Source organism: Salvelinus alpinus, chromosome 19 (genome assembly GCF_045679555.1).
Source record: "Salvelinus alpinus chromosome 19, SLU_Salpinus.1, whole genome shotgun sequence".
In the NCBI taxonomy this organism is placed as follows: Eukaryota; Metazoa; Chordata; class Actinopteri; order Salmoniformes; family Salmonidae; genus Salvelinus; species Salvelinus alpinus.
In genome coordinates this window covers 27,206,890-27,277,232 of record NC_092104.1, presented here as the reverse complement: position 1 = coordinate 27,277,232, position 70,343 = coordinate 27,206,890, and the positions used below count along the sequence as shown (strand labels likewise).

The 70,343-nt window shown below is 42.4% G+C and overlaps 5 protein-coding genes across 13 annotated transcripts in view; 2 read left to right on the top strand and 3 right to left on the bottom strand.

Moving 5' to 3' along the window:
• The window catches only part of LOC139545837 (izumo sperm-egg fusion protein 1), a 4,175-nt gene extending 689 nt beyond the window's left edge, over positions 1–3,486 (bottom strand). Inside the window, exons 1-7 of the mRNA XM_071354050.1 lie at positions 3,389–3,486; positions 1,781–1,986; positions 1,413–1,487; positions 1,238–1,321; positions 1,057–1,077; positions 571–654; positions 116–243 (exon numbers count right to left, since the gene is read on the bottom strand). Of these exons, the coding sequence (XP_071210151.1) occupies positions 116–243; positions 571–654; positions 1,057–1,077; positions 1,238–1,321; positions 1,413–1,487; positions 1,781–1,986; positions 3,389–3,486 (696 nt within the window). The remainder of the gene's footprint in view (positions 1–115; positions 244–570; positions 655–1,056; positions 1,078–1,237; positions 1,322–1,412; positions 1,488–1,780; positions 1,987–3,388) is intronic.
• A 9,558-nt stretch (positions 3,487–13,044) lies between these two features.
• LOC139545208 (potassium voltage-gated channel subfamily V member 2-like) lies at positions 13,045–15,448 on the top strand. The gene is made up of 2 exons (XM_071352729.1): positions 13,045–14,435; positions 15,058–15,448. The coding sequence occupies exons 1-2, from the start codon at positions 13,101–13,103 to the stop codon at positions 15,316–15,318; spliced, it is 1,596 nt and encodes a 531-aa protein (XP_071208830.1). The 5' UTR covers positions 13,045–13,100; the 3' UTR covers positions 15,319–15,448.
• Positions 15,449–16,298: 850 nt separating this feature from the next.
• On the top strand, positions 16,299–21,738 carry LOC139545207 (purpurin-like). Of its 3 annotated transcripts, none has more exons than XM_071352726.1 (9): positions 16,299–16,568; positions 17,121–17,175; positions 17,515–17,613; positions 17,853–19,454; positions 19,638–19,756; positions 19,954–20,090; positions 20,281–20,393; positions 20,505–20,717; positions 21,023–21,738. In XM_071352726.1, exons 5-9 carry the CDS (start codon positions 19,640–19,642, stop codon positions 21,031–21,033), a joined length of 591 nt encoding a protein of 196 aa, XP_071208827.1. In that variant the 5' UTR covers positions 16,299–16,568; positions 17,121–17,175; positions 17,515–17,613; positions 17,853–19,454; positions 19,638–19,639; the 3' UTR covers positions 21,034–21,738. The 3 variants fall into 3 exon arrangements, with proteins under 3 accessions (XP_071208827.1, XP_071208828.1, XP_071208826.1); XM_071352727.1 differs by having other exon boundaries at positions 17,853–19,458; XM_071352725.1 differs by having other exon boundaries at positions 17,853–19,756.
• idua (alpha-L-iduronidase) lies at positions 20,884–32,094 on the bottom strand. 2 transcript variants are annotated; one of them, XM_071352724.1, is made up of 15 exons: positions 31,974–32,094; positions 31,657–31,735; positions 30,715–30,855; positions 30,498–30,580; positions 26,795–26,902; positions 26,597–26,692; positions 26,229–26,431; positions 25,856–26,035; positions 25,443–25,659; positions 24,754–24,963; positions 22,856–22,977; positions 22,524–22,649; positions 22,302–22,378; positions 22,132–22,232; positions 20,884–22,024 (listed from the first exon to the last, which is right to left on the bottom strand). In XM_071352724.1, the coding sequence occupies exons 1-15, from the start codon at positions 31,987–31,989 to the stop codon at positions 21,924–21,926; spliced, it is 1,860 nt and encodes a 619-aa protein (XP_071208825.1). In that variant the 5' UTR covers positions 31,990–32,094; the 3' UTR covers positions 20,884–21,923. The 2 variants fall into 2 exon arrangements, with proteins under 2 accessions (XP_071208825.1, XP_071208824.1); XM_071352723.1 differs by having other exon boundaries at positions 31,657–32,081.
• A 3,135-nt stretch (positions 32,095–35,229) lies between these two features.
• Positions 35,230–63,278, bottom strand: LOC139545204 (poly [ADP-ribose] polymerase tankyrase-1). Of its 6 annotated transcripts, none has more exons than XM_071352718.1 (28): positions 61,894–63,278; positions 60,683–60,907; positions 60,150–60,245; positions 59,816–59,852; positions 59,609–59,684; positions 56,175–56,195; positions 54,557–54,651; positions 54,347–54,413; positions 54,018–54,204; positions 49,548–49,669; positions 49,113–49,204; positions 48,839–48,917; positions 48,457–48,628; positions 48,086–48,165; positions 47,796–47,941; positions 47,352–47,517; positions 46,885–47,104; positions 46,423–46,532; positions 45,890–46,078; positions 42,002–42,242; positions 41,148–41,257; positions 40,865–40,985; positions 39,420–39,517; positions 38,536–38,610; positions 37,945–38,050; positions 37,566–37,752; positions 37,204–37,360; positions 35,230–37,004 (listed from the first exon to the last, which is right to left on the bottom strand). In XM_071352718.1, exons 1-28 carry the CDS (start codon positions 62,339–62,341, stop codon positions 36,918–36,920), a joined length of 3,810 nt encoding a protein of 1,269 aa, XP_071208819.1. In that variant the 5' UTR covers positions 62,342–63,278; the 3' UTR covers positions 35,230–36,917. The 6 variants fall into 6 exon arrangements, with proteins under 6 accessions (XP_071208819.1, XP_071208818.1, XP_071208822.1 ...); XM_071352717.1 differs by having other exon boundaries at positions 37,566–37,763; positions 37,947–38,050; XM_071352721.1 differs by having other exon boundaries at positions 41,148–41,230.
• Between the last annotated feature and the right edge of the window lie 7,065 nt (positions 63,279–70,343).

Below are 70,343 nucleotides of genomic sequence, written 5' to 3'. Positions count from 1 at the left end.
ACATTACATGTATGTGTTCAAAGCCAGAACGCTCCTGTGTGTTTGTCTGCGTGTGTGTGTGTGTGTGTGTGTGTGTGTGTGTGTGTGTGTGTGTGTGTGCACCCTCACGTCTTACATTTGCAGTCCTTTGCGTCCCTGGAGCCCAGGTGTAGTGATAATCTGGCCGGCCCACCACTAGACTATGCCAGGGGAGGAAACAGTCCAACACTGCCTGTCCCCCCTCTGCTGCCTTCACTGGATACTCTACCAGAGAGAGAGGAGTAGGGGGAGGGGGGAGGGAGGGATCAGGGTAGAGGGAGAGAAGGAGGAGAGAATGAAAATGAGAGGGAGGAGAAGGAGGAGGGAGTGAGGAAGAGAGAAGAATGGTTAGAGGAAGGGAGGGATAGACAGAGGGATTGATTTAACCTCAGATTAGAATAGTTTGAACAGGTCAGTATTAAGTCATCTATGACATTCAATAAGAGTAGACAGTGCTGCTGCATAAAGACACACACACACACACAAACACACACACACACACAGGCTCACCCACGCATGGACGCACACATGGATGCATGCACACACACTCACCCCCGCAGTCCTGAGTGGTAGAGGGGCAGGTGTGCAGCTTGTACTGACATGAAAGGCAGTTCATTACTCTCTGATACAGCAACCCTGCAGTTTAAAAAGACAGCACAATTTGTTGCTGATCTATAAAGTAATAACTGTAATGGAAGAGGATGTGTGTGTGTGTGTGTGTGTGTGTGTGTGTGTGTGTGTGTGTGTGTGTGTGTGTGTGTGTGTGTGTGTGTGTGTGTGTGTGTGTGTGTGTGTGTGTGTGTGTGTGTGTGTGTGTGTGTGTGTGTGTGTGTGTGTGTGTGTGTGTGTGTGTGTGTGTGTGTGTGTCCGTGTGTGTGTGTGCGGTGCCCGTGTGTCCGTGTGTGTGTGTGTCCGTGATCACAGGCCAATAGGTGAGGTAATGATATGGGAATCAAAGTAAAAGTGATGAAATGATGGAAGGGGGTGAAAGGAATGGCAGATTAAAAGACAAATTAATTAAATTGCTCATGGGCTTACCACATTTGTTTGGGCAGAGACCTGACAAAATGAAAACAAGACATTAGTTAAATTCCACTCTATGTAAAGTGTTGCCATACACTGTTATTACAGAAAGAATCATAAACATATTACAATGGCACTGTTAGTATTACTGTTGGTATTGTTGATATTAACACTAGGCTACAGCTGAACCCTTCACCTTTCTGGACAAAAGTCTGCAGGTGTTTCTCTAGAATTCTCCTTCCTTTCTCCAGAATTTGAATGGCCTCAAACGTCAGAGGCCCTTACACAGGGAGAGGACAGACAGACGGTAGTCAGTTTCACACGCACACAAATACGCAAGCACAAATGCACACACGCAGGCACACACACACCTGTGAGTTGGCTGCCCTGGAAACGGTCAAACTCACTCTGGTATTCTGTACTGGCCCTGTAGAGGGTGGTCGGGTCTGGGGGCACACACACACACACACCACACACCGTACACCACACACACACACACACACACCACACACACACGCACACCACACGCACACCGTACACCACACACACACCATACACCACACACCGTACACCACACACACACACACACACACCACACACACACGCACACCACACGCACACCGTACACCACACACCACACACACACACGTATTAACATGCACTGTAACGCCTACTAAGAGGTCTAGACCTTTATGGCACAGATGGTAGTGCGCTTGCATCGTAAGTAACAACCACCTACCAATAACGCCGCTATACTGGTTGCTGGTGGTTGTGTAGGTGACGTAGGCGTAGTCTAGAATCTTCTTCAGTTCTATCTGGTCCTCTACGGTGGCAGAGGCAGCAGCCAATAGGTAGTCTTCATGGAGGAGCCTGACCCTGCGGTCACACTGCAGACAGGGTCTCCCCGCAGGGACACAGCACAGCAGGGACAGGAGACATAGAAGGCTGGGGACAGACAGGAGCCGGACAGACAGGGGGAAAGACAGGGCCCTTACTGCCTTTTCCATAGCTAACTTTACTGACATAGAGATGGAGAGAGATTGACCTAAGCCATTTCAACCCCAAAGCATTATGATGCTCTACAAATGCATAACTCCATGGCAGCTGTTTTAATGTCTACTGGGCAATTTTGGCAGGAACAATATACAACCTTCTAATACGGGAAGATAAACTTGCTAACTGCTCACTAAACAAAAGCAACTTAAGTGGTAGAATTAGAACTAGTACTATAGAATTAGAATGAAGAATTCCATTTCTATGGCAGCAAGCAACACATAGTACTGTGAAGTCACAAACACTAAAGTTTGAAACACTCACAAACACTTCATAGAAATATAATTCTACTGTGTTCCTGCAGTAACTTTACAGGGACATCACAACTGTCTTGCTTTGCATAGTTCAATGTGGACCTAATGGGAATACTTTGTTAAATTTGTGGCTCACTGCTGACACTCAGTGGTGGAAGCTGGGTATGTGCAACAGTGAAGGCCTGTAACTGCTCAATCAAATCCACTAGTCTAATAACAACATAGCTGACATGATAATGTATAGTCATGGAAGGTCAATAAAAGGTGTTCATGATTGGCACCCTATTCTCTATGCAGTTAAATACTTTTGACCAGGGCCCATAGGAATCTGGTCAAAAGCAGTGCACTATATAGACCAGGGAATAGGGTGCCAAATAAAAGGTGTTCATGATTGGCACCCTATTCTCTATGCAGTTAAATACTTTTGACCAGGGCCCATAGGAATCTGGTCAAAAGCAGTGCACTATATAGACCAGGGAATAGGGTGCCAGTTGGGATGCAGACAAAGTGTTTCAGTATTAAAGCCTTCATCAGGGTGTTTTCAACACTGAGCTATATATTGCCAGGGCATGACAGTAAAACAACTAATAACATAATTGGCTAACAATGATAGACAGGAGACAAACCATGTAAATGACATTCATTTGTATTGGCTGGCTATATCTATCTGTAATCAAAACCATACAAACCAGAATGACTGGACGTGGATAAAGTAACAGAATGAACCCTATGTAACACACCCAGGCTACGTCCCAAATAGCACCCTATTCCCTAAAGTGCACTATTTTGGACCAGAAACCTATAGGCCCTGGTCAAAAGTAGTGAACTGTGCCTCCCAAGTGGCTCAGTGGTCTAAGGCACTGCATCTCAGTGCTTTACTACAGACCCGGGTTCATTCCTGGGCTGTGCCACAACCGGACGTGGCCGGGAGTCCCATAGGACGGTGCACAATTGGCCCAGCGTCATCCGGGTTAGGGGCTTTACTTGGCTCATCGTGCCCTAGCAACTCCTAGTGTCAGGCCGGGTTCCTGCAGGCTGACCCCGGTCGCCAGTTGAACAGTGTTTCCTCCGACACATTGGTGCGGCTGGCTTCCGGCTTAAACTGGGGTGTGTTAAGGAGCGCGGTTAGGTGGGTCATGTTTCTGAGAACGCATGACTCCACCTACGCCTCTCCCAAGGCCGTTCGGGAGTTGCAGCTATGAGACAAGTTAGAATTTGGGGAGAAAAAGGGGGGTAAAATAAGAAATTTAAAGTAGCGCAATAATAGGGTGCCATTTGGGACACACACCTAAGATAACAACCTTGTAACAACACCTTACATTAAAACCATGTAGCTGTTCTAAAACTACTTTGTTATCCAGAATGAAATTAGTCAACAGTTCATGGTAACAGCAGATACTGTATATGAAACAATGATTGATTGCAATCATTAATTAGTTGATAAACAATTACAATGAAAAGGAATCGTTTGATTTCGTATTAGATTCACTATTGTAGTTACAATTAGTTACGTTCAACTATTCTATTTAAGTTTAAACATAACGTGTTGCTATAATAACAGATAAACTGACTCCATGTTTTTGGAAACCAGAATGTATACGTGGCTTTACAATAAACAATGACTGGATTATAATGAGAGGAAAGTCACCAAGTGATAACACCAACTAATCAATATTCCATGCATGTACATTAGTCATTGCAAATTATTATTTACATGTCAAGACACTTTATTTCAATTTAATTCAATAGCAAATAATATTAAGGATGGTCTATTGATAAATACCATCGGAAAGTATTCAGACCCCTTGACTTTCCCCACATTTTGTTACATTACAGCCATGTTCTAAAATGGATTAAATAACAAAAAATCCTCAGCAATCTACACACAATACCCCATAAAGACAAAGCAAAAACATGTTTTTAGAAATGTTTGCACATTTATTATACATAATAAACAGAAATACCTTATTTACATAAGTATTCAGAGCTCAGGTGCATCCTGTTTCCATTGATCATCCTTGAGATGTTTCTACAACTCGATTGGAGTCCACCTGTGGTAAATTCAATTGATTGGAGATGATTTGGAAAGGTACACACCTGTCTATATAAGGTCCCACAGTTGACGGTGCATGTCAGAGCAAAAACCAAACCATCTTCCTTCGAAGGAATTGTCAGTAGAGCTCAGACACAGCATTGTGTTGAGGCAGAGATCTGGGGAAGGGTACCAAAACAATTCTGCAGCATTGAAGGTCCCCAAGAACACAGCGGCAGCCTCCATCGTTCTTAAATGGAAGAAGTTTGGAACTACCAAGACTATTCCTAGAACTGGACGCCATTCTGGATACCAAACTGAGCAATCGGGGGGAAAGGGCCTTTATCAGGGAGGTGACCAAGAACCCGGTGGTCCCTCTGACAGATCTCCAGAGGTCCTCTGTGGAGATGAGAGCACGTTCCAGAAGGACAACCATCTCTGCAACACTCCACCAATTAGGTCTTTATGGTAGACTGGCCAGACGGAAGCCACTCCTCAGTAAAAGGCATGTGACAGCCCACTTGGAGTTTGCCAAAAGGCACCTAAAGGACTCTCAGACCATGAGAAACAAGATTCTCTTGTCTGATGAAACCAAGATTGAACTCTTTGGTCTGAATGCCAAGCAACAAATTTGGAGAAAACCTGGCACCATCCCTACGGTGAAGCATGGTGGTGGCAGTATATACTGTGGGGATGTTTTTCAGCGACAGGGACTGGGAGACTAGTCAGGATCGAGGCAAAGCTGAACAGAGCAAAGTACAGAGAGATCCTTGATGAAAACCTGCTTCAGGTCCTCAGACTGGGGCGAAGGTTCACCTTCTAACAGGACAACGACTCTAAGCACACAGCCAAGACAATTTTAATTTTTTTATTGTATTTATTTAACCTTTAACTAGGCAAGTCAATAAAGAACAAATTCTTATTTACAATGACGGCCTACCAAACCCGGACGATTTGATTCAGCCTGGTTTCGAACCAGGGACTGTGGTGACGACTCTTGCACTGAGATGCAGTGCCTTATACCGCTACGCCACCTGGGAGTCCAAATGCAGGAGTGGCTTCGGGACAAGTCTCTGAATGTCCTTGAGTGGCCCAGCCAGAGCCCGTACTTGAACCCGATCGAACATCTCTGGAGAGACCTGAAAATAGCTGTGCAACAACGCTCACCATCCAATCTGACAGAGCTTGAGAAGATTTGCAGAGAAGAATGGGAGAAACTCCACAAATACAGGTGTGCCAGGCTTGTAGCGTCATACCCAAGAAGAATCGATGCTGTAATCACTGCCAAAGGTACTTCAACAAAGTATTGAGTAAAGGGTCTGAATACTTATGTAAATGTAATATTTCAGTTTTACTATTTTTATAAATTAGCCAACGTTTCTAAAAACAAGTTTTTGCTTTGTCATTTTGAATACTTTCGGAAGGCACTGTAAATACAGTTAAATACCCTCTTAAATATAAAGTCCCCATATTTGGGGACCCTATTTGTTGTTTAATTCAATTCAGTTTGGTATGAGAACGGTAGCCCCTATCTGCAAAAGCAGGGCGTCTGCGGAAAGCTGAGTATCTTGGCTACTGATCTGTGCCTTAACATCTTTGGTCTGACTTACTACCATATATGGGCATACAAATGTATAAGGCCAGGCCGAGCCGATGACCTAATTTCAAGGTTTTTCGACAGTGACATCCCGAGAGGTTCGTGCTGATTGTGCAGAGATTGTGACAGCTGGTTAAATTGCATCCCTTGACAAGGCAAGAACAAGATGTATGTCAGGAGAAGTGCAGTATTATCATAAGGTATACTTGTAATATGGTGGAGGAACGGAGGGAAAAAGAGAGGCAGAGGAGGTCTAAGAGAGAGAGAGAGGAAGAGGGTGAGCTTGAGTCAGTAAAAAATGGCGGGAAAAAGGGAGATGGTTTGTTAAAGAAGAATGGTAGAAAGTGGAAGCAGAGTGAGCTGACAGGAGAAGTGGAAATAAATGAGGTCGAAGTATCGGAGGTGGGTGATGTGGTGAAGTTCTCGGAGCCTGAGGCTTGCACCGAGGGTCAGGATAAAGATGAGTCTGTGACAGTAGGAGTGAAGTTTTTGGAAAAAGTGGACACTTGCCTTTTTTCTGATCCATTTGTGGTTTCAGGGTGGGTGAAAACAGAGTTGGGTGCAGTGGAATCGGTGAGGGTAACCAGAAGTGGTCTTGTGATAATTGTTTGTGTTTCTGCTGGTCAGAGGGAGAAGGCGATCCGCGTTAAATGAATGGGGGAAAGAAATGTGAATTGTTTTGCTCTCAAGTGAAGGGCGTGATTACTGGCGTAGAAGTAAATGTAAAAGTTGACCAACTGAAGGGGAAGATTCTTGATGTTTGTGATGCTCGTCGTTTGGTGCGACGCAGACAGGGTGGCGTGAGTGGTGAGACAGAAGAGTCATTGTCTGTTATTTTTAGTTTTGATGTTGAGTCTTTGCCCGACAAAGTGATTTTAAGATAAATAAGTTATCTTGTATGAGCTTTTGTGCCGAATACATTACATTGTTACAGGTGTCAAGCTTATGGGCATGTGGCAGCAGTGTGTAGGAGGGAGGTTCCTAGGTGTGAGAAGTATGCAGAAGGACATGAGACAAAGGAATGTGTAGCATTGGGGAAAGTAGTGGTATGTGTTAGTTGTAGGGGTACCCATGGTGCTGGGGATCAGAAATGTCCCGTGCGAGAGAGGCACGTTGATGTTTCCAGGGTTAGAGTAGTGCAGAAGTTGTCATATGCTGAGGCAGTGAAGAAAGTAGAGGAAGATTGGTCAAGTGGGAGCGATCCTGAGAGGAGTGGTGTAAGTAGAAGATCTGTACCAGTACAGAGGGAGAGGCCAACAAGTGATATTTGTTTCAGTAAGATTGGCTGAAAAATATATTGGCTGAAACATAAGACATTTATAGCAATGGTTATCAACTGTACTGCATGGATGGAACGTAAGTCGCAGAAAATGTAGGTTGTGGTGGCAGCTGCAGAGAGGTATTTGGGTGCACGAGACTTGACATCAGAAGAGTTACAGGGTGTGTTAAGTGGTGGTGTCCCATCCTTTCAGGTTGTTGGCCTGAAGTAGGACTAAATTGATTTAAATAGTGGAGTAGGGTGGCACAACCACAATGAAAGGAGGCATGCAAAAAAACACAACTTTAAACTTTGCATGGAGCCGTTTTAGTGTCAGTGAAACAGAGATGCTATGTCAATATGGAAATGTGTATATATATACTAATATATGAAAATTGACTTACAAGCATCATCCTCATGGAGAGACTTTCCAGATTTCAGACCTTTAGGTAATGAAAAATGTAAAACACGCATCACATCTTGCTTTGGTTCTGACCACATTGTATAATGAAAATACAATATTTGTTTAATTATACAAGGCAATGGCTTTTACGATTCCAAAATCAATGAACACAAATTTCTCTCTCTCGGATAGCCCTCCATTCTGATTTAATTATTATATCTTCAATTATACAGATGACTTTGTGGTTCATTTGATACTTTTGTTGATGTATTTCTATAGGCCGTAAACTCCAGCGTTTCCTTTTTCTATTTTTACAGAAGGATGCTGTCAAGACCCTTGGATCAGAGGGACAAGGACTATGACTCCTTCACTCCCACCTTTTACTTTGAGGACCCTCTATTTCCCCCTCACCGCACCCCCAAACCTGTCCCTCCTCCACTGCTCCGACCCACACCACCACCCCCACCCCCAGACGAGGACCCTTTCAGGCCCATTAAGCCACCTAATACCTCTGATCCCTCTGTCCCTCCTTTCAAAGGCACTGTCCCACCTATCACAGGTATTGTATATCCTCCCTGTTTTCTTAGTGGAAACTGTGATCACTTATGTGGCCCTCTGCCCTTCCCCCCACCAGCCCTAGCCCCGTGCACCCAACCCTCAGACTCCACACGCGGGGACACAGACCAAAGTGGAGGCCTCCCCCGTGTGCCCATACAAGGAAACGGAATCCCTCCTGTCTATGTTTTCACAGCCTCTGATAAGGAGCAGCCCAGAGTATTCATTCTGCCCTCTGCCCCCAGTGGCTAACCAGACAGATTGTGTTTTAGTAGTTGTTTACCGGGCTTATAGTTTTTTCTTCAAATTACATTGGTTCATCTGTCTGTATGTTATTTCCGTTACTCTCTGATTCAACACTTTGGGGGATTTAATGTTGAATTTTCTAATCTTCAAATATAGACAAGACTAAAGTATATACCAGTATTGCCATGTAAATGTGTCAGCAAATGTAATGAATTATCATGGAGTGACACTTGGTTAATCCCACGCACCAAATCATGCATATAAGCATACCCCATTCATACAGTGTCTATTGTTCGTTCATACATCCCATTTGATTCTATAGTATTCTTATTAGCACTGGATATACAGCAGGAACAGGAACTTTTCATTTGTATTCATTGGGACTGTATACCCCTTCCTTTTTATGCTGAAAACGAGAGGGTACTCAACCTAATCAAGGTAATGCTTAGAATAAAATTGATTTTCTACTATTCTTTGCCATATAGTGTTGAATGGTCAAATGGTCCTGTGTTTTAGACAATCATATCACATGACCTGGATTTGAACCTTTATTTAAAGCTTTTTCAACAACCTGTCCCCTTTTCTTTTTATGTCAGATGGTCCAGCTCCATCCTCAGATAATTGCTTTAATTTTTGGTGTAATTCTAATTCCTGGCTTAAAATAACAGTTAAAATCTAGGTCATGAGACATGATAGTTCAAAACACATGGCCCTATAGAATGAATTATGTTAAATTATAATGTATTCAATAAACCTTTGGTACTCAACATTGTTTGTCAAGTTTACTATGTTAAAAACAGTGACATTTATTTTACTCTTTCAGGAAAGAAATTGGAGATTTTGAGGACCGCTTTCTATATTTTATTTGTGGCAACAGTAGCATCTCCAATACCAGTAAGAGTGCCCCTGCATGCTGTTTTCCATCATCTTTATTCTGATAAATCTGTAATTATTATAATGTGCACAATGACAAAGTCAGTGAATAGAGACTGTGTCAAAAGTGTGCTATTCTATGTTTCTACACTCAAATAGTATTTATATTTGTGAAACCAGGTCAGTCTACATGGATTCCAATTCAGAAGCATGATGGCTGACAGCCTGGAATCGTCTGAGTCCTCGGAGACAAGCAAGTCTTCCTCAGAGAATGGTCTGCCAATGGTCGCTGGCACTGAGACCGCAATACCAGACACTCAGGAGGAGACAGACCCACCAGACAGCGAAACTATAGCCTCAAACAGCCTCAGAAGTTGATGATGCTTTAATTGCTTCACAAACCGCACTTCATACTGATGCCTCATCAGCAGATGCACTAAATGGGACAGAAACTGAGGCTACCTCACAGCATCCAGTCATTGTCGCATTGACTGATTCTCCCAGTCTGACTTCTGATAATGTCACAACCCATATACGGTCTATGGTCACAACGGCTCTGCCATCAATCACTGACACAGCCACAATTCAAACATTCTATGTGGACACAACTCCTCCCCCGGGCCCATACCCATTATGGAGCAGCCAACACCTCCACCAGTCTCCCCAATACCAAGCCTAACTCCCCAGCAGCCAGTTCCATTGGGAACCACTGATGACATAGCTGGTGTGCCAGGTTGTTTTACTGTAGTATACATAACCAGCCCTCATGCTCAGCCAGTTCCTGCTAGAGTTGATAACATTTAAAGCAGAGCGGAAGTTATTATATCTTTGATTAAAGTCAGACATAAAAGCTGGCTTCTTTTTTTCATTTGTCTTTATGAACATATGAGCACATTGCAGCCACATAGTGAGCTGGAGGGGCGCCTGTGCTGCAACTGGCTGAAACGCTCATGAAAATGATTCACTATATTATTTTGCACCATATAAGTGATAAATATGTAGATGTACTGTACTTTATATTGCTCAGTGTCTTCCATGAGTCAGTCTCACATGTATTTGTATTTTTTCCCATATTTTATCTGATTTATTTTGAAAGGTGACACAGATTGCATTAACACTGTCAACAACATTTTAGTCTATTTGCAAAAGAGGATCCACCATCTGTAAATAAATGCTCTTTAAACATTTAGAAAAAGGATGGAAGTCAGAAAGAGTACCTTTTCGTGTGATGCAGGATATTTTGGGGCTTTTGATTATACTGCAAAACTTATTACAGGCGATTTGCAGATAATGCCAGCTGTTGGGCATTCTTTGTGACTCCCATTGTGTCCTCAGTTATCATTGAATGAATGAATGATGATACATTCCTGGTTTAATTTTGTAAAGCTTGTCTTGTATACAATTGAAAGTCTGACCCAGAAAGACACAGACCCTGGAGCAGATGGCGTTTAACTTCTGGTATGAATGCAATGCAGTGAGTGAACAAGTGGGTGTTGTTGTTTTTTTCCGATATTACAGAGACACTGTTGTTGAGAGATACCAAAGCTCATGGCATGAAGTATGTTTGCCACCGCACAACACACATTGATCATTTACTTGTGACACACAGACACAGAAAAATATTTTTCAAATAGCTTCACTACTTGGACCCCAAATAAACATTTTAAAGTTTTACTTTTTCATATTCCTACATGGAACGTATAGGAACCCTAGACCAAACTGGACCCTTAATGGTCAGCCTACCATACAAAAGGCAGCAGAAGGTAGCTAAATGCATCTGCCACGTTGTTTAGATTATAACCTGCAACCAGGTTAGCCCCCTGTTGTCCTGAGATGATAACAGTCTGTAATCTGATGCATTGCGAATGTTAAGCTCTTGAGCTGCTTAAAACCACTTGCGGTGTAAAATTCATACTCATCTGATAATGTGGACAGAACACCATACTAACATTAATAGCCTGGTCAGAAATTACCTCTATTTTGTAGCACTTATTAGGCAATGTTTTTCAAAACTCCCAACTGAAATAAGTAAGTTGGGAATTGTATTTATTAACATTTATAAAATGTTGATTGACTTCAAAGCCTCTTATTCAAGTACCTGTGAAGATGTATAATATTAATAATTTGAATCTACTGTACATAGATTAAACACTCTTTACAATCCATTTAGAGGTCCTATTGAAATCCACGTAATCCTATGGTATGATACTGCTTGTGACTGAGTACTACACCCTAATAAGTCTTGATGTGTGTCTAATTACTGTAATGACCAGGTCTGTCTAGTCAACAACAAACACTATTTCTGCATGTTCTTCACTTAAATACAAAAACATTGTAGTGAAAAAAAATAAACAAATGCTTGTTCCTAGGGATAAGGTCAATTATAGTTTGTCAGAACAGTTTCAATTAAATTTCAATTTAGATTAACCCGTCCCCGACCCTCAGCGCACTAGTTCATATAAACATGTTTTTTTGTGAAACACTAACATTGTTCTCCGGAGCCTGGCAGCTCTATTCAAACATCAAGGCTATAACAAGTTCAGCTTAAGTCCTTAATTGCTTTAACCAATAGACTGGTATGGGAACAGAGGAGAAAAAAGGAAATACATTATATTGAAACTGACCCAGTACAAGTGTTTGACTGAAGGTCTGTGTGTAGACCTTTTAATCAGCAAGTCAATAATCTGATATCCTATAAGAGGATTCCTTTTCCAAGCCAAGTTATGTCAGACAATAAAATGGCTGATGAGTTCTTTTATAGAATGATTATCTTCTCTACGATCACCATCACTATCAGTCTTCTTGTCAGTGTTATTGTATATAATTGTTCTCCATGTGTATTTGTAACATAATTCATGTAATTGAATATCTTGTCAAAGTGAGCTTGTGGCGTTGATTCTAATAGGCTAAGAGAGACCACAGACACATGTTGTCCACTCTGACAGGAAGCATGTTAACGTCTTAAAGTCCTTATCCTCTTTAAACACCCCCACACCCTCTTTGTTCTCCTGCAGCACAGGGGTCTCTGTGTCATTACAATCTGGCAATAAACAATTAACAATAACTTTCAGACTATGTTCTGGAATTATGTGAAAACCAAAATGAATGTATTGTATCGCAAGAGAATACAAAAATCCCCTCGTTGGAGAGTCATTAATTCAAATTCTTAATTTGTCCCCTAAGCCTAAGGAAACTATCACCTAATCTTTACATTCTTAAGAGACAATGGATTAGCCTACACCTAGATTACTCAATTGGAGCAGTGTTTGGCCAGCGTTCATGAACGCATGTGCTCAGCAGTATCAGTCGACAAGGATGCAGTTGATGAAACGGCAGTCCTTACTCTGCCCAAAACAACACTACAGCAAACCTATTGATGAATTCATGAAGGGGAGAGTTCATGTATCAGTTTGTCTTCATATACTCAGTTTGATGACACATACCGTATACAGACTTGTTTACAGACTCTAAGGAAGTGAGTTGATGAAGTGTGTTCACTGACAGACGTATTTGTATTTATTAGGGATCCCCACTCTTCCTGGGGTCCAAACACATTAAAGCACTTACATTACACACAGGGCCAGAGGAGCTTGGGAGGGGATAATGGTATGTAAATGTTCTGTAAGCACATGGATCCTCTGTCAGCATCATTGATGGGGCCGTGACACGCAATGCATCCTGCTAACATCCTCTGCATGTGCTTAATCAGAGGGGGGTATTAAAGTAGAACAGTAATGCTCCCAGATTTGAATCTGCCGTCTGCTGTATAGCCCACGGAAGGCAACGACATGGGAAGCACCGGGAGGATGCTCAACCTTTGGAACAGGAGGCAGAGCCTCTTCCCTAACTACAAAGTCACTGGGCCTAATGCTGAACTTAGAAGACCCTCAGAAGACAGCACCCTTCCATTCACCAAGGACAGCTGTATAAAAGAGTGGAATTCCATGCAGGAACTGAGCAAGGACATTTATGACATCTACTCTGAGTATGAGGATGAGGAAGATGAGAAGCCTTTGGCTCTTCTTTCAAGGCTGGCTTCACCCACCAAGAATTACAATCTCAACATCAATGTTGGGGGGAAGTCCTATCAGATAGCTTACCGGTTGGCGGCCAGGTACCCCAAAACTAGGATAGGGCGGCTTGCCACCTATACAGACCACAACAAGAAACTGGACCTGTGTGACGATTACCAAGTCAAGAAAAATGAGTACTTCTTTGACAGGGACCCAGAGATTTTCAACAACATCTTCACCTTCTACAGAACTGGGGTGCTGTGGATAAAAGACGAGCTGTGTCCCAGAAACTTTCTGGAGGAGATCAACTACTGGGGCGTGAGGATCAAGAACACCCACCGCTGCTGCCGGATTTCCTTTGAGGAGCGACAGGACGAAATAAACGAGCAGCTGAACATCCAGAGAGAGCTGGAGGCTGAGGTGGAGATCGAGGAGAATGAGGAGCTGTTTCAGGACATGTTCATGGGCCATAACCGCAGAGTGATCTGGAACCTAATGGAAAAACCTTTCTCCTCTGTCCCTGCCAAGCTCATGGCCTTGGTCTCCAGCCTGTTTGTCCTGGTATCCCTGGTGGCCATGACACTCAACACAGTAGAGGATATGCAGTACAAGACTCCCTCTGGCCAATTGAGCGGGAAGACCTACTGTGAATTTGTGGAGTCTCTGTGCATTGCTTTTTTCACCATGGAGTATCTGCTCAGGCTGGTGTCCACACCTGACCTCCAGACTTTCGCCAGGAGCATGCTCAACACGGTGGACCTGATCGCTATTCTACCTCAGTACTTGCAGCTGGCTTTGGAGTGCTTTGAAAACAATGACTACGTGAAGCACGAACATGACATGAGGACAGTTGGGCAGGTGGGGAAGCTGGGCCAGGTGTTGCGGATCATGCGGCTGATGCGTATATTTCGTATCTTGAAGCTGGCGCGCCACTCCACCGGACTGAGGGCGTTTGGCTTCACACTCCGCCAGTGCTACCAGCAGGTGGGCTGCCTCTTCCTCTTCATCGCCATGGGAATCTTCGCCTTCTCTGCCATGGTCTACACTGTGGAGCATGACGTGCCCCAAACCAACTTCACAAGCATCCCCCATGCATGGTGGTGGGCTGCTGTAAGTATATTAGTTCACAATAGGCCATTAGGAGTTTTTAAAAAGTCTAACTTTCATTCTTTGTAGCTTTATATTCAGCTATGTTTCTGGTGATCTTCCAGCGATGATGCAGTGAGGCTCAGGTCTGGCTTCAGGTCTGTAGTGTGTCCGGTCTATGGCTCGCTCTGTAGTCACCTCATAATACTACCTACTGCACTGTGTACTAATGGCTGTCAGTGGCCACTAACTGAATGATACGCTTAAACACTGATCAAAGTACCAGTAACCTTTTCATATGAACTACATGGTCTGACATTATTTAAATGGATGGTTTATATGGTTCCTGGATAGTGTCTTAATACCATAATGCTATTACAGGGTGGACTTTAGGTCAGCGCACCTCCATTAGAATATGTGTATCTGTCCATGTCCGTGCCTGTTCACATGAAGCATGCCGTATGTGCTTAATTATGATCAACACTCTGGACATAAAGTCAGGCCACTTTTAGGCCCTGTATACCTCTCTCTGAAAGGGTATTCATATGAATTTCTTAAGTTGTGACTGAAGTGACAGATAACACTTTTACATTTTCACTGTGAAAGGGGTTCAAGTTCCATAACTCTTGTAATTTCTGCACTCCAGGTGAGCATCTCCACCGTGGGCTATGGAGACATGTATCCAGAGACCATCCTGGGGCGTCTCTTTGCTTTCTTCTGTATTTCCTTTGGAATCATACTGAACGGACTGCCCATCTCCATCCTCTTCAACAAGTTCTCAGACTACTACGCCAAACTGAAATCCCACGAGTACACCGCAAACATGAAGAACCGGGGGAAAATTAGGTTTGCCAAAAGGACAGCAATGAAGATCTCCCTTTGTTGTGGAGTTGGACACACTACATGATGCTACAGCTAACTGTTTAGGACTTTGTAAGACACATCTGCCTGATCTTCCTTACATTGGCAACATATATAGTATCGGGTTGAATAAAGTAATGTTAACTTTGAAACTGCTGAAAACCCATGCACCCTCTTGTCTTACCCGTCAGATATGCATGGGGGTGGGGGGTTCTGGGGTGGAAGGGGTGGAAATGGGAGGGGGTCTGGGGGAAGGGGGTTCTGGGCGTGAAAACATTTTGTGATGTAAAATTTTGCAATTCACATTGAATTCATCGATTTTACATTGAAGGGTTCCAGGAGTGATTTTCTTTCTCCATTTCTACCCCTGCACTTCACACATATTACCTAATGAGAGTGCTTCTCCCCCAAAGGGTAGGCCTGTTAACAATACCATATAGACAGTGCATTGTCATAAAGAGCTCCACAGCTATGAAGCAACTTGCCCTGTCAGGTCAAGTTGATTCTATTGCTCCTTTTTTATATATTTTTATGCATTTAATGATTGAAACACGCTACTTTGCTAAGAATGTCCTGTCTGATCCTGCCCAATTAGCCTGCTCCCTGTCTGAAGCAAAGACCCACAAAAGCTTGCAGCTGCTGGCATCTTGTGGTTAGTGTTGATAGAGCAGAAAGTGGTGGGCGAGTTTAATACGTCACACTTGATAATCTAGAACATGTAGGTAAATACTCGGTTATGAAGTTGAGGATTATAAAGTTTGATAAAATCAAGATATTTTTTGTAATTTTATAAAACATGAACCACAAGTGAACGTGAAGGGGTTTTCACTAGTTATCACAGCCACAAAGTTAAAATGTCCATATCGTAAAACTTGACAACAAACATGAGGTTTTTGGTCTTAATGTAAGGTTAGGATTAGGCATAAAGTTAGCAATGTGGTTGAGGTTAGGATTAGGTTTAAAAATTTATTTTAAAAAGAGACATTGTAGAAATAGGCGGGGTTTTTGACATTGTGGCTTTGATAACGCTATATAGAATCCTTGGGACGGTTTCATTACAGTATTTTCAATGGTTTAATCCATGATTAAGGTTAGGTAAGGGTTATGGTTAGGGGGCGGGACATCCCAAGGATTCCAGATAGCGCTAACAAAATTAGACACCGGCATTTTCCCACAATCCTTTTCATCAGTAAAGTGACCTCTGGTGCTGCTGTTGTGCAAAATTTCGGAGCAGGCTAACCAACACAAACCAGCAGCAAAATGGTCCCTCCAGTGGCAGTGTCACCGCTTATTAAGGTTTGTTCCAACACATTTGTGTAACATGCTGTTGAAAGTAGTTTTATTTAAAAATAAATCGTGAATTGTTTCCTAATTTGCAGCGAATAAGTTGCATAACAAAGCTGCATTGTCCAAGACCTCTGCCAAACTCAGACAGCTGGCTAACTAACAACCTAGCTAGTGGAATAATTCAATAACGTTAGTTAGCTACATTTTCAACACATAGCTATTACTTCCAAACCTGCAATCATTTGCGCATGTTATGCATCAGCTGACAGCTTTGACATTGCATGCAGATTGTTGTTGTGGGCTACCGAGTGGCGCAGCGGTCTACCCTGGTTCGATTCCAGGCTGTATCACAACTGGCCGTAATTGGGAGGCCCATAAGGCGGTGCACAATTGGCCCTGCGTAGGCCGTCATTGTAAATAAGAATTTGTTCTTAACTGACTTGCCTAGTTAAATAAATGTGAAATAAAAAAGCCCGTGAATTAGCTAGCATTTGTCTAATGTTAGCATTAAATCATTGCCTGAGTGATACTGTCTGATGCGTTATTTGTTTCTCATTACAGACAGCAAGGTACTCAGCGTTGTTAGCTGGTATAGTATTTGGCAAGAGGAGATATGGTGAGTTGTGAACCTTGAATAAAGGTTTTGCATTGACTCTTAACTGTGCAGACAGGCGGCATGCCATATGGACGCCTCAGGTGGTGGCATACTAACGTTAGAGTACAAATGTCCTATATTGTGGTCACAGACTAACGTTAGCTAGGCTAGCAACCTTAACATTGAAGCCATGCAGACACGGACCTCCAACTTGTTGAAAACCTGCAATAACATAGGATTCTTCATAGTTCTTCACATAAATAGATTACCGGTACATCATATGGTGTTTGATTTTTTTCAGAAGTAATTCCATTTTAAGTTTTGATTTTAACACCCTCTCCCCCTTTAAATTAATTTTAGATGAACTAAAGCCTATTGCTGCGGAGGAAAGAAGGATTGAGGAAGAGGAGAAGAAGGTTCGTGAAGAACAAGAAAAAATTACCAAGGCGCTAGCTGAAGGTAAAGGTCCATGTTTGTTTTTAAGAGATTACTGGCAAATTTGCTATCCTCATGTTTGTTCTTTTAAGTAAACAAATTTGCATGCTTAGATATAGGTCCATCAATAGGTCTTTTGCATGTTCTATAGGAATAGCCTGAATAACAACATATGGCAGTAAAAACAGCTGCTTCATGTTATTAAACACTTAATTGTTTCTGTATAAACTTGACATCTACTTTTTTTCCTGGTCTCACTACAGCCAGTGAAGAGTCGATTTTGAAATGAGCTGGCACTGGGAGAAGTTACTGTGAAGCTCTTCACACTGCTCCTGTATTTTTCCACTCTTATTTTCCTGGATATACTTGGTCCAAAACTCTCCGGCACAGTTATTTTACTGACGTGTGCACTCTAACCGATAAACCCTCACTTGGTCTGGAGACCAAATATAGTTTTTTGTAGTCATTTACATGGCATATCAAATAATGGCTTGCTATTTGGATTCAGAACTGTAATATCACAAATGCAGTATTGTAAGTAAAGTTAAATGTTTGTACCCTTGTTACTCACCCTCATGACAATGTCATACATGCTACTTGATAAATAAATGGTAAATATTTATTCTGTCTTTGAATCTTCATTCTTTCATCCTTTCTCCATTTTTCCTTGCACTTGCTTCAACTACTTTTTTTTGTCACACTTGCTTTGTTTTTGAGTAATGGATATGCTATTATGGATTTTTTCCCCCCTCTAGTCTACACTATATGAAGCGTCATTCATCAACCATCAACTCTAATATTTGTTCTTTCTAATCTTCTAGACATTAAAACTGAAGCTACAAAAATTATTAGATTATTACATGAAACAAGATTGTACTGTTCTGTGTCATGGCCATGCACGTAAATAGGAGGACTGTGGTCTGCTGTCATGACTGGAGTGGAGCAGACCCTTAACCTGGCACTGTGTTGTCATGGCCGAAGCCAAAGGTGCCAAGACGCAGTAATTCAAGCTCATCCCCAGGCTAAATATAAGCAGCAACAATGACAGAAGTGGTTTTAATAATAGAAAAAGACAAAAGCTTTATTTGTTAACTATGTATATTATCTATAGTGCACAGTATAAGTTAGCAAGGGATGATCCAATGTATGGCCTTGCTCACTGAAATCATTTTCAGAAATGACACTTATGCACCCATTTCACCTGGCGTCAACCCTCTTGTAATGCGCTTCAGCGGTCTCCTGTCCAAGAACATTTTGTCTGGGATTACAGAACCAAACTGGTGCAACAGATCATGTTACTTAACCCAGGGGCAGGAACATAAAGTCCCACGTGGACTGTTACTTTCATAAAGCGTGTATTCTTACAATTGAATAATTGTTTACTCTTACTTCAACTGCCTGAACTTGACATCCAATCCCTCTTTTTTTATCATTGTTCAATGAATATGTTTTATGAGTTCCAAGAAAGTGATACCAACTGATAAGAAATAGATGTCATTTATTTCCATCTCATTTCCATGTCACTGAAGAACTATCTAATACCTTGGTGTTGCCATGCCCATGTGTAAACAGTACTTTGGCTTGGCTAAGGTAAACTAATTCCCTAGACCTGTTTTCTCTGTGTTTAGACTAGTATACACCCTTGCTACAATTACATAAAGCCGTTTCATTGTGTATGGGAGAGTGCAACAGTTTATGGGCAGGATTTTGTTAACTGGATTAGTAATAGATTAAGATTTAAACCTCCATTTAGGACCAAGATGTGAAAATAATCAGTGAGCTCGTCTGTGCCTTGTGTATATAAGGATCCTAGACAGAAGAGAAACGCATACCTGCAACTTCATTGAAGCTTAACCTCTTGCTTTGTAGGTACGTTTTTGCTACTTTTCATGGGAATGTTAAAATGTTGCTGCGAATATTGTTATGTTATGGGCTTTTTATAAGAATGTAGTTACCAATTGAGAGGAACAGCTATTGTGCATTATCAAAATATTGATTTGTTTTTATTACATATAAAGTTATACTTATGGAATTTCTCTCTTCTCTAGAAATGGACTTCCATATGCTGGCCCTTGTGGTGGTGCTCCTGGCGGGTCTGGAGCAGAGTTGGGCTGCCTCCTGTGTGGTGGACAGCTTCAATGTCAAGGAGGACTTTGACCCCAAGAGAGTGAGTAAAACAAACAGTCCTCTATAGAAGACCAAGCTGTCCTGCAAGGCCCTACATCTATCTGTTTTTTATGTGCTAGTGCCACAGTACACAGCTAGAAAAATAGTTGCAACACTCCTGCTCCAGTATGGAGGAAATAATTGCCTAGGCTACTTGCAAGGCTCTTCAACCAACCAGTTTATCTGTGTGTGCTCCAGTACGCAGGGAAGTGGTACGCTCTGCAGAAGAAGGACCCTGAGGGACTGTTCCTCCAGGACAACATCTCAGCTGAGTACACCATCGGTGACGACGGCTCCATGGTCGCCGCCTCCAAGGGACGTGTCACACTTTTCGGGTAAGAGCTGCCTGGAGGTTATTTCTGATGAAACGGTAATAGTCTTAAAAATTGAACATGGCTTTCCGAATCTGTGTATAAGGGTCAAACTGAAAACCTTACATCTACTACATGTTTGTAACTTAAAGCCATTTTACATGAATACTGTATCTATGATAAATTGATTGGAAATACTTTCCCCTATTTACAGATTCTGGGTTGTGTGCGCTGACATGGCTGCCCAGTACACCGTGCCGGACTCTGCCAACCCTGGAAAGATGTTCATGAACTACCAGGGCCTGGCCAGCTATCTGTCCAGCGGAGGTACGTCTTCTGAATATACCGTTATACACAAATACACTTAGACACAAGAGACTCAGCAAAAACAACCAGTAAGCCACGCTCGATACTCACAATACTCTCCTCTTCTCTCAGGTGACAACTACTGGGTGATTGACACCGACTATGACAACTATGCCATCACATATGCCTGCCGTACCCTGAAGGACGATGGAAGCTGTGAGGATGGCTACTCCCTGATATTCTCCCGTAACCCCCGTGGCCTGCCACCAGCCATCCAGAGGAGCATTCGCGCCAAGCAGGAAGAGATCTGCATGGCCGGACAATTTGAGCCCGTGCTGCAGTCTGGTATGGGTTACATTTTTCCTATTTTATTTATAAAGCCCTTATATCAACAATTGTTATGAAATGCTTTACAGTCATCCGGACCACACCATTTGAGGAAGGATCAGTGTTCAGTCTGCATTACTGTAAATGCTGAGTGCCGCCTTTACAAACATTCACTGAGAGTTACTTAACTCATCTCCTACTCAACAAATATTTATTACCAGCATAAATGTGCTTTCTACAACTAAAGCAAATGTTTATTTTTGGGATGTCCAACAAATTTAGCATCCCAGTTGACCCTCTTCTGATTTTTCTCTGCTCAACAGGAGCTTGCTGAATGTCTACTATGAAGGAACTTGTTGTGCTGCCAAGGGATCCATACAATGTCCTGGCTTGGACAGAGATATTTACTGATGACTGAAGAGGAAATCGCATAAGATTCTTTTATATAAAAATTATATTATGCCCCTCATGTACAGTACCAGTCAAAAGTTTGGACACCTACTTTATTTTCTACATTGTAGAATAATAGTGAACCAAAAATGTTAAACAAATCAAAATATATTGTATGGAAAAGCATTCCAAGTGAAGCTGGTTGAGAGAATGCCAAGTGTGAAAAGCTGTCAAAGGATAAATGTAGCTACTTTGAAGAACCTAAAATCTTTTGATTTGTTTAACACTTTTTTGGTTACTACATGATTCCATATGTGTTCTTTCATAGTTTGCCTTCACTATTATTCTACAATGTAAAAATTGAGTAGGTGTCCAAACATTTGACTGGTACTGTATATAAATATAATTGTACATTTGAGCATGACGCCTGCACCAATCCAATGGAGGTAGACTCTACATCACAGAAATACCTATATGAATATTAACACCGCTGCGTTATCGCTCATTCACTGTTCATCAGTTTGTTTTGGCAACGTAGTTGGCGAGTACATTGTGCAGGGGGAAAACATGAGCATTCTAATGTTATCACTGTCTCATGAGCATTAAAAAAAGATTCAAAATGGTAAAACAAATAAATAATTGTACTTATTGATTGTGAAATTACACAATATTTGTATGGAAAAATTATTCCATGTAAACAAACATTTCAGACTAAGTCAACAATACATTGGAGCAGCAATAATGCCGATTTATATTTTCTTAAAGTAAAAATGTAACAAAAATATGCTTTTGTACAATCAGTCATGGTACCATGTAGGAAACACTAGTTAACTTCTAGTTTTCCTCTGAATATTTCTCAGTCAGTGAATATTCTCCAGTTCTTCCCCAGTAGTCCACAGCTCGTACTCTGTAGCTACCACTAACCTCCAGGTTTTCTGTAATCAAATGACACATTTTCAAATGTGAATCCACAATGCTTAATACAGGCCAACTACTGCATAAGATCACAAAAGAAAGTTAGAACTTTCTAAACCATTTTTACCTGGTGAATATACATAGGATGTGAAAATGGTATCCCGGGTGTTTACCCTCTTGAATTCTTCCTGGTCTTTGGAGAACTCCACCTCAAACGTCTTAATGCACCTACAAATAAAATAAAACATGTCAACTCACCACTAAGTAGAAGAGCCCCCCCACCCAAAAAGTACTTACTTGGAATGTACACAATGATCTTTCCACACAATCATAACTTGGCTTTTTGTGATGCTGATGAATCGCAATCCATTCACCTTAAGAGATCAATAAAATACAGTTAGGGTATTGATGATTTAACAGGACAGTTTGAAAATACCATCCTGAGAAATGATAGACAAATTAATCAGCAAGGTGTGGATAATACTGTCATCAAAGCCCATGTCCGCTGGTGGCACTGACCTGGTCTGGCTTGGCCTTAGGCTGGGCACACACATGTATGAGGAGGACAGAGGGCACATAGAGCTTGGCCCGCATGGTCAGGATGCCCTCAGCAGGGAGGGGCAGAGGTCCATCCACCTGAGGATCCTGGGGTTAAATCAACACAAACCATTCAGCTCAGCTACAATGGCTGTAGTTCATTCCATTAAAAAACTGACCATGTTCATACATTGCTGTCACTTAAAACAAAGAGGAATATATGATGTGATTGACTGAAATATAAGCTTACTTATTGAGAGTGAGTTATTTGAGAGAAATGTTATTTTCATGGAAGAAGGTGTTTTTCTTTGTACCTCAATGTTCCTCAGCTGTCTGAACTGCTCTGCTGTGGGGTAGTCTGGGCTGCCCATGCTCTGCCACAGCTGGGATGGGTTGGTCACATTGTTGTCCAGGTAATATGTCACATACACAAGTCCTAAAGTCAAAATCACAATTCATGAAACTGCTGAAGTCACTCTTTTGCTCATCTACTAACACAGTTCAAATCCAATACTTACGGAACTGAGTGTCAACATACTGTAAAATGAGTAATACATTTTAATCCAACTGCAATTTTGTTTGCAACATCAAAGAAGCATTTAAAGTTGAGTATATACAGTGCCTTCGGAAAGTATTCAAACTCCTTGACTTTATCCACATTTTGTTACGTTACAGCCTTATTTTAAAATGTATTAAATTGTTTGTGTCAATATACACACAATACCCCATAATGATAAAACAAAAATGTGTTTAGAAATGTTTGCTCATTTATTACAATTAAACTGAAACATCACATTTAGATAAGTATTCAGACCCTTTACTCCAGTACTTTGCTGAAGCACCTTTGGCAGCGATTACAGCATTGAGACTATTTGGGTATGACGCTACAAGCTTGGCACACTTGTATTTTGGGAGTTTCTCCTATTCTTCTCTGCAGATCCTCTCAAGCTCTGTCAGGTTGGATGGGGAGCATTGCTGTACAGATATTTTCAGGTCACTCCAGAGATGTTCGATCAGGTTCAGGTCCGGGCTCTGGCTGGGCCACTCAAGGACATTCAGAGACTTGTCCCGAAGCCACTCCCTGCATTGTCTTGGCTGTGTGCTTAGGGTCATTGTCCTGTTGGAAGGTGAACCTTTGCCCCCGGTCTGAGGTCCTGAGCGCTCTGGAGCAGATTTTCATCAAGGATCTCTCTGTACTTTGTTCCGTTCATCTATGCCTCGATCCTGACTAGTCTCCCAGTCCCTGCCACTAAAAAAGGTCCCTACAGCATGATGCTGCCACCACCATGCTCCACCGTAGGGATGGTGCCAGGTTTCCGCCAGACATGGCGCTTGGCATTTAGGACCAAGAGTTCAATCTTGGTTTCATCAGACCAGAGAATCATGTTTCTCATGGTCTGAGAGTCTTTAGGTGCCTTTTGGAAAACTCCAAGCGGGCTGTCATGTGCCTTTTACTGAGGAGTGGCTTCTGTCTGGCCAGTCTACCATAAAGCCTGATTGGTGGAGTGCTACACAGATGGTTGTCCTTCTGGAAGGTTCTCCCATCTCCACAGAGGAGCTCTGTCAAAGTGACGATTGGATTCTTGTTCACCTCCCTGATCAAGGCCTTTCTCCTCCGATTGCTCAGTTTGACCGGGCGGCCAGCTCTAGGAAGCGTCTTGGTGGTTCCAAACGTCTTCCGTTTAAGAATGATAGAGGCCACTGTTCTTGGAGACCTTCCATGCTGCAGACATCTTTTGGTACACCTCCCCAGATCTGTGCCGACACAATCCCTTCTCGGAGCTCTACGGACAATTCCTTTGAACTCATGGCTTTGTTTTGTGGAACCTTATATAGACAGGTGTGTGCCTTTCCAAATCATGTTCAATAAATTGAATTTACCACAAGTGGACTCCAAGTTGTAGAAATATCAAGGATGATCAATGGAAACAGGATGCACCTAAGCTCAATTTCGAGTCTCATAGAAAATGTCTGATTTAGTATTAAGGTATGTTTATTTTTTTTTATACATTTGCAAAGACTTCTAAAAATCTGTTTTCGCTTTGTCAATATGGGGTATTGTGTGTAGATTTAGGATTTTTTATTCAATCCATTTTAGAATAAGGCTGTAACGTAACAATGTGGAAAAAGGGAAGAGGTCTGAATTCTTTCTGAATGCACTCTACATATGAAGTAAAACTTAGTCCTGATTCAGACATTTGTCAACACCCACCTTTCTGTCCTGTGAATCCTTTGAGAGAGACCCTAATGAGGTCGGTGGTGGTAGATGTGCTGGTGTCATCGCTGTTATAGATCAGCACAGTGGCCTGCCAGCTGTCAGAGGTCCAGGACATGAGGGGGTCATGGGTACTGGCAAGGACCCCCACAGTGCTGTTGTCAGTCCCCCCAACCTCCACAACCTCAGACAGTACCTGAGTCTCTCCTTTTTGCAAAACAATAAAATAAAAAAAACTAAACAATTTCATAAAGTTATAACATCTGGGTAGACAGATTAAGTCCCACCAAAATTGGTGGGGGGAAAAAAGAACTGAAGAACTGTTCTATACACTTATCACTACAAGAAAAGACAACAGCTATTGAAAATAACTACTTATTTATTATTATTTGATTTTTTGTTCTATTGTGTTATTGACTGTACGTTTGTTTGTGTAACTGTGTTTCGTCGCACTGCTTTGCTCCATCTTGGCCAGGTCGCAGTTGTAAATGAAAACTTGTTCTCAACTGGGCTACCTGGTTAAATAAAGGTGAAGTAAATAAATAGAGCGAGCAGCCCCATGACGGTCAGTACAGGAGAGAGCCTCACCTAGCAGAGCAAGCAGCCCCATGACGGTCAGTACAGGAGAGAGCCTCACCTAGCAGAGCGAGCAGCCCCATGACGGTCAGTACAGGAGAGAGCCTCACCTAGCAGAGCAAGCAGCCCCATGACGGTCAGTACAGGCTTCCTGAGCAGCTGGACGTGGGGGGGCTGGGTGTTGTTGACCTGGAAGCGGGCCGTCAGGGTGCGCTGGGTGAACGGATGAGGGTGGTAGCTGAGGAAGGCATTGTCATTGCTTAGCAGGGTGTAGTTGATGGTATTGTTCTGGTCAGACAACAGCAGGTCCTGGTGTTGGGAGATCACCTGGTGGACAGCAGGGTTCGGGTCAATTCCATTTCAATACAGTCAATTCAATAAGCACAGAAATTCCAATTCCAATGTTCCTCAAGCATTTCAATGAGGAAAGTTTGGAATTTAAATGGAATTGACCCCAAACCTGGTGGACATAGGAGATAGCAATCAGGACAGACAACAGACAAGTCAGTTAACTGTTTCATACCTTGACCACCATGGCTGCATATGTCACATCAGCCCTCCACGCCAGAGGTTTGGACCAGCCCACCAATGGATCGGCCTCATCATTGTAAACCGGCAGAGTTCGGAAGAGAGGGAAATGCTCCTGGATCTCTCTCACTGTCTGGATCTCCTGTTCCATGATGGGTAACGAATAGCCTCCACCCTGAAAGAAAGCAAAACCTAAACTTGAACTGAGTCTCACAAGCTCAAGCCAGTTTTCATCCTGAAACTGTGAGTGCTTCAATTGTCAGGATTAGGCACTGTTCTCTTGTTAGGAGACTAGAGTCAGACAGAATAATGGTTAAAACATAGTAATGAAGGTGTGCAGTTTACACACACCACAGTCCCAGGCCCACCTTTTTGTGCAGGGCGATGTAGTCCAGCCGCACCCCTGTCTCCCCAGTGAAGAAGTTTGTGCCATTGTAGCAGTGCTGCAGCATGGCCCAGCAGTAGGGGGAGTGTGGTGGGGTGTGGCAGGAGTCTCCTGGACCGCCCAAGCGCAGGGCCCTACTTGCTGCCCGCAGGCCCTCCGAACAGGCATCATAGTAGTTCAGGAACCCTGGAGGTGGAAGCAGACCAATAGCCTCGAGTGGGTGCTGAGATAGACTACATACAAATTATTATTCATCAGATGAGATTATATTATGCTTTCTTTCATTCCTTACAGAAAGTATGATGGTACAGGACTGATGCCACCTGTCGGAATATATATTTTTTTTTATACCTTGGATAGACACAGTGACGTTGTCAAAGTCATGATTGTTCGGTTCATTCCATGTTTCAAAGTTCCACAGAGATACACTTCCCAAGCCATACTTCTCTGTAATTCAGGATGAATAGTGTTAGTTAGTATACCATTTATATGATCCATAAGATTACATACGTTACTGTGTGTTCCCCTATCACTGAACAGTATACTCACCAATATACCTCTTTGCAATGAGATGCACCAGGTTTCTCCACTCCTCCACCTGCATTTTGTCTTCAAAGTTGGTGAAGTAGTTGTTCACACTGCCCATCAATTCAAAACCTGCAACAAACAAGTAGAAAAAAACTCAATATGAACCATAGTCAAAGAGAAAAATACTACTGAGAAAGCATATACTGAACAAAAATATAAATGCAACATGTAAAGTTTTGGTTCCATGAGCTGAAAAAAAAGATCCCAGACATTTTCTATACACACAAAAGTTGTATTTTTCTCAACTGTTATTAACAAATGTGTGCACATCCCTGTTAGTGAGCATTTTTCTTTTGCCAAGATAATCCATCCCCCTGACTGGACTGGTATGGCATATCAAGAAACTGATTAAACAGCATGGTCATTACACAGGTGCATCTTGTGCTGGGGACAATAAAAGGCCACTCTAAAATGTGCAGTTTTGTCACACAACACAAGGCCACAGATGTCTCAAGTTGAGGGAGCATGCAATTGGCACGTCCACCAGATCTGCTGCCAGAGAATTGAATGTTAATTTCTCTACCATATGCCGCCTCAAGTCATTTTAGAGAATTTGGCAGTACGTCCAACCGGCCTCACAACTGCAGACCACTTGTAACCACGCCAGCCCAGGACCTCCACATCCGGCTTCTTCACTTGCGGGATCATCTGAGACCATCACCCAGACAACTGAAGAATTTCTGCACAAGCTGTCAGGGAAGCTGATCTGCATTCTCTTTGTCCTTACCAGAGTGTTGACATGACTGCAATTTGGCGTTGTATCCAACTTCAGTGGGCAAATGCTCACCTTCGATGGCACGCTGGAGAAGTGTGCTCTTCACAGATGAATCCCAGTTTCAACTGTACCAGGCAGATGGCAAACAACGTGTATTGCGTCGTGTGGACAGGTAGTTTGCTGATGTCAATGTTGTGTACAGAGTGCCCCAAGGTGGTGGGGTTATGGTATGGGCTGGCATAAGCTACGGACAACAAACACAATTTCATTTTATTGATGGCAATTTGAATGGACAGAGATACCGTGACGAGATCCTGAGGCCCATTGTCGTGCCATTCATCTGTTGCCATCATCTCATGTTTCAGCATGATAATGCATAACCCCATGTCACAAGGATCTGTACACAATTCCTGGAATATTAAAATGTCCCAGTTCTTCCGTGGCCTGCATACTCACAAGACATGTAAGCTATTGAGCATGATGGGATGCTCTGGATCGACATGTACAACAGCGTGTTCCAGTTCCCGCTAATATCCAGCAACTTCGCACAGCTATTGAAGAGGAATGGTACAACATTTCACAGGCCACGATCAACTCTGTGAAGGAGATGTGTCGCTCTGGATGAGGCAAATTGTGGAACTGACTGGTTTTCTGATACACACTCCTATTTTTTTTTTTTTTAAAGGTATCTGAAACCAACATATGCATATCTGTATTCCCAGTCTTGTGAAATCAATTTCCTTACATGAACTCTGTAAAATCTTTGAAATTGTTGCGTTTATATTTTTGTTTAGTATATATATATATATATATATACATACACACACCCACACACATATATATACATATATATATATATATATAGTGGCGTACAGCAGGTCAGCCACCAAGGGGAGACTCGTTGAAGCCTGGTGACAGACGGAGTATACATCACGTGGCGATGGCTCCATCTGCTGGATGTGCCAGGTCTCGACGGGCTTTCCGCCCAGGACTAATTGGGGCTGATTGCTAACCAGCTGTAAAAGCCCCATAAAGCTGCCGAATGGGCAGCACACAGGGGAGGACTGGGGGAAGTAAGGTGACTTCCGAGTAGTTGAAGACGGTGTCCCGGAGAGGGTCTCATGGGGGAGAACTATCCTTTTCTTTTGATTTATTATTTAATAAACACCCTTGAAACCGAGCTAATCCTACTCTGTCCGTGTCTGATCTGTGTAAACGTCTTGACCCAACCCCCTGGACTGCCACAAGATATATATATATATACAGTTGAAGTCAGAAGTTTACATTCACTTAGGTTGGAGTCATTAAAACTCGTTTTTCAACCACTCCACAAATTCCTTGTTAACAAACTACAGTTTTGGCAAGTCAGTTAGGACATCTACTTTGTGCATAACACAAGTAATTTTTCCAACAATTGTTTACAGACATATTATTTCACTTATAATTCACGGTATCACAATTCCAGTGGGTCAGAAGCCTACAAACACTAAGTTGACTGTGCCTTAAAACAGCTTGGAAAATTCCAGAAAATGATGTCATGGCTTTAGAAGCTTCTGATAGGCTAATTGACATCATTTGAGTCAATTGTAGTGGTACCTGTGGATGTATTTCAAGGCCTACCTTCAAACTCAGTGCCTCTTTGCTTGACATCATGGGAAAATCAAAATAAATCAGCCAAGACCTCAGAATTTTTTTTTTAGACCTCCACAAGTCTGGTTCATCCTTGGGAGCAATTTCCAAATACCTGAAGGTACCATGTTCATCTGTACAAACAATAGTACACAAGTATAAACACCAAAGGACCATGCAGCTGTCATACCGCTCAGGAATGAGACGCGTTCTGTCTCCTAGAAATGAACGTACTTCAGTGCGAAAAGTGCAAACCAATCCCAGAACAACAGCAAAGGACCTTGTGAAGATGCTGGAGGAAACCGGTACAAATGTATCTATATCCACAGTAAAACGATTCCTATATCGACATAACCTGAAGGGTCGCTCAGCAAGGAAGAGCCACTGCTCCAAAACTGCCATAAAAAAGCCAGACTACGGTTTGCAACTGCACATGGGGATAAATATGGCACTTTTTGGAGAAATGTCCTCTGGTCTGATGAAAAAAAAATTGAACTGTTTGGCCATAATGACCATCGTTATGTTTGGAAGAAAAAGGGGGAGGCTTGCAAGCCGAAGAACACCATCCCAACCGTGAAGCACGGGGGTGGCAGCATCATGTTGTGGGGGTCCTTTGCTGCAGGAGGGACTGGTGCACTTCACAAAATAGATGGCATCATGAGGTAGGAAAATTATGTTGATATATTGAAGCGACATCTCAAGACATCAGTCAGGAAGTTAAAGCTTGGTCGCAAATGGGTCTTCCAAATGGACAATGACCCCAAGCATACTTCCAAAGTTGTGGCAAAATGGCTTAAAGACAAAGTCAAGGTATTGGAGTGGCCATCACAAAGCCCTGACCTCAATCCCATAGAAAATCTGTGGGCAGAACTGAAAAAGCATATGCGAGCAAGGAGACCTACAAACCTGACTCAGTTACACCAGCTCTGTCAGGAGGAATGGGCCAAAATTCACCCAATTTATTGTGGGAAGCTTGTGGAAGGCTACCAGAAAAGTTTGACCCAAGTTAAACAATTTAAAGGCAAAGCTACCAAATACTAATTGAGTGTATGTAAACTTCTGACCCACTGGGAATGTGATGAAAGAAATAAAAGCTGAAATAAATAATTCTCTCTACTATTATTCTGATATTTCACAATCTTAAAATAGTGGTTATCTTAACTGACCTAAAACAGAGAATTTTTACCTGGATTAAATGTCAGGAATTGTGAAAAACTGAGTTAAATGTAGTTGGCTAAGGTGTATGCAAACTTCCGACTTCAACTGTAATGTAATATATATATAAAATTTCACCAGATCAGGTGGGTTAAAGTACTGTACCTGGGAGTAGTCCATTTATCCACAAGAGGTCAATCAGCTGGTCCAGTTGGCTAAAGTTGTACTGGAGTTCTCCTTTGTCAATACTACAAAACAATACTTTGAATTAGATTAATGCGACATATCACAATGGGATATACAACATACAAAGGTCACAACATTTACATATTTGATTTACTAACCCACCACAAGGCCCTAAAGCAGGCACCCCCATACTCACTGTGCTGTGATCAGCTCCAGCATCCAGTGGATCCGAACCTGCTGAATCCCTCCATGGGGGACAGAGCCCACGTAGGCCAGGTTCAGCTCCTGGTCCCTGCTCAGGTCATACTGGTTGGACTGGGTGTGTGGAAGAGGGGGGCTGGAGAGGGGTAGAAAGCATGTGTTTACAATTAACTGAGTAGTGGGCAAATTGAACCTCCTCTGTGGTTGCCCCATTGGGAATCCCTGTGTTTACCAAAGTCAATCCAATTTTTAAAAACAGAAAAATACACCTTATGGAACAGCAGGCACTGTGAAGAGACACACATATGTAACAGTATAACTTTAGTCCGTTCCCTCGCCCCGACCCGAGCGCGAACCAGGGATCCTCTGCACACATCAACAACAGTCACCCACGAAGCATCGTTACCCATCGCTCCACAAAAGCCACGGCCCTTGCAGAGCAAGGGGAACCACTACTTCAAGGTCTCAAAGCAAGTGATGTCACCGATTGAAACGCTATTAGCGCGCACCACCGCTAAATAGCTAGCCATTTCACATCGGTTACACATACACATGATAAAAACGCACTCTACACACAGATTTGGTATTGTAGATATGCGATAGTAGTGTAGTGACCTGAGGGAACACAGTTAATGTGTTGTGAAAAGTGTTATAGTAATATTTTAAATTGTTTAACTGCCTTAATGTTGTTGGACCCCAGGAAGAGTAGCTGCTAATGGGGATCCTACATAAATACGAATACAAAATAGGCTATGACAAATAGTTTTTTTGCATGTGGTCCTGCCGTTATTTTAATAATAAGGTAGTTTTAGTTGTATATTGTGTTTTAACACTAGTGCAAAGTGGTCAATGACTAACAGAAAGTAGCCATGAAAGGTAGCATAGCCACAAAATATGACATGATTCTAAACTAAATCAAAAAGGTGCATCATCCTACCAGAAACCAGTGCTCCTCCAGAAATGTTTCAGATGTCCTGATGGCTTCCCGACATCCACTGTGATCTCATATGAAGAGCCTACAGCATTGGGTATTGTCATCAACAATGCAAAGACAAACAAGTTTACAGGATGCATCAAACTGAACATGTTAGCAAGACAGCTAGCTCAAGCTACTAACAAAAACGTAGATAAACATAGTCGCACAAGTAATGGCTGCAAATGTCATGACATGTTTAGCAGCTAGGCATCTTCCTTGAAATAAAGGAGCATTTAAAATTATGTATCTCAGCACTTTAACGATAGCTAGCTAAGTACAGTAGTTTGTTGTCATATGTCAACGTAGTAGTTCCGCTCGCTCAGCTGATTGTGCCGACGTAAAACACCAGCGACATTTACTCTTGCCTACTCCATTTCTTCGTAGCATAAATAAATCTAACTCATGAAACAGTTTCCCAGCTTCATCTGGCACAAATTCTGGACGCTAAAGAGGTTGACATAAATCTTAATTTAGAGGATGGTGACATAAAACAATTGGGTAGTACCTGTTACACCAAGATACCAATGTGGGGAATGGTTTTTGCATGTGGTAAATTCCATCTTCATGAGACAAACTTATTTGTGGAGTTATAAATCTAAAGTTAATTAGAAATTTAACAAGTCAACACAAGAACTCTGATAACACCAGTGTAGATGTGGTACAGTTTTAGTCGGAAGTTTACATACACCTTAGCCAAATACAATAAAACTCAGTTTCACAATTCCTGACATTTAATCCTATTAAAAAATTCCCTGTTTTAGGTCAGTTAGGATCACCACTTTATTTTAAGAATGTGAAATATCAGAATAATAGTAGAGAGAATTATTTATTTCAGGTTTTATTTCTTTCATCACATTCCCAGTGGGTCAGAAGTTTACATACACTCAATTAGTATTTGGTAGCATTGCCTTTAAATTGTTTAACTTGGGTCAAACTTTTCTGGTAGCCTTCCACAAGCTTCCCACAATAAATTGGGTGAATTTTGGCCCATTCCTCCTGATAGAGCTGGTGTAACTGAGTCAGGTTTGTAGGCCTCCTTGCTCGCACACGCTTTTTCAGTTCTGGCCACACATTTTCTATAGGATTGAGGTCAGGGATTTGTGATGGCCACTCCAATACCTTGACATTGTTGTCCTTAAGCCATTTTGCCACAACTTTGGAAGAATGCTTGGGGTCATTGTCAATTTGGAAGACCCATTTGTGACCAAGCTTTAACTTCCTGACTGATGTCTTGAGATGTTGCTTCAATATATCCACAATTTTCCATCTTCATGATGCCATCTATTTTGTGAAGTGCACCAGTCCCTCCTGCAGCAAAGGACCCCCACAACATGATGCTGCCACCCCCGTGTTTCACGGTTGGGATGGTGTTCTTCGGCTTGCAAGCGGCTCCCTTTTTCCTCCAAACATAACGATGGTCATTATGGCCAAACAGTTCTATTTTTGTTTCATCAGACAAGAGGACATTTCTACAAAAAGTGCCATATTTGTCCCCATGTGCAGTTGCAACCCGTAGGGTTTGAAGCAGTGGCTTCTCCCTTGCTGAGTGGCCTTTCAGGTTATGTCGATATAGGACTCGTTTTACTGTGGATATAGATACTTTTGTACCCGTTTTCTCCAGCATCTTCACAAGGTCCTTTGCTGTTGTTCTGGGATTGATTTGCACTTTTTGCACCAAAGTACGTTAATCTCTAGGAGACAGAACGTGTCGCCTTCCTGACCGGTATGACGGCTGCATAGTCCCATGGTGTTTATACTTGCGTACTATTGTTTGTACAGATGAACGTGGTACCTTCAGGTGTTTGGAAATTGCTCCCAGGTCTTGGCTGATTTATTTTTATTTTCCCATGATGTCAAGCAAAGAGGCACTGAATTTGAAGGTAGGCCTTGAAATACATCCACACCTCCAATTGAGGTACACCTCCAATTGACTCAAATTATGTCAATTAGCCTATCAGAAGCTTCTAAAGCCATGACATCGTTTTCTGAAATTTTCCAAGCTGTTTAAAGGCACAGTCAACTTAGTGTATGTAAACTTCTGACCTACTGGAATTGTGATACCGTGAATTATAATTGAAATAATCTGTCTGTAAACAATTGTTGCCAAAACTATAGTTTATTAACAAGGAATTTGTGGAGTGGTTGAAAAACGAGTTTTAATGACTCCAACCTAAGTGTATGTAAACTTCCGACTTCAACTGTAGGTGTGTGCTATTTTGATTGGCTCAAAGGCCATAATTTTATTTGAAAAGGGGTCAAGTGTATTGGTATATCAGAAATATAACTCAGGAGTCTGCAAGAGACACCTAAATACACATTCAAAGGTTAAAAAAAAGCTTTTGATGAGAGGACCATTCTCATCAGTTTTTAATTACTTTTGATATTATATGATTTATGCATGGCATGCTTGATTTTGCTTTGTGATTGGAAATGCATTTAAATGCACAAGCTAAGTTATCAAAACTAGTCATATCTGTGAATAAACAATCATTGTCTGACAGGTGAATGTCCGATATGAATACCTTCATTTTGCTGCTTGGGTCTTTATACCTTTGTTTGGCAGTTACAGTAAGTGAAAATATACATGATAACCAGATTGAATGTCTTTATTATATTAATCTGTATCCAAGTCTCCTTTAAAACTTGTTTTGTTATTTAGGTGGATCAAGCCATGTCAGAAAGGCCAGAAGTTTGAGCTATGAGGTAAGCTGTGTTTTATTGCACTAGCCAGGCCAAATATTGGTAGTGTTAAAAGGATTTTACCTTCAAAACTGTATTTGAAAAATATTGCTTCTCATGGCATTATATTTGGTTTTACATTTTCATTGGTGACCCCAACCCCTAACTATTAATGTTCCAGGATCTAAGTATTATACTGACAGATGGGTCAGCAGCGAGGAACCGTTGGAACCAACCCTCGTACCCCAAGCCTATGTACACCAAGCCTATGTACACCATGGATAACATCTATAACCGGTTTCCCAACAACTTGAATCCCTATTATGTAAACAGGTTCTCTGTATCTCCAACTATTGGAGTACAGCCTATCATAATCCTAGAGAGACCAGCCAGTACTCTGACCATAGTCCCTACTCCAGCACCAGCCACAGTGACCGACTGCCAGATACAAGTTGACCTCCACTCGACTGAAACAGAACGCTCATTGCAGAAAACTAAAGTCCAGTAGCTGTTATTTAGTAATGGTTCTAGTTGAAATATTGACTTGTTTCTTTTTATGTATGACTTTATTTTATCTATGGAGCTGTAATAACTAAAAGTCAGGGGTTGAACTGATCAAGCGGTTGGGATTTATTTGTATTTTTTTTCAAGGTATCCATACCTCATACATCTTTCAAATTCAGTGCTTTTAAAAGCATTATCAGTGCTGTAATTACTTTTCTCTACTACTAAATCATGTTTAACTTTTTCATACATCATTAAAGATAAGATAGACATGTGTTTTGTAACATGTTTGGCTATACTAATTGCATATTACTGTATCTTACCAACTGTAAAGAATAATCAGAGCCAACATGAAAACAAAATGTCCAACAAACTGCTCTTACATGGACAACGTTTATTCAAAAAAGTAAAGAGAATCAAGGCCAGAAAGGAATTTAGACTTAATTTACAATAAACTCCAAATGACATTGTTAAACAGTTATACACAACCTGTACATAATTCTTTTTTACCATAACATTTGCAATTAATGTCAAATAACTTAAATAGTATCTATTTAAAAGCGCAAATCTTTACTCATGAATTTGAATAAGTCCATGAATAAGACCAGGGCAATCCGGGTTGTGGAGTTCACATTTCTTGTACAACAAATAATATGTCAGAGTAGATGACTGTTCTCTTCCAAATCATGTGTGTTCTCCTCATAGAATTCCTCATCCTAATTCTACGGTTCTCTAGCTTTATCTGGAATATACCTCAGGCATGTAGTAAGGTAATTCAAGAAGAGTTAAGAAAAACAATCCTATTAATAATATTGAGTATTCCATGTGGTACTAGTGTTATCTGCATCATTATAAATCACAAGTCTCATAAGCTATTCTACGGCTATACATTATGTATGTATGCATGTAAGGATGGTGGGCGGGGGGCAGTATTACAGGGGTTACAGACTGGTTGAGAACAACAGGGTTGAAAATAGGTGATTCTCCAAGTCACGATTAGGTGAGAATGGTAGCCAATTATTCTGACACTGCAGGGCAGATGAGAGAGTGAATCTCTACAACCCACTCTCCAAGGGTAGCTAGTGGGGAACCCACACCCAATATTGGCCATACATGCACCTGTCAATACATGCAGCCAATGCAAAGGAAACTGAAAGACTATCACCACAAGCAGGAGATAATATACAACAGTAAATTTAATATTATAAACTGGGTGGTTCGAGCCCTGAATGCTGATTGGCTGAAAGCCGTGGTATATCAGACCGTATACCACGGGTATGACAAAAACAATGTTTACTACTCTAATTAGGTTAGTAACCAGTTTATAATGGCAATAAGGCACCTTGGGGGTTTGTGGTATATGGCAAATATACCACGGCTAAGGGCTGTATTCAGGCACTCTGCTTTGCATCGTGCTTAAGAACAACCCTTAGCCTAGGTATTTTGGCCATATGCCAAACCTCCTCGTGCCTTACTACTTAATTATAAACTGGGTAGTTTGAGCCCTGAATCCTGATTAGTTGAAAGTCGTAGCATATCAAACCGTATACCACGGTTAAGATTAAAACAATTTTTACTGTTCTAATTAGGTTGGTAACCAGTTTATAATAGCAATAAGCCACCTCTGGGTTTGTGGTATATGGCCAATATACCATGGCTAAGGGCTGTATTCAGGCACTCTGCGTTGCGTTGTGCATAAGAACAGGCCTTAGCTGTGGTATATTGGACATATACCACAGCTAAGGCCTGTTCTTAAGCACGACACAACAAGAGTGCTTGAATACAGCCCTTAGCCATGGTATATTGGCCCTATACCACACCTCCTCGGGCCTTATTGCATAAATATATTACAGTACATTTCATAATATATTACAGTATATTACAATATATTTAATGTCATCTGTCCAGTTTACTGTTACTGGACAAGAAGAATGGAACTCAAGTCTGAAAAAGGTTTAGGCATTACAATAATGTTGTGGGTCAGGAGAATATGTGTGTGTGAGTGTGAGAGAGAGAAAGATTGGTCTGGTGGCGCAGGACTAGGACTTCTGATCCTCTCCTGCAGCAGACGTGGCTGTGCTCTCCGGCTTAAGGATCTGATAGGTGATGAGATACTCTGGGTAGGCCTGCCAACAAACATGAGACAGTGAAGAGCAATAAGAGCAAATAATCAGTACTGGATTTCAAAGCAAATGTTCCATTGTGGATGCTTTAGTACAGGTCTAGGCTTAAATCTGTCTGGGAAACCAGCCCCTAATTTGTAAAACTTCTGCCTGGACTTGCCTTTGAGGGGATAAATAAAATAGTATTCAATTTAAGTCTCACCTGCTCCCCTCTGTAGATTACGTACTCTGCGTAGGCCAGGCCGTTGACGCTGGGCCGACCAATCACAGAGTGGTGTCCAGGGGGGGCGTGGGCCATCTTCATGGCACTGAACTGGAGGAAGGACTTCCCCAGGGTCACACGGCAGAATAACATCTGCCTGGAAGTCACGGAGAACCGGGGTCAAATAATGGTTCAGTAATGAGGTTTCACAATTATCATAGCTCTGATGAAAGCCGTGATTGATTGATGGATTAATTGATTGAGAGAGAGAGCCACTAGTTTGGCAAAAGTCTATTCATGAGTAATAGCAGTAAACCCTCAATTCACCTAAATATGTGTTCTTTCCATCAATCATGTCTCACCTGTGGCACAGGTAACAGGAGCGGTCTTTGTGAGTGGGGCATCCGGTGCCGCCCCCGATGCCATACACATACTGGTTACTCTTAGAGGAGTTCTCAGCAAAGTAGATCCCTGCTCCAAACATCCCTCCGATGTATGCATGCCGCTCGTCAAAGCCTTTGTGGATGATGGCATTTATGAACGGAGAACCTGGAGAACCAAAAGACATGAAACAAGAACAATGTGAAATACGAATGAAATTGATTTGTAAAAAAAATAAAAAAATAATAATGACACAGGGTTAACATTTCTCTAGTGATAATCAGTTAAGACATTTTTGTTGTTGAAATAAGAAGCGTGGTTTTAAAAAAACAGGTTGTAATATGGAATATGTCTTGTTACCATGGAAGAGCATGCGCTCATTGTGGTGGTTATGGTTCTCATCGGAGATCTCCTTCTGGCGGTGTGTGTATCGCTCTCGCAGCTTCTTATTGACCACCTTCTGGATCTGCATGGACACACAGACAGGAATCAACTATAGCAGCAATACTAATAACTTCTAATCTTCCTTCCTTTTCAAAAGATGGGATCAAAATTCCTGAAACCATTGTGCAGGGGTAGGCAACTAGATTCAGCCCGATGCTGATTTTTGTCGGAGTGGATGATCGGGGCCGGAACATAATTATAATAATTTGTACACTGCAAACTGACCACAACTAAGCCCAAAAAGTGAAAATAACAGTAATTTCATACGTTGATTACATTAAAAACACGTCTCTTATTAAATTATATATATTTTTTAAATAATCCACTTGCAGGCAAGTTTTGGGCCGCCTATTGCCGACCCCTGCCATAGTGCATTCTTAACAACCAATAACTGATCGAGGATGGTATCAAATTGAAGATATGGGTATATTTCTATCTCAAAGAGATCCATCCTATGAACAAATGTAGAGTAGAGCGTGTAGTACTGTAATATAATGTAAAGCTGACCTTGATGATGTTGTATCTGCTGAACACACCTCCTGCGTTGCCTCCATCCCTGTGTTCTCGGATGGTACTTTGCATCTGGAGCAGAGAGAAGAAAAACATACATGAAACGTCTTAAAACAGGTTAAAAAAAAAAAAAAAATATCACAGAATTATTAGATTTCTCTTAACATGGTACTCTTTCTCCCCTGAGCGACAGTTGGTACAGAACCTTCACTCAGCTTCATTAGGATGCTGTGGATCAGTGTTGTTAAAGGCTCCGTTTTTATCAGCATTCAGACCAGAGTGTGATGAGGTCAACTCACAGAATCAAATAGAATACGTATGTACGTATACATTATACACAAGTGTACATAATATTAGGAACACCTTCCTAATATTGAGTGGCACCCCCTTTTGCCCTCAGAACAGCCTCAATTTGTTGGAGCATGGACTCTACAAGGTGTCAAAAGCATTCCACAGAGATGCTGGCCGATGTTGACTCCAATGCTTCCCACAGTTGTGTCAAGTTCGCTGAATGTCCTTTGGGTGGTGGGCCATTCTTGATACACACAGGAAACTGTTGAGCGTGAAAAACCCTGCAGTGTTGCAGTTCTTGACACACTCAAACCAGTGCTCCTGGCACCTACAACCATATGCCGTTCAAAAGGCACAAATATTTTGTCTTGCTGAATGGCACACAAACACAATCCATGTCTCAATTGTCTCAAGGCTTGAAAATCCTTATTTAACCTGTCTCCTACCCTTCATCTGCACTGATTGAATTGGATTTAACAAGTGACATCAATAACAAATCATAGCTTTCACCTGGTCAGTCTCATGGAAAGAGCAGGTGTTCCTAATGTTTTGTACACTCAGTGTATCACTCTCTGTATGGGTGTACCCACCTCCTCCTCCACTGATTGTCCCTCCTTGTCGTCAGAGGCAAGGTCAATGAGGACCGTGCCCTGGTTGGCACAGTGGAATGTCAGGTATGGGTTGGCACCTGGAGAACAAACAAATAACTTGTTACGCACTCATACTTGGTTATACATTGGGTTGGCTTCCCACCTATACTTTCAGTGCCAGTTTCCCACACATATATTAGGTCTAGTCCTGGACTAAAAATAACTTTCAATAGAGAATCTCCATTCCAGGAATAGGAGGAATAGTCTAAGTATTTGAGGCAGCAATAAATGGGAAAAGCCACATCAGCTCCACAAAGATTTCTCGGGAATGTCCTGACCAATGTTCCCTCGCGCAGTCGCTCCGAGACTGCCGGGCAAAAGAAATATCAGCCCACGGAAAGAAGCACAAGATTGAACTTCACTCAATTTTCTTGAGATTTCTCTGTTAGTTAACACTATCAATGTTTCCCTTTACTGTGGCAATTTTGATCGAATCAACACAATATTAGCCACTTTAAATGCAACATACAAAACAAACTATGAAAGACTTCGTATGCAAAACTACGCAAGAAATGTTGTTGCAGGCAGAACGCATCGGAGTAGGATTCTATTGCATTGATGCACAAGACTCAGCCCAGTGCAGCGTAACCAATCAGAGCTGCAGTAGACCGATATGCAAATAGACCATTGCCATATATGGATCTGGACCATTTACAGCATGAGCGGTCGTGAGTAGATGTGCTTGCTTTGAGATCAAAGCAGGAACTGCATGTAGTCACGTGTGCACATTTTGTTAATATCTTTTGCTAGTTAGTGAGGGGAGTGATTTCTTCCTACAAGAGCACAAAACTTTTAAAAGCAAGTCAGGTAAAAAGCTTTTTTTTATGTTAAGGGGCAGTGTTGTATTTTGAGACCGGCTTGAATAAGGTAAGTAACCAATAGGCAGAGGGTAGCTAGCATAATTTGTCTGATTCGCTGTAATAAATGGTATGGGAAAAATAATGCATTTTATTTTGTAAAGTGGTTTCTTGCATCAAACAACATTTTCAGTCACCTTGTCTGAAGGACAAGTGGATAAACAGGTTAATGTCAAGCACTGCATGTTTTTTTCTGAAGTCTCATGGAATGTAGGCCTACATTGAGCACCACATACTGACTGTTACTGTTGGCTGAATGATAGAACAGCTATTTCCATGTTAAAATGTTATGGGATGTATTTTCTCCATTGTTTGTCTCCACTCTGGTAGGCCTACATTATGATCAAATAGCCACAGTAGCCTACTTGGCCACTGTTAAAACTATAACTTAAAGCAGGTACAGCCTCAGTGTTCACAGTAAATGTGCGCTGGAAGTTACACAGAATTTTCACAACGTTCAAGTTTGCGCTCAGCAGACCTGAAATTTACTCAGTGGCGAATATCTTTTGAGGGAATATTGGTCCAGACCTTGTTGTCCTCCCAGCAGCCTCTCCACTCCCTTGATGAGTTTGTGTCGGTGGCCGTAGGCGTTGATCCCAATCTCCTTCAGCTCCTCATGACCCATGTCAGCCAGCACATCCAAAGAGATCTGGGAGAGAACAGGACATTCAGTACAGAGCAGGGATCCTAAACTGTGTCATGACAACAGCTACTTCAAGAGTGGGAAAAAGACACATGAAATGTCAGACTAATTAGATGCCCTATTAAATAAGTTACGATATAGCATAAAACTCAATCATTAAACACTCACCTGTTCTCTCTCAAAGATGTCCCTCAGATGCTCCAGACCCAAGCTCTTCAAAAACTGACTGATGTTCATGTCCAACATGGCCACTGGAATACAAAGAGCAGATTCGGTATCTGAAATGAATGGGCCACATTGATTAATCTGTATTGATTTACATGCTGACCACATACATGTTTTTCAATAATTTTATCCAAACTGCTCACACACACACGTCTGCATAGCCACGTGCCAAAATAGAACTTGGTTCTATTTGAGACGCTTGATGCGCTGCAAGTCCCGCCTCTCCCATTTCCTCATTGGTTTTTAGGAGCATATATCCACATGGGTGATTGAAAGATGAACTGAGATCCACACTCCAGTCGGTGGTGGTAATGCACCTTAAAGTTGGTTGCCAACCAATATAAAGTCAGAAGACTGAAGGAGGAGAGACTAGAAAACTAAAACTAGGTTTACCCTTTTATATGTGGATTAATTGTTGGAGTAGAGAACATAGCTCATTTCAGGTAATATAACAACCCAATGTTTATATCCCAGGACAAATTAGCAAGCAAAATTGCCATGAATGTTTAATGAGTTTCAACCAGTCCTCAAATTAATGTAGTTGGTTCAAAGTTTGTTTTGATATTTCAACCTGCATGTCCTGATCACGTCTGGTGTGACTGGACAAAAATCGACATGTGTGCGATGGCGCACGCCAGAGCCTGGTCTAGTCAGCATGTTAGACTTCAACCAGTGAGTCAAAGCTGTTGACGGAGCTGTTGAATCTTCAAGAATATCAAAACGAGTAGAATATCAGCTTCATGCTAAAACCCCGGCCCCAGTTTCCTTCCTGGCTCTCTCTCTCTCTCTCTACTCACATTCTCCCTCCTTCCTATCGGAGCCCGTAGCCCCGTCGGCCACCCCGGATGTCCCTGCGGCCCCCAGGTCGTTGAGGGGCCCGGCCAGGTTGTCAATGCTGCTTGCTGCAGACAGGCAGGAGGGCGTGGAGGCCGGGGAGATGACCGAGCCGGCGCTGACCACTGTGGCCTGGGGCTTGAAGCAACTGGGCAGGGCGTCTGGGGGCATGGCATCCATCAGCAGGGCCCGGATGTCATCAGCCTGAGAGGAGGACATAATTAGATGGCAAAACCATATGTGAGAACTGGTTGTTCTAAAAGTTTGAATTTCAGGCTGTGGACCAAATCCCTAGTTTCTGCTAAGTGTGTCAAAATATATAAAATGGGAAAAATGTTAAGAATATACACTGCTCAAAAAAATAAAGGGAACACTAAAATAACACATCCTAGATCTGAATGAATGAAATATTCTTATTAAATACTTTTTTCTTTACATAGTTGAATGTGCTGACAACAAAATCACAAAAATGATCAATGGAAATCAAATTTATCAACCCATGGAGGTCTGGATTTGGAGTCACACTCAAAATTAAAGTGGAAAACCACACTACAGGCTGATCCAACTTTGATGTAATGTCCTTAAAACAAGTCAAAATGAGGCTCAGTAGTGTGTGTGGCCTCCACGTGCCTGTATGACCTCCCTACAACGCCTGGGCATGCTCCTGATGTGGTGGCGGATGGTCTCCTGAGGGATCTCCTCCCAGACCTGGACTAAAGCATCCGCCAACTCCTGCACAGTCTGTGGTGCAACGTGGCGTTGGTGGATGGAGCGAGACATGATGTCCCAGATGTGCTCAATTGGATTCAGGTCTGGGGAACGGGCGGGCCAGTCCATAGCATCAATGCCTTCCTCTTGCAGGAACTGCAGACACACTCCAGCCACATGAGGTCTAGCATTGTCTTGCATTAGGAGGAACCCAGGGCCAACCGCACCAGCATATGGTCTCACAAGGGGTCTGAGGATCTCATCTCGGTACCTAATGGTAGTCAGGCTACCTCTGGCGAGCACATGGAGGGCTGTGCGGCCCCCCAAACAAATGCCACCCCACACCATGACTGACCCACCGCCAAACCGGTCATGCTGGAGGATGTTGCAGGCAGCAGAACGTTCTCCACGGCGTCTCCAGACTCTGTCACGTCTGTCACGTGCTCAGTGTGAACCTGCTTTCATCTGTGAAGAGCACAGGGCGCCAGTGGCGAATTTGCCAATCTTGGTGTTCTCTGGCAAATGCCAAACGTCCTGCACGGTGTTGGGCTGTAAGCACAACCCCCACCTGTGGACGTCGGGCCCTCATACCACCCTCATGGAGTCTGTTTCTGACCGTTTGAGCAGACACATGCACATTTGTGGCCTGCTGGAGGGCATTTTGCAGGGCTCTGGCAGTGCTCCTCCTGCCTCTCCTTGCACAAAGGCGGAGGTAGCGGTCCTGCTGCTGGGTTGTTGCCCTCCTACGGCCTCCTCCACGTCTCCTGATGTACTGGCCTGTCTCCTGGTAGCGCCTCCATGCTCTGGACACTACGCTGACAGACACAGCAAACCTTCTTGCCACAGCTCGCATTGATGTGCCATCCTGGATGAGCTGCACTACCTGAGCCACTTGTGTGGGTTGTAGACTCCATCTCATGCTACCACTAGAGTGAAAGCACCGCCAGCATTCAAAAGTGACCAAAACATCAGCCAGGAAGCATAGGAACTGAGAAGTGGTCTGTGGTCACCACCTGCAGAACCACTCCTTTATTGGGGGTGTCTTACGAATTGCCTCTAATTTCCACCTGTTGTCTATTCCATTTGCACAACAGCATGTGAAATTTATTGTCAATCAGTGTTGCTTCCTAAGTGGACAGTTTGATTTCACAGAAGTGTGATTGACTTGGAGTTACATTGTGTTGTTTAAGTGTTCCCTTTATTTTTTTGAGCAGTGTATTATGGTATGGTGCATAAAGACGGCGGCCCCCCATGTACTCATATAACAAACGGCTCATTTGCCATGTTCACCGAAATGTATCGTTACTCTTTTTTTTATGGACATTAGCACAGTATACAGTGAATTCAGATAGTATTCAGACCCCTTGACTTTTTCCACATTGTTACGTTACAGCCTTAATCTAAAAAAAAATTATATATTTTTTAATCCTCAATCTACACATAATACCCCATAATGACAAAACTGTTTTTTAGAAACGTTTCCAAAGGTATAAAAATAAACTGAAATATAACATTTACCTAAGTATTCAGACCCTTTACTCAGTACTTTATTGAAGCACCTTTGGCAGCAATTATAGCCTCAAGTCTTCTTGTGTATGACGCTAGAAGCTTGGCACACTTGTATTTGGGGAGTTTCTCCCATTCTTCTCAAGCTCTGTCAGGTTGGATGGGGAGTGTCGCTGCACAGCTATTTTCAGGTCTCTCAAGGAGATGTTCGATTGGGTTCAAGTCCGGGCTCTGGCTGGGCCACTCAAGGACAATCAGAGACTTGTCCCGAAGCCACTCCTACGTTGTCTTGGCTGTGTGCTTAGGGTCGTTGTCCTGTTGGAAGGTGAACCTTCACTCCAGTCTGAGGTCCTGAGCGCTCTGGAACAGGTTTTCATCAAGGATCGCTGTACTTTTCTCCGTTCATCTTTCCTTCGATTCTGACTAATCTCCCAGTTCCTGCCGCTGAAAAACATCCCCACAGCATGCTGCCACCACCATTCTTCACCGTAGGGATGGTGCCAGGTTTCCTCCAGACATGATGCTTTACATGCAGGCCAAAGAGTTCCATCTTGGTTTCACCAGACCAGAGAATCTTGTTTTTCATGGTCTGAGAGTCTTTCCCAGCGGGCTGTCATGTGCTTTTTGCTGAGGAGTGGCTTCCATCTGGCCACTCTACCATAAAGGAATGATTGGTGGAGGGATGCAGAGATGGTTGTCCTTTAGGAAGGTTCTCCCATCTTCACAGAGGAACTCTGGAGCTCTGTCAGAGTGACCATCAGGTTCTTGATCTCCTCCCTGACCAAGTCCCTTTTCCCCCCTGATTGCTCAGTCTGGCCGGGCAGCCAGCTCTAGGAAGAGTCTTAGTGGTTCCAAACTTCTTCCATTTAAGAATGATGGAGGGCACTGTGTTCTTGGGGACCTTTAATGCTGCAAAAATGTTTTGGTACCCTTCCCCAGATCTGTGCCTCGACACAATCATGTCTCGGAGCTCTACGGACAATTCCTTTGACCTCATGGCTTGGTTTATGCTCTGACATGCACTGTCAACTGTGGGACCTTATATAGACAGGTGTGTGCCTTTCCAAATCATGTCCAATCAACTGAATTTACCACAGGTGGACTCCAATCAAGTTGTAGAAACATCAAGGATGATCAATGGAAACAGGATGCACCCAAGCTCAATTTCGAGTCTCATAGCAAAGGGTCTGAATACTTATGTATACGTTGTTTTTTAAATTTTTAATACATTCTACAAACCTGTTTTTTTCTTTGTCATTATGGGGTATTGTGTGCAGATTGATGAGGGGGAAAAAATGATTGAATACATTTTAGAATAAGGCTGTAACGTCATTTTTTTTGAAAGTCACAGGGTCTGAATACTTTCCGAATGCACTGTACATGATCCCAATTCTAGCTCCAAGACAGCTCCAATTAGGAAAAAAAGACAAATTAGATGGTTCAATCTGCCAATAAATCAGAACTACGTCGCACGTCGTAGTTAAACTGTGGATAGTGTTCAAACGATGGAGTCATATCTGAATTCCTATCTTTATGCACCTTCGCCATTTGAGCATCTGCCAGTAACAGCAAAAAAACAACACTTCATTTTGTGGCATTGCTAGCTGCTCTAACAGTAAGAGATCAAGGCGTGTTACCGTGGCCAGGTCCAGTGCCGTCTGTCCCTCCTGATTCTTCATGGTGGGGTCTGCTCCGTGGGCCAGCAGGAGAGCACACAGCTGGGTCCGGCCCTTTTGAGCCGCCTCATGGAGGGGGGTGAAGGCCCACTTGTCTGTAGCATTCACACACGTGTTGAACTTTATCAGGAGGGCAGCAATGTCCACGTGCTGTAGGAGAGAAGAGACAGGAGAGGAGCAGAGGATAGGAGTAGCAGATGAGAGGAGAGACGAAATTAATAACACGATATGACCAGAAACTGATGACATCCACTGTTACATATCTTAAGCTTTCCACAAGGTCACTTTCATCACAGTGTGGGTGTTTTGTCCTTATATTTGCTGTACGGATTTTCTATAAGGTTTTGTAACCCAAACAATATCTTCTGAGTCATCATCCAAGCTGTTACATAGCATAGGTATTTATGTATTGTCTATGTTATAAAACGTTAGGCCAAACCATACAGCATGTACAATGTCTTCCGCGGCCTGGCGTAATATTTGTGCCGACTCACCCCGTAGGAGGCAGCGTTGTGCAGGGGGATGAGGCCTCCTTTGTCCTGTGCGTTGACATCAGCCCCGTGCTCCAGGAGATACTCCGCCACCTCCAGGTTGTTGTAGCCAGCTACAGAGGTGGGAAACAAGACGGATGACAACATGAAACAACATGGCAGTCTACCTTACAAAAAAACAATGAATGAAAGATCTTTATGTAATGTGTCAAAGTAATAGTATAGCTCCAAATTATCAAAGTGTCCAGGGTTTAATGAGTTGCCTGTTTGGGTGGTAAAAGTCTGTGTCTGGGTTCCACATTTGCCATTCAATAAATTGATTCCACTGCTTTGCTTGCTATTTGAGGTTTAGGCTGGGTAACTGTAAAGCACTTTGTGACAACTGCTGATGTAAAAAGTGCTTTATAAAATATGAAAATGTATTGATTGATTGATTCCATGAATTGATTCTGGTAGGTACAGTACCTGCAAGGTGCAGGGGAGTGGAGTTGCGTCCCTGTGTGTCTCTACAATTGATGTTCTCTGGGCTGCAGAGTTTCTGGACGCGAGCCAGACAGCCTTTTTTAGCAGCATCCAGCAGGGCAGCGTCTCCTCTTAGCAGGTCCTGGATGTCCGTGTCTCCATCCTTCACCATGTCCAGAGGCATATTACCATCTCGGTTCTTCTTGGTGGGGTCTGCTCCATGCTGAAGAAACACACAAATACATCATCTTGAATATACATAAAAATAAAAAAAAGTTAAATACTTTGTTCTGGCGCTGAAAATCTCTTTTAGCTATACACATAGCTACAGAGACACTTTGGCGCTTTGAGCAAAGTCTATAAAAAGCTATCACAATAAATACTTCCGTTTGCCTCAGTATATATAGCCTTATGCCTTTGCGACCTGATCATTTCTGAAGAGTTGATATGAAAGGCACAGCTAGACTAACCTTGAGCAGCAGTTTGCAGATCTCGTATTTGCCCTTGGCAGCAGCCTCGTGGAGAGGGGTGAATTTCCAGAGGTCAGCTACGTTCACTGACGCCCCGTGTCTGACCAGCAGCTCAGCCACCTCATAGTGACCATAGGAGCAGGCGTTGTGGAGGGGCACCAGACCACTGCAGGACAGACAAAAGACTAGTTAAACCAGTAAAAGCACAGAGATCCTATAAATAATGTAATTCTATGACTAAAGTTTAAGTATTGTATGTATTGAATGCAAAATGTAATCCAATGATAAAGAGGTATTCAATGCAGAATGAAAGCAAATGTAAAGATATGTATTCAATACAAAGTGAAAGCCTTTTTGCTGACTATCTGAAGTGAAAGCAAAAGTCTCAGCAAAGACAGTAAGGAAGACAGAGGTAGTAGGGTGGACTAGTAAGACAACACGTACCCTTTGTCTTTAGCGTGTACATCAGCTCCATGATGTAGCAGGTACTCCACCACGGCCACACGGTTGTAGCCTGCAGCAAAGTGCAGAGGGGTGGAGTGACGACCCTCCAGGTCCCGACAGTTCACGTTCTGAGGAGTGCACAGTTGCTACAACACACAGACGAGACAACATAGACAGAATATCAAAAGTGACAGAGGAAGACATCTTGGATTCATGATGGTAGGTCGATGGTTGATGCATGTAACGTGATTGAATTCATGACTCCGAGACGATGTAGCTGATCAACTTACCTGCACAGTGTCCAAATCTCCAGCCTTAGCGGCTTCCAGAAACCGGTAGTCCACGTCAGAGTTACGAGTTGGAACATTTTCTGTATGAAATGGACCAACATCATGAAATAAAACATACTGGGAAATTTGACAAAGCACTATGTAATATTTATGGGCAAGATAGTCGATAATTTCTTTGTTATACATCCTGCTAACTTACCATCACTGCATAGGCTAGATTTAAAGGCCATACTGTATGTACGTAATGCAGCTTTCATCCAAGTTCATAAAACATCTTAGATGCACACAGGCACCATTGTCAATCCCAATGTAGAGCGTAGAATATAAAAAGAGAATCTTTGTATTTAACCCAAGACGCTCTACTACTGTACCATTGAGGATCTGCTGCACGGCCTCGTTGCCCATCTGTGAGGCAGTGAAGCCCTGCAGGGAGACGATGGCAGGGTCAGCCCCGTAGCTCAGCAGTAGTCTGCATGTCTGGATGTGGCCCGCCAGGGCTGCCCTGTGGAGGGACGTCTGACCCAGGGTGTCCACCGCATTCACCTGGAGGAATGGAGGAGCGAGGGAGAAGGACAGAGGGAATAGTCAGTGACAAACAGCAACAGACTCAAAACTAAATGTGATACACGTATTTCATAAAAAAAAATTGGGTGAAGTTATCAGATATGGAGGCTGTGAGCCAGTGAGAGAGATATGACAAGATAAATTAAATGAAGTGGTATTTGTGAGACTGAAGAAGCCTGCAGTGTGTACCTTGGCTCCATGTTTCTGCAGCACCTCTAGGATGTCGTTGTGTGCTCTCTCAGACGCAACATGCAGGGCCGTCATGAAGCTACAGACAGAAGAGAGACAGAGACAAAGGTATCGCTTTACTTGTGCTGGAATCAGCCTCATAGGATTTTCATTCTGCAGTTTAACAAGCCAACATTCTCAATTGAAACCAATAGATGCCAAACTATTTTTGGTGGGGGGGGGGGGGGCACCCCCCCGATACAATGTTATTGGAAACAGGGACATGGTGTCTTACTCTTTGTTCTTCTCGTTGATGTTGGCACCTTTACGCAGCAGCAGCTCTGTCACCTGCTTCCGTTTGGGGTGAGGGGAGGCAACGGCACAGTGCTGAAACAGAAGGACAACACCTTCAATGAAATCACTGTATGGAGCGTGTGTGAATGCCTTCTCAGGTTTTGTGCTTGTTTTTATAGTGGTCATCCTAGGTCATGCATGTCACAAAGGGAGCAAGGTTATGTATGTTACACAAATGTATTCTGACAGACATAGGATACGTTCAACATGGCACCCTGTTCCCTATATAGTACACTACTTTTGATCACGGCCCATAACTTTTTATATAGGAAATAGGGTGCCATTTGTGACATCCATAGCTGTTGATTATGACGTAACGTTAGATGTCAGCACTGTGACATTGAGCATCAGCCAGAAGGAACAGGGATGATCTCACCAGGGCTGTCTCATTTGTCTGTGGGTGTTTGAAGCTGATGATCTCCAGAGCCAGGGTCTTCTTCACCTTGGCCATGTCTGCCTCCCGAGCTGCCTGGAGCAGTGAATGACCTTTAAACTCATCTGGATGGCGGAAAGGAGATTGAAATGTGAGAAAAGCCATGGGCCCACGCAGACATTCTCATCTGTATATAGTCTTTGTGAATTGTGAGAGTAGTCTGTGCACATGTTAATTTAATTAATTATCAGGTATAAAAAGTGTGCACATGTATACAGTGCATTCGGAAGGTATTTTGCCTCAATCTACACACATTAACCCATAATGAAAAAGGAAATAATCAGACAAAATAAAGAACTGAGGGCATCCCGAGTGGCGCAGTGGTCTAAGGCACTGCATCAAGGTCGCTAGCTGTGCCACTAGAGATCCTGGTGTAAGTCCAGGCTCTGTCGCAGCCGCCGCGACCAGGAGACCCATCGGGCGGCGCACATTGGCCCAGCATCGTCCAGGTTAGGGGAGGGTTTGGCCGGCAAGGATGTCCTGGTCCCATCGCGCTCTAGGTTCTCCTGTGGCGGGCCGTGCGCATGCACGCTGACACGGTCGCCAGGTGTACGGTGTTTCCTCCGACACATTGGTGTGGCTGGCTTCCGGCTTAAGCGGAAGAAGCAGTGCGGCTTGGTTTGGTCGTGTTTCGGAGGATGCATGGCCTTCGCCTCTCCCGAGTCCATACGGTAGTTGCAGCGATGAGACAAGACTAACTACCAATTGGATACCACGAATTTGGGGAGAATTTTTAATTATAAAGAATTGAAATATCACATTTACATAAGTATTCAGACCTTTTACTCATTACTTTGTTCAAGCACAATTGGCAGCGATTACAGCCTCGAGTCTTCTTGGGTATGACGCTACAAGCTTGGCACACCTGTATGAGGAGTTTCTCCCTTTCTTCTCTGCAGATCCTCTCAAGCTCTGTCAGGTTGGATGGGGAGCGTCGCTGCACAGCTATTTTCAGGTCTCGCCAGAGATGTTCGATCGGGTTCAATTCCGGGCTCTGGCTGAGCCACTCAAAGACATTCAGAGACTTGTCCCGAAGCCACTCCTGCGTTGTCTTGCCTGTGTGCTTAGGGTCGTTGTCCTGTTGGAAGGTGAACCTTCGCCCTAGTCTGAGGTCCTGAGCAGGTTTTCATCAAGGATCTCTCTGTACTTTGCTCCGATCATCTTTCCCTCGATCCTGACTAGTCTCCCAGTCCCCGCCGCCCTTAAAATATCCTCACACCATGCTTCACCGTAGGGATGGTGCCTTGATACAATCCCGCCTCAGAGCTGAATGGACAATTCCTCCGACCTCGTGGCTTGGTTTTTGCTCTGAGATGCACTGTCAACTGTGGGATCTTACATAGACAGGTGTGTGCCTTTCCAAATCATGTCCAAACAATTCACCACAGGTGGACTCCAACCAAGTTGTAGAAACATCTCCAGGATGATCAATGGAAACAGGAGGCACCTGAGCTCAATTTTGGGTCTCATAGAAAAGGTTTTGAATACTCATGTAAATACAAAAATAAATAAAATTGTAATACATTTGCAAAAAATAAAATGTTTTTGCTTTGTGATTATGGTGAATTGTGTATAGATTGATGAGGTATTTTTATTTATTTAAACCTTTTTAGAATAAGGCTGTAATGTAACAAAATGTGGATAAAGGGAAGGGGTCTGAATACTTTACTATTGCGTGGTGTGTGTGTATGTATGTACATACAGTGGCAAGAAAAAGTATGTGAACCCTTTGGAAATACCTGGATTTCTGCATAAATTGGCCATAAAATTTGATCTGATCTTTATCTAGGTCACAACAATAGACAAAAGTCTGCTTAAACTAATAACACACAAACAATTATATCTTTTCAAGTCTTTGTTGAACACACTGTGTAAACATTCACAGTGCAGGGTGAGAAAGGTATGTGAACCCTTGGATTTAATAACTTTGGCAGAAATAACCTCAACCAAATGTTTTCTGTAGTTGCGGATCAGACCTGCACAACGGTCAGGAGGAATTTTGGACCATTCCTCTTTACAAAACTGTTTCAGTTCAGCAATATTCTTGGAATGTCTGGTGTGAACTGCTCTCTTAAGGTCATGCCACAGCATCTCAGTCGGGTCGAAGTCAGGACTCTGACTGGGCCACTACAGAAGGTGTATTTTCTTCTGTTGAAGCCATTCTGTTGTTGGTTTACTTCTGTGTTTTGGGTCGTTGTCCTGTTGCATCACCCAACATTTGTTGAGCTTCAACTTCCTGCAAAATGTCTTGATAAACTTGGGAAACAATTTTTCTGTCAATGATAGCAAGCTATCCAGGCCCTGAGGCAGCAAAGCAGCCCCAGACTACGATGCTCCCTCCACCATACTTTACAGTTGGGAAACTTTGGACACTGTTAACTAACCTCCAGACGAGCTTCAATGCCATACAACTCTCCTTCCGCTCTTCAACCGATCGCTGCCCGCACCTGCCCGACCGTCCAGCATCACTACTCTGGACGGTTCTGACTTAGAATATGTGGACAACTACAAATACCTAGGTGTCTGGTTAGACTGTAAACTCTCCTTCCAGACTCACATTAAGCATCTCCAATCCAAAATTAAATCTAGAATCGGCTTCCTATTTCGTAACAAAGCATCCTTCACTCATGCTGCCAAACATACCCTCGTAAAACTGACCATCCTACCAATCCTTGACTTCGGCGATGTCATTAACAAAATAGCCTCCAACACTCTACTCAACAAATTGGATGCAGTCTATCACAGTGCCATCCGTTTTGTCACCAAAGCCCCATATACTACCCACCACTGCGACCTGTACGCTCTCGTTGGCTGCCCCTTGCTTCATACTCGTCGCCAAACCCACTGGCTCCAGGTAATCTACAAGTCTCTGCTAGGTAAAGCCCCGCCTTATCTCAGCTCACTGTTCACCATAGCAGCACCTACCCATAGCACGCGCTCCAGCAGGTATATCTCACTGGTCACCCCCAATGCCAATTCTTCCTTTGGCCGCCTCTCCTTCCAGTTCTCTGCTGCCAATGACTGGAGCGAACTGCAAAAATCACTGAAGCCTCATATCTCCCTCACTAGCTTTAAGCACCAGCTGTCAGAGCAGCTCACAGATCACTGCACATAGCCCATCTGTAAATAGACCATCCAACTACCTCATCCCCACTGTATTTATTTGTCTTGCTCCTTTGCACCTTCATCTTCTGCACATCTACCATTCCAGTGTTTAATTACTATAATGTAATTACTTCGCCACCATGGCCTATTTATTGCCTTACCTCCCTTATCCTACCTCATTTGCACACACTGTTAATAGACTTTTTCTACTGTATGTTTGTTTATTCCATGTGTAACTCTGTTGTTGTGTGTGTCGAACTTCTTTGCTTTATCTTGGCCAGGTCGCAGTTGTAAATGAGAACTTGTTCTCAACTAGCCTATCTGGTTAAATAAAGGTGAAATAAAAATACAAAAATGTTTTGGTGTGCTGTACCTTTTATTCTCCACGCATAGTGTTGTGTGTTCCTTCCAAAACCACTCAACTGTAGTTTCATCTGTCCACAGAATATTTTGCCAGTAGTGCTGTCAAACATCCAAGTGCACTTTTGCAAACTTCAGATGTGCAGCAATGTTTTTTTTGGACAGCAGTGGCTTCTTCTGTGCTGTCCTCCCATGAACACCATTCTTGTTTAGTGTTTTACGTATCGTAGACTTGTCAACAGAGATGTCAGCATGTTAGAGATTTCTGTAAGTCTTTAGCTGACACTCCAGGATTCTTCTAAACCTCATTGAGCATTCTGTGCTGTGATCTTGCAGTCATCTTTGCAAGACGGCCACTCCTAGGGAGAGTAGCAACAGTGCTGATCTTCCTCCATTTATAGACAATTTGTCTTACCGTGGACTGATGAACATCAAGGCTTTTAGAGATACTTTTGTAACCCTTTCCAGCTTTATGCAAGTCAACAATACTTCATCTTAGGTCTTCTGAGATCTCTTTTGTTCGAGGCATGGAATATGAATAGCAAACTCAAATTCTGTGAGTGTTTTTTATAGCGCAAGGCAGCTCTAACCAACATCTCCAATATCTCATTGATTGGACTCCAGGTTAGCGGACTCCTGACTCCAATTAGCTTTTGGATAGGTCATTAGCCTAGGGGTTCACATACTTTCCTCAAACTACACTGTGAATGTTTAAATTATGTATTCAATATAGACAAGAAAAATACAATAATTTGTGTGTTATTAGTTTAAGCACACTATGTTTGTCTATTGTTGTGACAGATGAAGATCAGATCAAATTTGATGACCAATTTATGCATAAATCCAGGTAATTCCAAATGGTTCACATACTTTTTCTTGCCACTGTATCCATATATGTATGCACGTATGTATGCACATGTGTTCTCTCCAGTCTCCCAATGAACTCACAGGTTAGTCTCTCTTTGAGTTCGGGGGTGGGGGCCATGTCCACGGCGCTCTTGCTGTGGCAGTTGAGAAGGGTGGGGTCGGCACCATGGCTCAGCAGCAGCGAACACACCTCCACACGGTTCTTAGATGCAGCCTCATGGAGAGGAGTGAACTGCCATAGGTCCATGGCATTCACACACGCTCCATGCTGTAGACAGACAGGAGAGTTTATTAATTGTTCTCCATCAATAAAACCAACATTCTACAATTGTCTAATTAAAAGGGGCATCAATGACGGGTCTACAGAAATAAATTTTGTAAAATGAACTACAATCTTTTAGAGCCCTTACCTTGAGCAGAAGCTCTGTGACCTCAAAGTGTCCATAGGAGCAGGCGTTGTGGAGAGGGACCAGGCCACTGCCAGAGAGATAGTCATTCAAATGAACAGTTCTTGTATTCTATGAATCTGTGGTTGAGACGCTTCTCAGCAGAGAATGGTCTTAGACGAAGAAACAGTGGAAAACAGGCCTTCAATGGGACTGTATTGAGTTTGGTCTTACCCTTTGTCCTTGGCATGGACGTCTGCCCCGTGCTGCAACAGTAGTTGGACGATACGGACTCGGTTGTAGCCAGCCGCCAAGTGCAGTGGGGTGGACTGGAACAGAGGACATGTCATTAGACACACAGAGCTCAGAGTCAATGCACATCAGAACACACTGCCTTCAGGGAGCCAGAGAGAGTGAATGGCTGATTATGCTAGGAAGCAAATTGCATGGACGAGCGGTCTGAGTTCTCAATGCAGTTGAATGGTGGAAGGATGCAAGATCAGAATGGTTCTTGACTATTACACCCCAAAACAAAATCAACCTGTTCTCAACCGCCCTGTCTATGTAAGTCTGACAGAACTCTCAGATCATCAATCTTAAAATATATTTCTTAGGCCGCACACTAACGCTTGCTTACCTCAAACAAGTTATGAAAAATGGAAATCTGACTTGTCCCTCAACTAGACCCCTTCCTTCCTAAACATAATATACAGGAGGCTAAAAAGATGGCTACGGTTTGAATCTGTTTATTCATAAAAATATGTTGCGTAGATCTGTTTGGCCATTCCAAATCACATAGTGCCTTTGTGAGCCAAGCATAATAATGTTAGTGTACACAAAGCTGTGGAATAGTTTTCCACCCAGGAGTTTAGCAACAGTTTACCTCACGGACAGAAAGGAAGAAACAGTAGCATTCATGCACTGGTAGGTATCAAGACAAAATAAGACCACTGAACAACTCAGACAGGACAGACTAACAATATCATTCATGTTTGATGAAGGCAATCACACGGAAAGAAATCGAATAATACAAAAAGCATGAGCAGCAATGACGACACAGCACTTAAAGATGAGGAATTATATTTTTTCTTCAACCAAGGAATATGACCCATTCAAGACGAGACGTGACAAGCGGACAGTGTCAAATCACAAACATACAATATAGTACAAGAATCAATTGACAAAATGCAGGTGCAGGCATCCAGACATGCACATGTGACCATAACAGAAAAGTCACAGTCCTACAATAAATATATCGATTGAAGAGAAAGAAGTGATTGAAACTTAGCAGAGGTGGGAGTGTGTAAAGTAGTTAGGAGTGCAGAAAGGGGAGGGTGGCACTCTGGAAAAGCAGGGAATGTGGTATATTCGAGCTCCTTTCCAAAACCAACGAGCGAAGCGGGCCGTGGCCTCAGAACCACTTACTCACCTCCACCACACACACACCAGACCTGGGTTCAAATAGTAGGTTGGCCCATCTGTTTTATTTTAAATCCTTTCAGTATGTGATTGAGCCTTGCTGGAGTGCTTGATGGGCATGGTTTTGGTAGTCCACTTTGGGGACTATTCCATCTGTACCATTGCAGCAGGAAAGCTCAAATCAAGCACAGCTAATGTATTTGAAAGACAACAAATACTATTTAAACCCAGGTCTGGCACACATATACCCACCCACACATATTCACAGGACAGGAGCATTGGGGTGGGAAATATGAACGTGACCAGTAGACCCATTTCCATGATGCGCAATTACAAGTGAGAGCCAGCGTATTGGTCAAATAAAACAAGGATTAAAGAAAAAATACAAATCACAACAGTGCAACAATCAGGTGGCAGTTATCGAGAAACTTACCAGCATTTTTTGGGATGTTGACTGATCGACAATGTTGCCAGAGTCACACAAAAAACAAAACAAAAAATTACAAAATTTTAGTATTTTTATTTCACAGCAAAAAATAATACTTTTAGCCTATCACCCTTTAAAGTGAAGTGAGAAACACACCGGAATTAACCATTCATATAAATTCAGTGACACCAGGTACAATGAGTACACAGCTTTAGGGAAATGTGACTACTCTCACTGTTGTGCCGTATTATTCTTAATAAGGCATACAGGCTCCCTGGTTATCCCCTCGGGAAAAGCCAAAGTGCTTATCCTACACCCACACAAGTCCTCAGACTGGCACAGGCACACAGGAGGTGCAGGCAGTGAGTGCTTTGTTGTCACCACAGTGTGCCCAAGAGTCTTCTTAACAAAACGGCCCATTCATATAAACCCAAACAAAACAGATGGAGGAAACGCAGTTATGATAACATTTTGTTGTTGTTGAGGATTTCCTAAATGTCAGTTAGGAACAAGGTAATGTGCTTGGAAAACCTAAATGTCAAAGAATAATGAGTAGGATTTTAAAATATACACTTTATGGACCTGGTTAGCCAGAGTGAATTATGATGACAGAAAAATACTGCTCATCCTAGCCAATAGACTCTAGATTATGCATTATTCAAAATTATGAAAAGGAGAAAGATATGGTTTCTTGCCAACTCAGAGATGGATTCTAGCTTTTTGGCAATGACTTCTCTACTCATGAGAATGCCCAATGCATTCTCATGAGTAGAGAAGTCATTGCCAAAAACGGAATAAACTGAATAATTACAACGGGTGCCAAACAAGACGAGGGGTAAATACAATTACTAATGAGCCAATACTATTCCACAATTACCAATGCAAAGTAGAGCCTTGACTTTAAGTACACTTTCCTCAGACTGAAGTTAATTGTCAAGTCATGACACCCTGAGTAGAGAGAGGAGTGCTCTGGTGAAACACAATATCCTCTGATCCAAACACTAAACTCATCAACAGCTAATAACAATTCAAAGATTAAAATAATCCTAAACAACCATCCTATTACCACAAATCATTCATGTGCACAGTATTCCGGATAGTAGCTCATATCCCACTAGAGGTCTTTTTCGGGATAAGCCGTTACCTTTCACCTTCGATATCCCACTCACGAGTATCCCTGTATCTATGAATGAACAAAATATTCATAATTTAAGTTCATAGGGGTTAAATGGAATAGTAACTGAAATATGGACACGGACTGTAGGACTATAAGCTCACATGTAGCGTAATATCATATTAACTCCTGCAGAATTATGCATTTTTTGCAGTAAAATTATACAACAAATGTTAATTTTGTCTCAAACAGGAAAATATGATTTCTTTCAGCATCTCAAGAAAATGCGAATGACTTTGTCATCTTCGACACTTACGCAAGCAGACAGTATTTCAACCAAGACGAACTGAAGTCTTATCGGAAACGTGTTTCATAGTCCTCAGCTTTACATTTCCTTAAAACCGGTCAAACTGACGACATTAGGACATTTTGCACAGGACCAATCTTTACAGTGTTTGAGTTATTGCATATTCTCCTCAGTTCCTAAACGAAACAGACAACTTAACCTGTGTTAACTAGATTACTAATGTATTCATTCTATCGATGTAAGACATTCTGGTGAGCACTACTTTATTTAGTCTTCTGGTGCAATACGTTGACAGAAGAGAAGCTGCATGTATCTAACTATAGTTGACAAACAAAATGGACTACCAAATGTTGGAAATTATAAGCAGAAACTTATAGGCTATATAGCCAGTAGGCGATATAGTTCAGTACAGAGTATCAGCAAAATAAATTATGGAATTATGGTTGATCGAATTCCGCAGGTAGCCTACATTTTGAAGTGATTTGTTTGACAATGAGAAGAAAACATCGCCCAACACCCATGAAATGTGAAACTGAGCCTGCACAGACTGTGAAAAACAACAGTAAATGGGATAAGATGTTTACATGCCACAGTATCCCATCTAAGATCAGCAAATCCCAGGCAACTTATCCAGGTTTCTCATAACCAGGATACAAGCCTTTTCAGGTTATTGTAAACGGGATATGATATTTATATGCGTCAACTCAAACAATACATGAGTATCCTGAATAATGAGATATTAGTGTGCATGTAAACGTGGTCAGTGAAAGTTCTAGAGATTCAATGCATTAAGCTAAAATTGAATTTCCATAAAATATACACGCTGCAATCCATGTTTCCAACTCCGGTCCTCGAGTACCCCAAAAGCACATTTTTGAAAACCTGATTCAATTTGTCAAGGGCTTGATGATTAGTTGACAAGTAGTATCAGGTGTGCTTGTCATGGGCCACAAATATATATATATATATATTTTTTACTGTTAGGAGTTCAAGGACCAGAGTTGGGAATCACTGCACAACATCATGGTTTAACAACCCTGTCCTCACCCCACCCCCCCAGATGTTTCACATTTTTGTTTTAACCCTAAACTGGCACACCTGATTAAATTTGTTAACTAATCATCACTCCTTTGACTAATTGAATCAGGTGTGCCAGTTTAGGGTTAAAACAAAACAACCCCCAAGGAGAGGGTTGGGAAACTCTGCACTACATGATAGAATATTAATGATGTGATAAACATGACCAACTATTCAAAAACAAAGATCTGAGAGCTTCAAGCTAGTATATTCAAATAACAGCTTTGATAGGAAAATTTGATCGATATTGGCGACAACTTGGTTATAGCAAATGTTTGATGTGCAGAAGACCGAGGATCACTGTTACTAGAATTAAGGGGTAACTGAGGGACCCAAATAAAAGTGAAAATATTTCCTACGAAAATCCATCTGCAAAATCGATTTGGAGCAATAGCTAAACACTGAAGGAGTAGGAACAAAAATACTAATTATCCATAGTCCATTAAACAGTTGTTTTTTTACAAAAACATTGTACCAAAATGAACCCTCTGCACACAGGGAATGGTTAAATAGGGTAACATACAATGAAAAGGATTATATTTCAACAACGATCACAGAAAATATTTGGACAGATGGGTACCCTTTAGGTCAAAAATCAGAAAAACCCATGTTGATATCACTTAAATCAGTACAGTATATAGAGAATATGGCCTGGGCAGAAGTTGAGTCAAGTTAAAGCGTCCCCTGCCTAAATCCAATCCAATGACAAATCCTCTTCATAGTGTCCTACATATAATAATCCGCCTAGGATGAGATGGTGTTTTTAATCCCTACACAAGTGACTTTGTTTTGGAATGTAGGCTGAAAACACAGTCTCTCTCCAGACTTTTCTTGCCATTGGTCACACCAATCTTTAGAACAAATCAAGCATATGCTACAATATCATACAACATTAATATAACGTGTGGGCATGTAATGTTGTGGAGGCGATATCCTTCTTACCTTGCGGCCATCACTGGCATGGCAGTTGACATTTAGTGGGGTCAATAGTGCCATCAGCTTCTCTTCATTGCCACTCCTGTAGCACAGTTCATAAGAGAACAGAAGAGAGAGAAAATATTTTGTATTAAAAAATAATTAAAGATGTGGTAGGTAGCCTAATACTACAAACAGATCAGTCCAATGAAACAAGTCGATAAAGATACTCACCTTGCCGCTTCCAAGAGTTCATCTTTCTTATACTCACCTGAATACAAAATATCAGGTTAGAACAGCACAGAGATCCAAGTCAAGACAAGCCATGATTCAGACAAAAGGTTACAGTCCTGGGCCCAGTTTCACAAAAGCATCTTATGGCTAAGTTAATCGTTAGAACGATAGGATCCTATGGTTCCAATATTAATTTTGCCTTAAGATGCTTTTGGGAAAGCGGGCCCAGGTCATTATAGTTGCAGTCACGTAAAATACAATATACACCATAGGAACGTACCCAATGTAATGGGGGAGAGAACTGTCTGAAAGGGAGTAGTTGTATGAAACTCACCGGTGAGCACAGCCTTGGCGGAGGGGTCTGCCAAATCCAGAGCAGACTTGCCGTCCGTATTACGGATGTTGGGATCAGCGCCATGCTGGAGAAGCACTGTGTGAAGGAGACATAGGAAAGTTTCATTATTTTAATTCAATTATAGTCTTATACCTTGCATAGTTTATAGTACTTTAACATACCTATAATAAATCACCTTAGTAAAGTCAATTCTATATCTGCATTGCTTGCTTTTTGATGTTTTAGGCTGGGTTCTGTATAAGCACTTTGTGACATCTGCTGATGTAAATTTGATTGATTGAATATTGTCAACATAACATTTCCTGGACAAATTACCAGGGTTTAAGAGTGTTGAAAGACACAAAACTGTATATTTGGGTGCAGTAACAAGGCACTGGGAACAGCAATATTCCATGTGCAGACCTCTCATTTATCAGAGTATTCATTTTTAGCGAAGTACAGATATTCTTAAGTTTAGGATGTGCATGTCACCCTACATCTTCAGACAATGTATTTTTGACATCCACCCTTACCGATGCACACGTCAATTTTGCCCTTGATGGCTGCCTCATGCAGAGGTGTGTAGTTCCAGTTGTCCCGTGCATTGGGGTCTGCACCTTGGCACAACAGTAGACTGACCACCTCAGCGTGGCCAAAGGAGCAGGCATTGTGCAGGGGGATGAGGCCCCCATCGTCTCTGGCGTGCACATTAGCTCCTGTCTGTAAGAGGTGGTCAACCACATCCTTCCGGCCAAAACCTGACACAATGACAGACAAAACATGGTCAGTGCATACAGGGTGACAGTAATCCAGGCTGTATCACATACGGCCGTGATTGGGAGACTCATAGGGCGGCGCACAATTGGCCCAGCATTGTCCAGGTTTGGCAGTCATTGTAAATAACAATTTGTCCTTAAACTGGCTTGCCTAGTTAAATAAAGGTTAAATTACCCCCCAAAAATGTAATGTCAGTTCATGAATTAAAAAATAATAATAACAGAGCATAATAACAACCACCAAACTACTTTTTAGCAGTTCCTCTTGAACATGGTTTCCCAAACTCGTTTTGGTTTTTGACCTAACACTACATTACTGATTCAAATAATCAAAGCTTGAAGAGTTGGTTATTTGAGTCTGCTGTGTAATACTATGGCAAAAACAATGAGTGCACCCTGCATGGGCCCCAGGACAGAGTTTGGGAAACCCTGCTCTAGAATGCCAAAAAAGGTATGCATATTTTGGTTCCAGCCCTGCAACAGAACAGATTCAACAAATCAGCTGGTAAGCAACTATTGATTTAGTGAACCAAAGGTGTGTTAGTGCTTGGTTGGAACCAAAAAGTACACTCTGGGGTTCACCACGGAATAGCTTGAGAAACACCCAAAAATGCACTTTTGTTTACGTTTAGCTAGTAACAACGAAGGCTGAGACTGAGGCCTTCTGTCCCTATCGGTCTGTGTGCCAAACTGTTTTTAGTATTAGCTAGTTAGCCAACTAAGCTAGCTGTTTTCGATGGGCCTTGATCTTGGCAAAGTAGTTAGCTAACTAACAGCAGCAAATTAAATGAGCATTCGTAATTAGTTACAGTACAGTAGTTAACTAATAACTAGTTATCCATTCTCGTCGTGGCAGACCAGCATTTTGATATTTTTCACAAACACCGTGCGATGTTTGAAAACACTCCAACCTGCCAGCTCGCGCTGACAACACAAAAACAAAGCTTATTAGCGCTATCTTAACTAACCAGCAGCGAAATGCAGAGGGGTAGATTTCCGTCCAGCCATGTCCTTCGCATTCACATTCACCGAGTCTACAAGTCTCTTCACCCGGGACACATCTCCATTCCGACAGGCCTCAAATAGCTCCCTGAAAGCTCCACCGATCCCACTACCGTCGCCAGGGGTCGTGTCTGCTGAACCCGGGCTCGAGACACTACTACTCCCCCCGCCGGAGGTTGTTGTGGTCGGACTTGTGCTGTTCCCACTGCTGAGGGCCGAGGTTTGAAGATCCGGGGAGGCCGAAGGGTTCTCCATGCCCGTGCTGCATCCACGCTCACCATCCGGAGGCACTAACGTCGCTGTCACAAGATCAAGCGAGGGAGAGCCCGGCGGACTTACCGAAAGAGAACCGTTTCGTGGCGGAGATAGCAGGTTGCCCTGTTGTTGCTGCGATGAGCGACGAGACACCGCCATTTTCGCAGCAGCTCTCAAGTCAGACTAGAGAGGAAGAGGCGAAGCGAGAATGATAAATCGGCCCAAAATCTGTCTTCTCCAGCAGGTGGCGTTTTTTTTCTCACGAAGCGAGGTGTGTTTGTGTGTGTGTGTGCGTACGTACAGTGGCAAGAAAAAGTATGTGAACCCTTTGGAAATACCTGGATTTCTGCATAAATTGGTCATACAATTTGATCTGATCATCTAGGTCACAACAACAGACAAACACAGCCTGCTTAAACGAATAACACACAATTATACGTTTTGAAATCTTTGTTGAACACACCGTGTAAACATTCACAGTTCAGGGTGGGAAAAGTATGTGAACCCTTGGATTTAATAACTAGTTGACCCTCCTTTGGCAGAAATAACCTCAACCAAACGTTTTCTGTAGTTGCGGATCAGACCTGCACAACGGTCAGGAGGAATTTTGGACCATTCCTCTTTACAAAACTGTTTCAGTTCAGCAATATTCTTGGGATGTCTGGTGTGAACTGACTGCTCTCTTGAGGTCATGCCACAGCATATCAAATCGGGTTGAGGTCAGGTCTCTGACTGGGCCACTCCAGAAGGCGTATTTTCTTCTGTTGAAGCCATTCTGTTGTTGATTTACTTCTGTGTTTTGGGTTGTTGTCCTGTTGTATCACCCAACATCTGTTGAGCATCAACTTCCTGCAAAATGTCTTGATAAACTTGGGAAACAATTTTTTCAGTCAATGAAAGCTGTCCAGGCCCTGAGGCAGCAAAGCAGCCCCAAACCATGATGCTCCCTCCACCATACTTTACAGTTGGGATGTTTTGCGCGGTGTTTTGTATGGAGGTCAATGAGTGTCGAATGTTCTACCAACGTCAACTTCTGGAGATCAGTGCGGCAATGATTTATGGTTCTGAACGGTCTGCAAGCGTTATCACTCTAAAGAATAATTTCAAATGAAGTATTGTGCTTTCCGACTGTGACTCTTTTGCTCACTTTCATTTTCTTGTTATCAACTGTAACATTATTATTACCACCAACATGTATGGGTACAATTCCAAACTTGAAAATGATCAGTTACTTGAGTCTTTGGAAAGCATATTCTCTATTGGCTAACCAAGTTCCCTAATGCTTTACTTACAGTAGGTGGGGGTTTTAATATTTCTCCGAATAATTTAATTTATAGATGGCCTCCGGGACAGTCCACTTCTATGAATACAAGTTTGAGGCAGTTTATGGAAAGGTTTGATATTATAGATATTTGGAGAGTAAAGTTTCCTAATGACAAGTCTTTCACTTGGAGTAATAAGGCACGCTCCAGACAATCACATAGATTTTTGTCTGGTGCCTAAATGTTTTGATAAACAGGGTATTTCTTTTAACATCCTTGCCACTCCCCTTACTGATCATAGTGCTATTTATATTGACATTAAACTTTTTCTCTGATAATGGCATTGGCAGAGCATCCTACTGGAAGCTTAATAGCTCTATAATATGGGAGTATTCTTGCCAAGACGAGGAGAGCTGAAGAAGAAAGTGTTATTACAAAGATCACCTCTAGTTCAAAAGCCTGTTGAAAGCTCTGAGGACAAATCTGTTCTGTTTCAGCTACAACACAAGTTGGATGATATGTATAAACTGAAAGCAGAGGGAGCCTTTGTCAGATCTAGGAAGAAGTGGCTAGAGGGTGAACAAAATTCATATTGTTTCATGTTAGAAAAATACCACAAGTAAATATTAATGGTCTCATCACAGATGATCCCAAATTAATCTCTAACTTTAGTAGCAACTTCTACAGGAATTTATATAGTTCTAAGTATTGTGAGGTTGCCTCACCTCTTTTTTTTTTTTTACTCTCTGGGGGGATGTGAAATCAATTGGGGAGGCTGAGAGGGAACAGTGTGATGACCCTATTATAGTTGAAGAGATCATTTATTCTATTGAACACCTTAAAAATAATAAGTCTCCTGGGACTGGTGGTATATCTGCTGAGTTTTACAAAACGTTTTCTCAACAGTTGGCCCCATTTCTGTTGGTCTTTTCTGAAAGCATTGCGAATAATGCTCTCCCTCCCAGTTTGACTCAGTCTGATTACATTAATCCCTAAACCCAAGAAAGAGTTGCTTCAGCTCGATGATTGGCATCCAATCTGTCTGCTCAATAACAAACACAAAATATTAGCCTCCAATACTGAAGGCAGCATTGGAATCAATTATAGAAGAGGCCCAATCTGGCTTCATGAGAAATAGACATATCTAATAATATCCGACTGGTATTAGGCCTTTATAGACTATTCTGATCTAATCTTCGAAGATAGTTTTGTCTTATTAGACTTTTATAAAGCCTTCGATACAGTGGAAAATGAGTTTCTATTTCTCTCCCTTGAGAAATGTTTATGTAGTACTATTAACTGTTTTTATATAAATGGGAACAGTTCAATTAAATTAAAGCATGGCACTTCTCCTAGATTTGATTTGAAAAGAGGAATTATGCAATGTCGCAAAATTTCCTTACCTCTTCCTGCTTGCAACCTTATTTCTTACAAGTTTTGTTAAATCCAGCAATTATAAAAGGGATCTCTATTGATAATGCATGGCCCCACGACGCAAGGATCTGTACACAATTCCTGGAAGCTGAGCATGTCTCAGTTCTTCCATGGCCTGTATACTCACCAGATGTGTAACCCGTTGAGCATGTTTGGGATGCTCTGGATCGACGTGTACGACAGCGTGTTCCAGTTCCCGCCAATATCCAGAAACTTCACACTGCCATTTGAAGAGGAGTGGGACAACATTCCACAATCAACAGCCTGATCAGGTGTTTGAATTTTAGCAACCAGGAAATACCGCCACGATTTCTGCATAGTGCTTCTTTAAACGATCAACTGTGTACTCGTTATGCCGATTTGTTGCAAAATATTTGTCTGTTGCAACAAACCGTTTACTCCAAACGGAAAACATTTTGCAACAACAATAGTTTATTGGACATATTTAGGTAGGTCCCTGTGTTTTTCCGTTTCGTTCTTAAAAGGTTTCCGTTGCAAGAGGTAATGAATATACCCCAGGCCTGTGCCTACAGAGAAGGGACATCACAGCTAATGGACTATCAATACATTTAAGTGGAAAGCTTTTTGATCACTTTGACATGCAGTACATTTGGGAATGGCCCCACAAACATTCTGTAAAAAACTAAAACTAAATTTAACAGGTTAAGAACTTTTCCCATCCACACAAATGCATCTGGAGCAACAAAACCGAACACAAAAACTACTATGGTTGGTGTTAAATTAAAATACTTCTGTCACACCTAGATCAAAAATATACTGACATTTTTATTTTTTCAAATCAACATTTTATTGGCCGCACACATATTTAGCAGATGTTATTACAGGTGTAGCGAAATGCTTGTGTTTCTAGCTTCAACAGTGCATTGGTATCGAACAATACACACATCTAAAAGTAAAATTATGGAATTAAAAAATATATACATATTAGATCGAGCAATGTCAGCGTGGCATTGACAAAAATACAGTAGAATAGAATACAGTATATACATATGAGATGAGGGAAGCAGTATGTAAACATTATTTAAACATTAATAATGGAACACTAGTCACTTTAGTAAAGTGGCCAGTAATTCCAAGTCTATGAATATGGGGCAGCAGCCTCTAAAGATGCAGGGTTGCGTAACGGGGTGGAAGCCGAATAGTGATGGCTATTTAAGTCTGATGGCCTTAAGATAGAAGCTGTTATTCAGTCTCTCGGTCCCAGCTTTGATGCACTTGTACTAACCTCGCCTTCTGGATGATAGCGGGGTGAACAGGCTGTGGCTCGGATGGTTGTTGTCCTTCATCCCTTTGGCCTTCCTTTAACATCGGGTGTTCACCCCGCTTTCATCCAGAAGGTGAGGTCAGTACAGGTGCATCAAAGATGGGACTGAGAGCCGAACAGCTCACCCGGTTACGCAACCCTGCTCCTTAGAGGCTGCTGCCCTGTATACATAGACTTGGAATCACTGGCCACTTTAATAATGGAACACTAGGGTTAGAGAAATTACAAGATTGTTATAACTGTTTATGCATCAAAGCTTTGATGAGTACTCATCTGTGTCTGAGTGAACTGAGAGGAGTCTTTGAAGCGTGGGCTGGCAACTGATTAAGTGATGGCTAGGTAATAAAACCAACAACCACATTTCATTCTATGATTAGATAGTGCATGTGAGGGAGATGTCTCCGGTCTGACTGAGCCTGCATTCCATAGATAAGATGTGGTATGTGTGACTTGAGAGAGAGTCTGGTGGAATAGAACAACATTTAATTGTTTGTTCTCATCCTTGCATCTGGGAAACTTAACCTGGAGGAGTAAAATAACATCAGGTGCAGATAACCGCAAGATGAACCCAAAGTGGCTTATGTTGCCCCCCACTCTGCATGGGAGGCGTGGAACCAGCCATGACTAAGCATTTTTAGTGTCAGCTATATAAGAACCAGCATTGTCTGTAAAGGTTAGACTCTCGGTCCAACACTCAAGAGTGTTGGGTCGACCAGCCTCATTATTGCAATAATTATTCGATATTGAATAAAGATGATTGTTTGAAGAAATGACAGTCTCACTTGAATAGAATATTCCACAGAGCCTCCCGAGTGGCGCAGTGTTCTAAGGCACTGCATCACAGTTGCTAGCTGTTCCACTAGAGATCCTGGTTCGAGTCCAGGCCGTGACCTGTGTGGCGCACATTGGCCCAGCGACGTCTGGGTTAGGGGAGGGTTTGGCTGGCATGGGTCTCCTTGTCCCATCGCACTCTAGGGACTCCTGTGGCAGGCCGGGCGCATGCACGCTGACACGCTCGCCAGGTGTACGGTGTTTCCTCCGAGACATTGGTGTGGCTGGCTTCCGGGTTAAGCGGGCATTGTGTCAAGACGCAGTGCGGTTTGGTTGGGTCGTGTTTTGGAGGACGCATGGCTCTCGACCTTCTCCTCTCCCGAGTCCGTACGGGAGTTGCAGTGGTGAGACAAGACTGTAACTACCAATTGGATATCACAAAATTGGGGAGAAAAAGGGGTAAAAAATAGAAAAATTCCGACACAAGTCACTTCGATGTTTAAAATGTTTTACAAACTGCTTTTCTCATCTTTTATGTATATACTGTATTCTATTTGGGTATTTTATTAGAATCCCCATTAGCTGTTGCGAAAGCAGCAGCTACTCTTCCTGGGGTCCACACAAAACACGACAAAATATTAAAACAAGAACAGCTCAAGGACAGAACTACATCAATTTAAAAATGGCACACGTAGCCTACATATCAATACAAACAGAAACTATCTAGGTCAGTGGAGGCTGCTGAGGGGGCTGGAATGGCTGGAATGGAGCAAATGGAATGGCATCAAACACATGGAAACCATATGTTTGATCTTATTCCACTCCAGCCATTACCACGAGCCCATCCTGCTCAATTAAGGTGCCACCAACCTCCTGTGATCTAGGACAAATAGGGGGGAGGCGTTGCTGTGAGCTGTTGCTTTATGTTTTTTGAAACCAGGTTTGGTGTTCATTTGTGCAGTATGAGATGGGCATTCCATGCAACAATGTCTCTATATAATACTAAACGCTTTCTTGAATTTGCTCAGGATTTGGGGACTGTGAAAAGACCCCTGGTGGCATGTCTGGTGGGGTGTGTGTCAGAGCTGTATAAATGCAACATGCAACAATTAACGATTTTACAGAGTTACAGTTCATATAAGGAAGTCAGTCAATTGAAATATGAATTCGGCCCTAATCTATGGATTACACCACTGTGCATATGCATAGCCATGGGTGGGCCTGGGAGGGTATACCCACTCAAGAGCCAGGCCCAGCCAATCAGAATTAGTTTTTCCCCACAAAAAGGGCTTTATTACAGACAGAAATACTCCTGTTTCTTCAGCTATCTCAGACAATCCCGCCGTTGAAGAAGCCGGATGTGGAAGTCCTGGGCTGGTGTGGTTACACGTGGTCTGCGGTTTTGAGGCCGGTTGGGACGTACTGCCAAATTCTCTAAAATGACAGAGGCAGTTTATGGTAGAGAAATGAACATTAATTATCTGGAAACAGCTCAGGTAGACATTTCTGCAGTCAGCATGCCAATTGTGCACTCAACTTGAGACATCTGTGGCATTGTGTTGTGTGACAAAACGTCACATTTTAAAGTGGCCTTTTATTGTCCCCAGCACAAGGTGCACCTGTGTAATGATCATGCTGTTTAATCAGCTTCTTGATATGCCACACCTGTCAGGTGAAAAATGCTCACTAACAGGGATGTCAACAAATTTATACACAATTTGAGAGAAATAACCTTTGTGCGTATGGAACATTTCTGGGATCTTTTATATCAACGCAACATGTAAACTTTACATGTTGCGTTTGGTATTTTTGTTCCGTGTAAAATCAGGTTAAGAAATTTCCTCATCCACACCAGTTTTATTTGCAACAGCAATGTATCTGGAGCAACAAAATAGGATAACAAATAAAAGCTATGGTGGTGTTAAAATCAAAAATACTTCACAAATCTGGTCTCTGTGAGACATGCAAACAGTGGAAAAACTTTGTTTAATACAAAGATTGGTTCCCATTCCTCAAAGCACTGAAAGCAGCTACACTACATGACCAAAAGTGTGTGGACACCTACTCGTCGAACATCTCATTCCAAAATCATGGGCATTAATATGGAGTTGGTCCCCCCTTTGCTGCTATAACAGCCTCCACACTTCTGGAAAAGCTTTCCACTAGATGTTGGAACATTGCTGCGGGGACTTGCTTCCATTCAGCCACAAGAGCATTAGTGGGGCACTGATGTTGGGCGATTAGGCCTGGCTCGCAGTTGGTGTTCCAAATGATCCCTAAAGGTGTTTGATGGGGTTGAGGTCAAGTCTCTGTGCAGGCCAGTCAAGTTCTTCCACACCAATCTCAGCAAACCATTTCTTTATGAATCTCGCATTGTGCATGGGGGCATTGTCATGCTGAAACAGGAAAGGTCTTTCGCAAACTGTTGCCACAGTTGGAAGCACAGAATCGTCTAGAATGTCATCAGTGGTGTAAAGTACTTAAGTAGTACTTTAAAGTATTTTTACTTAAGTAGTTTCAGGGTATCTGTACTTTACTATTTCTATTTTTGACAACTTTTACTTCACTACATTCCTAAAGAAAATAATGTACTTTTTACTCCATACATTTTCCCTGACACCCAAAAGTTCTCGTTTACATTTTGAATGCTTAACAGGACAGGGACAATTCACACACTTATCAAGAGAACATCCCTGGTCATCCCTACTGCCTCTGATCTGGCAGACTCACTAAACACACATGCTTCGTTTGTAAATTATTTTCTGAGTGTTGGAGTGTGCCACTGGCTATCCGTACATTAAAATAACAAGAAAATGGTGCCGTCTGAATTGCTTAATATAAGGAAATTATTTATACTTTAACCTTTGATAAAGTATATTTTAGCAATTACATTTATATTTGATACTTAAGTATATTTAACCAATTACTTTTAGACTTTTACTTGAGTCATTTTCTATTAAGGTATATTTACTTTTAAAAGATGACGATTGGGTACTTTTTCCACCACTGGTCATCATTGTATGCTGTACCATTAAGATTTCCCTTCACTGGAACTAAGGGGCCTAGTCCGAACCATGAAAAACAGCCCCAGACCATTAATCCTCCGCCACCAAACTTTACAGTTGGCACAATGCATTAGGGCAGATAGCGTTCTCCTGGCGTCCGCCAAACCACATTCGTCCGTCGGACTGCCAGATGGTGAGGTGTGATTCATCACTCCAGAGCACACGTCTCCACTGCTCCAGAGTCCAATGGTGATGAGCTTCACATCACCAGCTGACTCTTGGTGTTGCGCATGGAGATCTTAGGCTTGTTTTTTTGTGTGTTTCTTTTACACCTTTAACAAGGCAAGTCAGTTAAGAACAAATTCTTATTTACAATGATGGCCTAGGAACAGTAGGTTAACAGC

Bases quoted from the DNA above. Each gene is read 5' to 3' on its own strand.
- LOC139545204 (XM_071352717.1), bottom strand. From the start codon at position 62,341: ATGGCGGTGTCTCGTCGCTCATCGCAGCAACAACAGGGCAACCTGCTA. The intron at 54,414-54,556 runs GTAAGACCAAAC...TCTCTCTGGCAG, and splicing joins GTCCATGCCAAGGACAAAGG to TGGCCTGGTCCCTCTCCACA. The intron at 49,670-54,017 runs GTGAGTTCATTG...TCCGCCATCCAG, and splicing joins ACTCAAAGAGAGACTAACCT to ATGAGTTTAAAGGTCATTCA.
- idua (XM_071352723.1), bottom strand. From the start codon at position 31,805: ATGTTCAGTTTGATGCATCCTGTAAACTTGTTTGTCTTTGCATTGTTG. The intron at 30,581-30,714 runs GTGAGTATGGGG...ATTGTTTTGTAG, and splicing joins CTGGAGCTGATCACAGCACA to TATTGACAAAGGAGAACTCC. The intron at 22,233-22,301 runs GTAAGTACTTTT...TTTTATTTGTAG, and splicing joins GATCATTGTGTACATTCCAA to GTGCATTAAGACGTTTGAGG.
- LOC139545207 (XM_071352725.1), top strand. From the start codon at position 19,616: ATGGAATTTCTCTCTTCTCTAGAAATGGACTTCCATATGCTGGCCCTT. The intron at 19,757-19,953 runs GTGAGTAAAACA...TGTGTGCTCCAG, and splicing joins AGGACTTTGACCCCAAGAGA to TACGCAGGGAAGTGGTACGC. The intron at 20,091-20,280 runs GTAAGAGCTGCC...CCCTATTTACAG, and splicing joins GGACGTGTCACACTTTTCGG to ATTCTGGGTTGTGTGCGCTG.
- LOC139545208 (XM_071352729.1), top strand. From the start codon at position 13,101: ATGGGAAGCACCGGGAGGATGCTCAACCTTTGGAACAGGAGGCAGAGC. The intron at 14,436-15,057 runs GTAAGTATATTA...TCTGCACTCCAG, and splicing joins ATGCATGGTGGTGGGCTGCT to GTGAGCATCTCCACCGTGGG.